Source organism: Salmo trutta, chromosome 14 (assembly GCF_901001165.1).
Source record: "Salmo trutta chromosome 14, fSalTru1.1, whole genome shotgun sequence".
In the NCBI taxonomy this organism is placed as follows: Eukaryota; Metazoa; Chordata; class Actinopteri; order Salmoniformes; family Salmonidae; genus Salmo; species Salmo trutta.
Window position 1 is genome coordinate 83,606,256 of NC_042970.1, and position 60,948 is coordinate 83,667,203.

At 41.7% G+C, this 60,948-nt stretch overlaps 3 protein-coding genes and 1 long non-coding RNA gene across 4 annotated transcripts; 2 read left to right on the forward strand and 2 right to left on the reverse strand.

The window, feature by feature from the left end:
• Positions 1 to 3,114: 3,114 nt before the first annotated feature.
• LOC115147713 (uncharacterized) lies at positions 3,115 to 10,010 on the reverse strand. The gene is made up of 2 exons (XR_003866462.1): positions 9,790 to 10,010; positions 3,115 to 3,218 (listed from the first exon to the last, which is right to left on the reverse strand). It is a non-coding gene; the product is annotated as an uncharacterized LOC115147713 (long non-coding RNA).
• A 6,648-nt stretch (positions 10,011 to 16,658) lies between these two features.
• On the reverse strand, positions 16,659 to 20,595 carry LOC115147700 (zinc finger protein 883). The gene is made up of 2 exons (XM_029690000.1): positions 20,383 to 20,595; positions 16,659 to 19,931 (listed from the first exon to the last, which is right to left on the reverse strand). The coding sequence occupies exon 2, from the start codon at positions 19,819 to 19,821 to the stop codon at positions 17,983 to 17,985; it is 1,839 nt and encodes a 612-aa protein (XP_029545860.1). The 5' UTR covers positions 19,822 to 19,931; positions 20,383 to 20,595; the 3' UTR covers positions 16,659 to 17,982.
• LOC115147705 (zinc finger protein 239) lies at positions 20,539 to 37,154 on the forward strand. The gene is made up of 4 exons (XM_029690010.1): positions 20,539 to 20,597; positions 22,228 to 22,422; positions 23,305 to 23,418; positions 36,179 to 37,154. Exons 2-4 carry the CDS (start codon positions 22,290 to 22,292, stop codon positions 37,045 to 37,047), a joined length of 1,116 nt encoding a protein of 371 aa, XP_029545870.1. The 5' UTR covers positions 20,539 to 20,597; positions 22,228 to 22,289; the 3' UTR covers positions 37,048 to 37,154.
• An 11,374-nt stretch (positions 37,155 to 48,528) lies between these two features.
• Positions 48,529 to 60,640, forward strand: LOC115147699 (zinc finger protein 883-like). The gene is made up of 3 exons (XM_029689999.1): positions 48,529 to 48,831; positions 53,214 to 53,962; positions 58,858 to 60,640. The coding sequence occupies exons 2-3, from the start codon at positions 53,284 to 53,286 to the stop codon at positions 60,243 to 60,245; spliced, it is 2,067 nt and encodes a 688-aa protein (XP_029545859.1). The 5' UTR covers positions 48,529 to 48,831; positions 53,214 to 53,283; the 3' UTR covers positions 60,246 to 60,640.
• The last annotated feature ends 308 nt before the right edge of the window (positions 60,641 to 60,948 follow it).

Below are 60,948 nucleotides of genomic sequence, written 5' to 3' on the forward strand. Positions count from 1 at the left end.
TCCGTTCCAATTTTCTGGAAGCTTGCTTCAGAGCTCGTGTATTTTCTGTATACCAGGGAGCTAGTTTCTTATGACAGATGTTTTTAATTTTTAGGGGTGCAACTGCATCTAGGGTATTGCGCAAGGTTGAATTGAGTTCCTCGGTTAGGTGGTTAACTGATTCTTGTCCTCTGACGTCCTTGGGTAGGCAGAGGGAGTCTGGAAGGGCATCAAGGAATCTTTGGGTTGTCTGAGAATTTATAGCACGACTTTTAATCTTCCTTGGTTGGGGTCTGAGCAGATTATTTGTTGCAATTGTAAACGCAATAAAATGGTGGTCCGATAATCCAGGATTATGAGGAAAAACATTAAGATCCACAACATTTATTCCATGGGACAAAACTAGGTCCAGAGTATGACTGTGGCAGTGAGTAGGTCCAGAGACATGTTGGACAAAACCCACTGAGTCGATGATGGCTCCGAAAGCCTTTTGGAGTGGGTCTGTGGACTTTTCCATGTGAATGTTAAAGTCACCAAAAATTAGAATATTATCTGCTATGACTACAAGATCCGATAGGAATTCAGGGAACTCAGTGAGGAACACTGCATATGGCCCAGGAGGCCTGTAAACAGTAGCTATAAAAAGTGATTGAGTAGGCTGCATAGATTTCATGACTAGAAGCTCAAAAGACGAAAACGTCATTGTTTTTTTTTTTGTAAATTGAAATTTGCTATCGTAAATGTTAGCAACACCTCCGCCTTTGCCGGATGCACGGGGGGTTTGGTCACTAGTGTAACCAGGGGGTGAGGCCTCATTTAACACAGTAAATTCATCAGGCTTAAGCCATGTTTCAGTCAGGCCAATCACATCAAGATTATGATCAGTGATTAGTTCATTGACTATAACTGCCTTGGAAGTGAGGGATCTAACATTAAGTAACCCAATTTTGAGATGTGAAGTATCACAATCTCTTTCAATAATGGCAGGAATGGAGGAGGTCTTTATACTAGTAAGATTACTGAAGCGAACACCGCCATTTTTAATTTTGCCCAACCAAGATCGAGGCACAGACACGGTCTCAATGGGGAAAGCTGAGCTGACTACGCTAACTGTGCTAGTGGCAGACTCCACTAAGCTGGCAGGCTGGCTAACAGCCTGTTGCCTGGCCTGCACCCTATTTCATTGTGGAGCTAGAGGAGTTAGAGCCCTGTCTATGTTCGTAGATAAGATGAGAGCACCCCTCCAGCTAGGATGGAGTCCGTCACTCCTCAGCAGGCCAGGCTTGGTCCTGTTTGTGGGTGAATCCCAGAAAGAGGGCCAGTTATCTACAAATTCTATCTTTTGGGAGGGGCAGAAAACAGTTTTCATCCAGCGATTGAGTTGTGAGACTCTGCTGTAGAGCTCATCACTCCCCCTAACTGGGAGGGGGCCAGAGACAATTACTCGATGCCGACACATCTTTCTAGCTGATTTACACGCTGAAGCTATATTGCGCTTGGTGACCTCTGACTGTTTCATCCTAACATCGTTGGTGCCGACGTGGATAACAATATCTCTATACTCTCTACACTCGCCAGTTTTAGCTTTAGCCAGCACCGTCTTTAGATTAGCCTTAACGTCGGTAGCCCTGCCCCCTGGTAAACAGTGTATGATCGCTGGATGATTAGTTTTAAGTCTAATACTGCGGGTAATGGAGTCGCCAATGACTAGGGTTTTCAATTTGTCAGAGCTAATGGTGGGAGCCGTCGGCGTCTCAGACCCCACAACGGGAGGAGCAGAGACCAGAGAAGTCTCGGCCTCCGACTCCGACTCGCTTAACGGGGAGAACCGGTTGAAAGTTTCTGTCGGCTGAATAAGCGACACCGGTTGAGCATTCCTACAGCGTTTCCCTCCAGAAGCCATGAGAAAGATGTCCGGCTGCGGGGACCGTGCGAGGGGGTTTATACTAACGTTACTATCTGTACTTGCTGGTGGCACAGACGCTGTTTCATCCTTTCCTACACTGAAATTACCCTTGCCTAACGATTGCGTCTGAAGCTGGGCTTGCAGCACAGCTATCCTTGCCGTAAGGCGATCGTTCTCCTGTATATTATGAGTACAACGACTGCAATTAGAAGGCATCATGTTAATGTTACTTAGCTTCGGCTGTTTGAAGTCCTGACGAACCATGTCCAGATAAAACCTCCGGGGTAGGAGAGTTGAATGAAAAAAAAGTTGAGTGAGGGAAAAAGTAAAAATATACGGTAATGAAAAAGTAAAAACCGTCAGGTAGCAAAGTAAAAACGGCAACAAAAACGCACAACAGCGTAAACAAGTCTGCAAGTTGTGACCGGAAACAGGATAAACTGGCACCCCAATGGTGGAACAAGCTCCCTCACGACGCCAGGACAGCGGGAAAGCATATTTATTTTAAAGCATATTTATTTTTGTTACAAGCCGTGTTTCGTTAAAGCCTGTGTAAAGTTCATTTGTTTCAATGTACCGGTAGGCACCTGCGGCTTATAGACATGTGCGGCTTATTTATGTTGAAAATAATATATATTTTTTAAATTCAGTGGGTGCGGCTTATATTCAGGTGCGCTCAATAGTCCGGAAATTATGGTAATTGATCATTAGAAACCCCTTTTGCAATTATGTTAGCACAGCTGAAAACTGTTGTCCTTATTTAGACTAGTTGAGTATCTGGAGCATTAGTATTTGTGGGTTCGATTACATGCTCAAAATGGCCAGAAACAAAGAACTTTCTTCTGAAACTCATCAGTCTATTCTTGTTCTGAGAAACGAAGGCTATTCCATGTGAGAAATTGCCAAGAAACTGAAGATCTCGTACAACGCTGTATACTACTCCCTTCACAGAATAGCTCAAACTGTCTCTAACCAGAATAGAAAGAGGAGTGGGAGGCCCCAGTGCACTACTGAGCAAGAGGACAAGTACATTCATGTCTAGTTTGAGAAACATACGCCTCACAAGTCCTCAACTGGCAGCTTCATTAAATAGTACCCGCAAAAAAACAGTCTCAACGACACCAATGAAGAGGCGACTCCGGGATGCTGGCCTTCTAGGCGTTTTACAGTCGTTTTACAGAATTTGGCAGTACATCCAACCGGCCTCAAAGTGTATAAACTCTGTTCCATTTCCTCCATCAACGTTTCCCTCTCTCCACTCATATTGTCCTGCTCACGTGGCAACAACAGCAATGAAGTCAATGTCAAGACAGATATAGTTCAGTTAGATGACCTGTAATGAAAATAAAATGAAAGATTAGAACACATTAGCGATTGCATCTGTCATTTCACCCTAAAATGTTGTTTCTTTTTACTTTGAGTGTTAAATTGGTTTAGGAATATTCAGGCATGTTTAAATTAAATATTAATGTTGGTATAGTCATAAAATGACATGAAAAGGCTACGCATGTCAAGATGAAATGGTGGTTTACGTCTATTGTGTTTTGCCTTAGTTTGATTAATACCTAGGAACTAAGATGACATCATATAGGGAGATCTGTGGAAGGGAGCCATTTCAATTACGGCGGGCATGGGGTCCCTACTTGCAGATCTTCACAGAGGAGCCCAGGCAGTGGGAGAGCAGGGTTTGGGATACATGTTCCCCGGTTTCAGATGCACCAGGGGAGGCAGATGTCTGATACAGTTTCAGTCTTCTCTGCTGTGTTGTTGGCACTAGTCTGGGCATTGGGGTGGGTGGATGAAGTGGGGCCTAAAAGGGTTACTTTGTGTTCAGACTGCCGCTGCCCTGGTCACACTGAGAGAAGGGAAGTCTAGAGCACAACCAGACGTGTTAATCGAGCTGTTGATGGCGCTTAACAGGGTGGAAAGCTTCTCTGTCAAATGGCACCTCCTGCTCTCTGCTGCAGCAGATATTTGAAAGGTCCATTGGATTTACTCATATTTTCATCATGGACAACATGCAACGTGTAGCTACAGCTTTCAATACCAGTGTTGTCCTGAATACAGCTGCTGGTATCGACACAGCTCTGTCTTTTGTGGCTAAAGCAGTCTGGACTGGTTGAAGCCGAGTGGGAAGGATTATTTTGAAAGTGTTTCAGTCTGCCGTGAATTATCATTATCCATACATTTACATTACATTTAAGTCATTTAGCAGACGCTCTTATCCAGAGCGACTTACAAATTGGTGCATTCACCTTAAGATATCCAGTGGAACAACCACTTTACAATAGTGCATCTAAATCTTTCGGGGGGGGGGGGGGGGGGGGGTAGAAGGATTACTTTATCCTATCCCAGGTATTCCTTAAAGAGGTGGTGTTTCAGGTGTCTCCGGAAGGTGGTGATTGACTCCGCTGTCCTGGCGTCGTGAGGGAGCTTGTTCCACCATTGGGGTGCCAGAGCAGCGAACAGTTTTGACTGGGCTGAGCGGGAGCTGTGCTTCTTCAGAGGTAGGGAGGCGAGCAGGCCAGAGGTGGATGAACGCAGTGCCCTTGTTTGGGTGTAGGGCCTGATCAGAGCCTGAAGGTACGGAGGTGCCGTTCCCCTCACAGCTCCGTAGGTAGACTCTTACACCGGTAAGAGTCTACAGTTAAAATGCTAAGACAGATACATAATTGTACATATGTTATTGTCTCAACTGTATCCAAACTGTTTTTTAAAAATTGTTAGCTATATAGCTAGCTAGACAGACAGTTGCATACAGGTAAAGTTATAGCCAGCTAGCTAGCTGAGCTGACCAGTTGCATTCTGCTGTTAATGTTGATTGCTGATGTGCTAAGCCACGCATGACATTATGAAAATATTTGTAATGTTTGATCAACGAGCTAGCTACCGAAAATAGCCACTGTGGTGTGAATGCTAATCGATTATCAAGTTAATCAAACCCCATTTTAAGTGATTAGGTACACATGCTAAATTGGCTAGTTAGCGAGCCACAATAAAATGATAGCTAAATACCTAGCTATTGGATTATAGATTACGTTTCCCCCCCCCCCCCCATGTTCAACTAGCTGGCCAGCTAGATGAATACCACTTACATCTAGCCAGCTGGTAATTATGAAGCTAAATGTTTGGTAAATCTAGCTAGTAATCTTGTGTCTGCATTGCCATTATTGGACAGAAAGCAGGTTAAGTGTGTAAAGGGTGCTTTATTACAGCTGTAGAGGTCAACAGGAAATAACAATCTATAAGAGATTAATTCATTGATGTTTCAACACCTTTTTCTGTAATTTTTTTTTCAGCATAAACCTGCTCTCCACCATCAGTACAAGGAGATGATCGAGGGTGAACAAGAAACACTTCAGCTATTTTGTCTTTGAGCTTATTTCTTGGACTTGGGGGTCAATAAGTGTTATTTATGGTCTGCAAGGTTTGAATGTCTTGTCTATTTTAGTCTGCTTTTGTCCTTTACAGCTTAAATTGTCTGGAGCCTGGTGTTGTTGTGGCCAAGGAGCTTTCACTCAGATGGAACCAGGTTTCAGCTGCTGTGCAATGTTGACGTCCTTCCTCCCAGAGATGTGAAAACATCCCCAGGACTGGACACAGCCCGACACATTTTTGAGAAGATCAGGACTTTTGCAATGAAAATGCCATGGACATTACATGTCCTGCTCCAAAAGGGCAGGACAGAAATATGCTCACAGGCTAGATTGCTTTGTCCATATCATAACATGAACCAAAGTTACTCAAGAGATTATGATATAGGCCTAGGACTAGATAGTGTTTTTACCTTTTGTGTTTTAAGTTTTTCCTAATTGTAGACTACTCCCTTTAGCACTTGAAGTTAATAAAGTATTTTATTGTTGAAATATTTTCAGTTTTTTAAGCACTACCTCCCTGCTTTAGCACATGGCCACAGTCACATGCTTCCAAATGAATTATTTAAGAGATGGGTGGGTCTAAGGCTTCAGATGCTAAATTGGTGTAAATCAGGGCTTGTCAAACAATCAGAACACGGGCCATATTAAAAAAACTACGAATTCGCAGGCCAGACATATCCTATTAGGTAATTTTTTTTATAAAACCTGCATGCAACCCCAACTGCCGTTGCTGTATTTGAAAAAAAGATGTCCCTTTATAATGTCCATTTATGTACATAGGATGCTGTATATAGGCCTATCGTCAACCAATACTTCTCCAATCTATTCGGGCTAAATTCCAGCTGAACTTGGAGAGGACAGGTAGGCCTCCTAAAAAGCACGCTTCTGAGTAAGAGCTACAAAAAGCCATATTAGACTGAAAGATATAAGTTCATTTTGTCAAACTTGAGAGGCTCTCCATGCTCAATAGTTGTCATTTAACATTTCAGCTACTTCACTCAATTTTAAACGTCTCCCATCCTAACTGTTTTACATTCCCTGAGACCAAGCAGAAATACTTCCTTGGACAAATATTCCCAGATTTTCATATAACAGCTAAACGTGTTGTCTCGTTTCTGCATCCCCAAATTTTGCACAAGGCAAAATAAATGGCTAGACTTCAACTGCTGGTTCAGTGCACTTCTCACAATGGTGCTCATTTAGTAAGGTTAGATAACAGTGTGCGCCAGCAGGCAGAACGTGCTTTGATTGAAACAAAATACAGGAAGGCTGTATAGTTTAACACCATCTGTTCTAATTTGCTCACAAAACAGTAATTCAAGAAGATCTAAATGCATATGCAAATGCTGCCAAATGGTTTTACTCATGTAGTATTCACTACACCCCCAGGAAGAATGACACTTTGTTTTTTTCTTCACATTTGACAAGCGAGCACTTAGATATGATCATTTTCCTGAATTCATAGAATGTTTGGGAACGATGTAGAACAGTGGTCCCCAATCTTTTCAAGCCTAAGATCACATCCCAAGTCCAAATGTAAACCAAGATCTACCACTTGCAAAATAATTACGAAAACACAAGGCCACAATGTCGTTCCACTTTGACATTCTTTATTTTGTTACCTGTCAGTCACAAGCAAAGTATTCATTTAATTATGCAAATAGTATAATCAGAAGTGCAACTGTCATTCAACATTTTATAACAGTCATATTACATTGTTCAATATTTCCATAGGCCTATTGCTCATTCACCATTCATATATAACCTCAATAATCAGTCAATTACAGGCCTACTACCATTCATATATAACCTCAATAATCAGTCAATTACAGGCCTACTACCATTCATATATAACCTCAATAATCAGTCAATTACAGGCCTAATACCATTCATATATAACCTCAATAATCAGTCAATTACAGGCCTAATACCATTCATATATAACCTCAATAATCAGTCAATTACAGGCCTACTACCAATCATATGTAACCTCAATAATCAGTCAATTACAGGCCTACTACCATTCATATATAACCTCAATAATCAGTCAATTACAGGCCTACTACCAATCATATGTAACCTCAATAATCAGTCAATTACAGGCCTAAGCCAATCATGTACAGTACTGTTTCACTTTCCCTTTTTTTTAACAGCATACAACACAGATCATAACCTTTTGTAAACAATATAGCCTACAACAGATTTCAAACTGGCAATACTCACTCACTGATGGCTGTGGAGGAGATCCCCTCCCCACACACACACATTCAATGTGATGGCACACGATCAGCAAGTGCTTTGTAGTCTGGCTCATAGTTTGACACAGCAAGTCTGACACTGCGTGAGACGTCTAATAGTTAGACAAGACCTGCTCTTTGACTTGATCATTTTCATCTGTGAAAAGGCCATCTCACAGAGATATGTTGATCCAAAGTAGGCCTTCACCTTAAGTGTGCAGGATGAAAGGAGGGGAAACTTTTCAGTGTTTACAAAAACCCAAGAGTCACTGTCTCTTGATCTTGCTTTCAACTCTATGTCCTTTTGCAATTAAATTATCTCCATGTCAACTCAGATTGGTAAAGCAAATACTTGCTGGAATTTGGCAGACACCTCCTCAATCTCAATGGGGAGGAAAGGGTTTGAGATGAATGCAACAACCTCTCCTACGTCATTGAACTCCTGAAAACGCCTGTTGAATTCAGATGCCAGTTTCTCCAGGTGGGAACAGAATTCTTGCTGGAGAAAAGCATATCTGTTTCCAATGTGTTGCTACATTTTCTCCAGGTTTGGGAAGTGCACCAGCCTTCCATTCCTCAGCTGAGAGCCCCACACACCCACCTTGGCCTTAAAGACATTGACAGCGCTAATCATGTGTGCCACGTCTTTGTCTTTTCTCATAGTTGAGCTCGTTCAGTTTGGCCGTTATATCCGTGAGGCAACCTCAGTCTAGCAGTCATGCATCATCAGACAATTCCTCATACTCCTCATTTCGTGACTCCAGAAATGATTTGATCTCGGGCAGCAAGTCAACAAATCGCTGCAGTACTTTCCCGTGACTCATCCACCTTACGCAAGCATGGAGAATCAAGTCACCATATGCGGCGTCAAGCTCATCTAATAAAGATTTAAACAAGCAGTGCTGAAGTCCATTTGCACAAATCGAATTAACAATCATAACAACAAGTGTCATGACATGAGACAAGTCTACTACTTTACTAGCTAGTGCTTGCTGATGGATCACACAGTGATAGTTCAAAAACTCGGAGAAATCGGGATCACTACTGCACACTGCAACGAAGCCCGAATGAACCCCATTGGTGCCCCGTCTGTAGTGATCTCGCTACCAGCTTATGAATGGGAATGCTGTTATCATGCACCTAACGTTTAAACTCCTTGTAAATGTTCTCACCTCTTGTCCTCCCTTTTAATAGTAACAAGGTAATAAAAGCCTCCTTAAAAAATAATGAATTAATTAAAACATTTATGATTTTCTTTCTCTGATTTTGAAAACTCCTCCCGATCGACTTGGAATGCTTCCAATATCGACTGGTCGACCACGATCGACGCGTTGACGACTCCTGATGTAGAATAAGGCATTTGTGAAAATTCTAAAGTAATATATTCAGCTGGTGTTGCGTGTTGGTAAATTCACCTATTCTGCATCAGGCGCACACAGACCAGAGTGCTCTGAAATCGGAGTAGATTGCAAGAATGACTTTTACGACCGCAAGAGACATGCTAACTGGATAAGAGCCGTTCAAGTTCAGCATAGCTAACTAGCAAAGCGATTCAAATTTATTTCTAGCTAACCAAATGACACCTGCATCTAGTTGTAGCCACCGAAAAACGATATGAGGGGGGAAAAGTCGGTCACTCACCCACTCCTCCAATGACATGACATCCTCCCAGCAGCTAGCTAATGTTAGGTTCCGTGCTTGTAACTTATTAAATAAATAGATGCGCTAGTCTATTAGCCACGTCATAACTGACTTGACATTCCCAGCCTTAGTTACATTCGTCCGTTTTTGTCTGAAATATTGAGTCATTGAAACTGAAACTGTGCATTCCGAATGGATGCAGCAATGTACCAGTCCAGCTGTGATTTACAACCCGATATCAATATTTTTTGGAATAGCAAGAAATGTATTGGTGAATTATATCGATCATGCATTGAATTGCATTCTTACTGTACGTCATTGAATTGAGTCAAATCGAACCTATTTATAAAACCTCTTATAAAGTTGGTTGTGTAGCATACACTGGGAATTTGATATTTTAGACTGATATGATTGTTTCATATCTGCAAAGTAGTTAAAACGCTGTCGGTTCCACTTTAGGGTTAAGCAAGTTATTATCAAACCAAATCCCTAAACAGTAGCTAATCGTTCACAGGGTTGGTGGTGTACAAAAACATCAAACTGGCTCCAGTAGAAGCGCTAGTAACCTTTGCTACCTGCCAGGTACAGTAGAAAGGCTAGCTAGCTAACAGGCCAGCGCGTCTCTGTCCAACCTGAACAAGAAGTATACCTCGTGACTTTCGCTTGATGTTCCTTCGATAACGTTGTTCTGAGATCAGTTTTAAGCTGTATTTTGGAGATTGAATGTAGAAATTCCCACAATTTTGGAAGACTAATCTAGTTAGGGCTAGCTCCTCATTCTTTGCTTGGTTCCAACGTATGCTATGCCGTCATCACACACAGACCAGACCAATCGAGTATCGATATATCAATGGTAAACTTCTTAATCGATGAGATTTAACGGCGGTTGGCATCCAATATGTTGCATTACCGCAATTTACTAGACTGGAGTACAACTTCTTTATACTTTGCTTGATTTTTTAATTTAAAAAAAATAATATTTTCAAATACCCTACCATCTAACACTAGACTCACGGAAAAAAAAATCTACAAATAAATAAAATATAAATATTTCTCTCGCATGGGACATTTCTGATCCCCAGCCCCATGGGGACACCTACAATTAACACATACCACTACTTTCCCCAATGTTACACATTCCTTTGTCTCATGCCCGTCTGCACACTTCTCATACCTAGGAACCTCCCTCCAACACACTGCTGCCACATGCCCATAAGCTTGACACCTGTGATAACATAATGTATTCGGTACAAAAGCTTGCACAGGTTAACTTATATATCCTAACATCACTTTATCGGGCAAAGACTCAACATCAAAACTCAAAAGAACAGACAATGACTCTTCTGTTTCACCACTCTGCCTCGCAGCAAACAACGAGCATCACAAACACCGGGAATCTTCCTCTTCAGTTGGTAAACGTTTACATTTACTGCTAACCCAGTAATCACTCCTTTCAATGGCACCCTTCTCTTGAGAGCAAAACAATTCCAATTTCTTGCCCCCATTCGTTTAACTCCGAGCGCCTTCTCCCTCTGACCAGCAGAAACACAAACAATTATCACAAGACCACTTCTCGTTACCCTCACCGATTTCAAGGCACCCAACTCTGTTTTCACCCACAATGAAACCACAAATGGATCAGCAAAAAGGCAAGGGTCCACTTTCTCCAAAAACTTCACTCCTACTGTCATAGACTCATCTTCATCCTGACCCTCGGTTCAAGCCTCGGGCGCCTGAGAACTTCACCACACCTACCACCTCCGATACTTCGCCCTCATTCACTTCCAATTCTCCCCCTGTCTTCAGCTCCCTCTGCTTACACTTTCTACCATTCTTCTTTAACAAAGAATCTCCCTTTTTTCCGCCATTTTTAACCGACTCAAACTCACCACTTCCTCCCTCTCTCTTTCTTAGACCTCCTTAGCCTCTCTTTTTCACTCCACTCCTCCTCCTTATTCCAAGTATACGTCTCCTTATGATAATACTGCACTTCTCCTGACATACATCTAGTTCTTGCTTTTTCAAGGGACGCCATTTAACCGGCTGTCACAATCTCCGTACAATCAGCACGAACCCCTCGGGATGTAGCGCTCAACAGCGCATCCCACTTATAATGCAGCTGCTTAGTCTTGATGTTAATTTTTATTTTAAGCTACTGCGACACTTTCCAATTTTGACTTCCTTCCACCAGCTCTGAACGTCATCCACCATTAGCTGGGACCGCTCTCTCTTTCTCCCCACCAATGCTTAACTCTATGGCTAGAGCAGATATGACTGATGATGCTTCGTGTAATCTCACTTCAGGAGACATTTTTGCTGCGTTTAGAATGTTCTCAGGCAAATATAAAGTGTGAAAAAAATGAATTTTGAAGTTCAGAGGAGAGAGCTTTTTCTGTGATTTTATTAACATTACGAGGCTTACTTGTCTAAGGCTTACTACGTACTTCTTAACATGAAAAAAGGCGTGCATAGGTAAAACATGTAATCAAAACACTAACATATATTACTAAATTCAACTTTATAGCATACATCAAATGATAAACCCATATGGAAAAATTATATATTGGAATATATTTCAATAAAATCGAATTAAACATATAAAATATGTCAATATATTATTTTTACGTATGGGAAAGTATATGAAAGAAGATAACCCATCGGGAGCACCAACCCCTTTCAACATGTCCTGTAAACCAGTGCATTGAACCTTTATTTAGGGATCTGGAACCTCTTCACTAGATGTTTTCTATAGAACCTTAATTTAGAGATCTGGAACCTCTTCACTAGATGTTTTCTATAGAACCTTTATTTAGAGATCTGGAACCTCTTCACTAGATGTTTTCTATAGAACCTTTATTTAGAGATCTGGAACTGACCACTAGGTGTTTCTGTCAGGTGGATGGATTATCTTGGCAAAGGAGAAATGCTCACTAACAAGGATGTAAAAAAAGTTGTGAACAACATTTTGGAGAAATAAGTTTTTTGTGTCTGGAAAATGTATGGGATCTTTTATTTCAGCTCATGAAACATGGGACCAACACTTTACATGTTGCGTTTATATTTCCGTATACTTGGACCACAAAGTTCTCGTTGAGAGTACAGATGTTTTCATTGGGTGAAGATTGGTGACCACAGGAAGAATTCAAACCTCTGCTTGATTGGGTGCATTGTTATAATATCTCCTTAAGTGTGCAATCATTCTACTTCCCACAAATCTAAAATCATTGGATTGGTGGAGACATGGGCTAGTGGGAGTTTTTATTTTTTATTTTAAATACCAATCATTACCTTTCCAGCAGTGGTGATTTTAGCATGTACATCTTGGTGGAGCACTACACAATACAACACAACACTAAACAATACATTAATTGCACTATAACGGTGACAAATTGTTCCCACAAACTGTTAGGGCCGACATAAAGCTGTCCCAACAACAGAGTCCCAACAGCAGTCCCAACACCTTACCACTGCTACACCTGGCTATCAGCGGAGCCTTGTCTGGCAGCAAAACATTCAGCCTCATTCACTGCCTTTTAAAAAAACATAGCTGATATGGATGACTTGCGTAAACAAATGTGGGTTAAACAGGCAATTGAGATGTACAAACTATGGCATAAGCGGACGACAAGTGGATAAGAGGCAATCCGTAATTTCGATTTAGACAATACTGAGTGAGCTAGGACAGACGTAGTCAATATAACTATTTGTTCAGCACTTTTGAAATGTACAGTGACAGAATTCAGAACATGGGCCGTTGTTACAGTGTTCTCCCTGTACACTAAGTCAGAATCGTAGGATAAATAAAGGGGGCACATAAGCAGACAATGAAAGCTCTTACAATATTCAATGATTACATTTCTCAAAAACAGGTTATAGGCTACATGTGCACCACCAAGTCAGAACAGTAGGCACAATTAAGAGGTGAAGATAGACCAAATTAGGGTGAGGCACATGGTCTACTAACAGCTTACTACACAACATACACTTAGTATTACTTTCTTAGCTGTGGGGTTATTTTTCGGTTTTATGCTTCTGCAGATATTGAATGTGCAACTATAATTATGGTTTATAATATATCAGAACTTAAACAGGACAGCATAATGGGTAAACAAAGAGAACATTGTGTAACAAGGTGTAGGCAGCTGACTTAGTGATAGGAGGTTGTGAAACCCATCACAAGGGGAGAATGTGAGGAACAGATAGAGTGGAGAAACAACTGTATAAGTAAATCACTGGAAATTGAGTGGTTGCTAACTCTTGAGTATACACTAAGAAGATAAGATCCAACGCCTGGCAACATGTGATACGCCAGGAGGCTTGGACCAGCCTGTGCGCCTGCGATAGGCTGAGTAAGTCTAAACCACGCTCAGCCTCTACTCTGATAGGCCCGCTCTGAGCGGGAACTATCTCTGTCAGAGTATTAAAGAAGAACTTTGTGCTTAAACAGTGAGTTCTCTGTATACCCTGAGAGGTGGTGCAGTGAGCCCGTATATACGAACATCATACTTACCATTTGTACTATCATTCTACTTACTTAAAGATGAATTAAATAATCATTGCAAACTAAGTTGCATGGTTTGTTTATATCCTAATACCAGATTCGATTGACGCAACCCAACATAGCTACAGTATACATATCTCCCTGGCATATTACATCATTTATGCAGCAGCATACAATACATTTTTGGACTCACCTTGTGCTGTGCTCACTTGAACAGGAAGGTGGCGCGGCGGTCCTTCAAGGGCAAATTTTGTCATCAAACTTTGTAATCAAAGTCTGGCATTCTCTGGGTTTATGGTGCTTTCAAGACAACTGGGAACTCGAAGAAAGAAAAAAAGGTTGAATCATAATGACGTCAGTGATCTTCAGGTCGTAGCGCTAGAAAGAGGCCCGAGTTCCCGATTTACAATTCCGAGGTGATGAAAGTTCAAAACGGATTTTCCCAGTCCGTAGCTCGTTTTTCCCCGAGTTCCCAGTTGTCTTGAACTCACTAAAGTCAGATTTTGTAGTTCCGAGTTAACAGTTGTTTTGAGCGTGGCACAAATCATGCTTCATTGACAGCATGGCCAATGTTGAATGTTTATCATTTTAAACTAGGAAAAGAGACCCTCAATCTTAGACTTGGGACCACACAGCCACTCCACTAAATAGCAGGCTAATGATTGCTTTGTAATGCTTGCAGTTAGCCACTTATTCCTTCCAAAGCACTCATTGTTGAATTTGCGATTTCCAACTTGTTGTGTAATGTTTATGTCCAATAGCCGATGAGAATCAATACGTTTTATCTATAATTTCTCTTCATTATTTCTCTTCATATGACAAGGATTAAAAAGGATTTGCCAGTAGATTGTCGACTTGATACATGATGATGACTGCTAGCTAAGATTTCGAAAGTATGATGTTGACATGATCAGTCCAATCAAAGCTACTATAGATATAATGTGATTTAACGTCATTATCTCTGTGGTCAATGACCTTGAGCCTTCTTGGATGGCCACTTCTAATGTAACTCTATGGCAGCCTCCAAGGGGCTTGAATTTTCTAGCTCTACCCTTAGACTTGGTGGTGACATAGTGTCCCAATGAGTGACAGAACACTGAGCGACAGAACACTTGCGCCACCACCACAGAAAGCACTGAGCTAGGCTGAAACTCCTGCATTTTGGAGCTGCCTTACTCAAGAAAACAAAAAAGAGACCATGTTTGTATGAGGTTTTATTAACTCAATTATATATATATATATATATATATATATATATATTTAACATTGTTTGCAAACAGATATGTAACACATATTAATGGAAAAACAACATGCAAAACAGGCAAGCCCCAAAAATATAATTAAATGTTGCTAAAAATGTGGGGCTCCGCCCTGAATGATGGGTTGCCACTGCAAGTCAGTAACCAGGTTTCTATCTAACCTTATGCGAATAAAATGCATGTAATAACAACCCTGATGGAAACAGAACATTTGTCAGTAGACTTTCCAAATGTCAACAAAACAAAATACGCTAGACAAGGCTGGATAGATTATTCCACTAAGCACGGACCGACGCCAATGTCTTCCGGCCATGTGTTTTTGGTCCGGCCTTGATTTGACCCAAACATAGACGTCTATGTTTCACAAGTTTGGACAGCACAGTACTGCACAGTCCAGTAGAGAGCAGCACAGTACAGGAAAGTAAAGTATAGTTCAGTACAGTAGAATAGTCCAGTATAATGTACTGTATTGTACACTACTTTACTCTAATGTACACAAATGAATTAAACTCTACTGTACCGTACTGTACTCTACTGACTAAAACTCTACCGTCCTGAACTGTGCTGTTGAAACTTGTGAAACATAGCCAATACGTCTATAATTCGTTCAGATTTGGTCTGGTCCAGACCGAACAAATGTTTAGCTTTTTGGGGGGCGGAGCTCATTAGAATAATACCCAGCACGCTTTGAACATGTTTGTTTTTACTTTTACAGTTTGGTCATTCAGTAGGAGCTCTTATCCAGAGTGACATAGTCAGTGCATTCAACTAATGTAGATAAACAGCATCACAGTTAACAAGAAAAAAATATTTCTGTAACTGTTACCGAAAATGTTATTGAATACTGAACAAAAAGATAAAACATCATCTCTACCATGGCTTATGGTAGAGAAATTAACATTAAATTATCTGTTAACAGCTCTGGTGGACATTCCTGCAGTCAGCATGCCAATTGCACGTTCCCTCAACATGAGACATCTGTGGCATTGTGTTGCGTGTGAAAACTGCACATTGTAGAGTGGCCTTTTATTGTCCACAGAACAAGGTGCAGGAGGTTTCTTTTCAGTGACTTTGTCTTGAGTCTCAGTTTTTCCTTTTCTCTTCATACCGTTTTTGATGTATCCATTTTGTTTAAATGTGTTAACTTTGATCTCCAGCTGTATTATACTGATGTTTTGTATGTTCATGTCATTTATGTACAAATAATTGCTCACAACAAAATGTACATTTGTATCCATTTTTCCTCTGCTCTACAAATAAACATATTTGAAACAACATTTTATACAGAACAGCATGCCTATGCTGTTGAAAAGCATACAAACTCACCTGATCCATTGTGGAAGATATTGTTTCTTCAGAGTTTATTCACATGACAAAGAAGTAAGTAGGCTACATTTACTTTGTTAGTCACAGCCTTTAGATAAAGATTAGGGGGTTTCTGGGAAATAATTCCTTGATCTCAAGTCTGATGCGCTCAAATAGCAGAGCAATCAAACGTTGATTTAGATATAAAAACTTGACTAAAGTAGTGATAAATAAGCGTCTCATAAAGGCTAATCTTACTTCAGAAAGATCCTGGATAAGATTTTACCGGATCTATAAGTCAAGAACACATTCAACAACAGCCCTTTCACTAAGAATCCTGTTGTCTGCCATCGTCTACTTTTACCTGACACCCACTTGGAACACGAACGTCTCAAGAGTCCTGACGTTTTTATCAGGTGAAGATAAAGCATGAGAAGTGCTTGACCTTGTATGTAATTATGAGATGTATCCTTTATTCCAGTTTTACGAGTCGATTCATAATTTTTTAATAACAATAATTATATTTTGTAGAGCACATTTCCCACACTCAATGCACTTATATTAAAACAGATATATATTTTTTAAGTATACTAAACAATTAAGGTGATAAGCTGACATTGTTGAGAAGATAATGGGTTGAATTTATTGATCAATTGAATACATGAATACATACCTACTATTGTTAAAACATTCTACATTATAACAAATTCATTGATAATGGGAGTACATGAAAGATACAACCCCCTCCCTCCCCACTCACTCACCCAAATAACACCCACTCCACACACACACAGTTCACTATGACATGGTCTATGACATTGAAACAGGTCAGTATGATGTTGATGAGCCCATACAGCCGGTTTCCGAGACAACGCTTAATACTAGTTCAGGGCAGGCCAGCCCCAGAAGAGACCCTTCTTATCAACTGTAAGCCAGAATGTCCTCTGTGTCATCTTCTCTGTGTTATTCTCCAACCCCATTGTCAGACCTCTGACAAGCAGAGGTTCTGTTGTCTTTACAGGTCTGTAGATATGATATCTGATTGGAGGTTAGCTTTACAAAAAGCTAAAAGAAACACTCTTTAATAAAGAGCATTGAGGAAGTGAATAAGTTTCCTTTAATGGTGAACAACTCAGATTTTGAATTCAAACAACTCTGACATTATAAAAGGTCTTACATTCATTGCCTCTCTCTTTTTTGGTTCCTGAACTGCTGTGGTGAGATACTCTCTCAATTTATTTCTCTCTCCCATGAGCTATGGGCCATGGTTTCTTTGTCTCCCTCTTTCTCTCTCTGACCATGCCTAGAATAATGTCTTGTAATACTAACTATAGTCTCTTGCATATTGCCATTTATCTTATGGAGTCAGATAACTAATTTCATGTTTTTTGTTGTTGTTGTGGTCTTATTACGAGTCGCATGTGAGGTATATATAATATATGCATATATGATAAATATTACCCCACTACACTAGCCCTAAACTAAAAAACAAGCTCAATGGACAATCTCTATTAAATTATTTTTTAAATTATAATCTGTGTCCGGGAAACTGCCCCATAGTGTCCACAGTGTTGAGCAGTGTTTTTCAAACCTCTCCTTGGATACCCCCAGACGTTTCACAACTTTGTTGTATTCCTGAACGAGCTCACCTGATTCACCTAGTCAAGGGCTTTAGGATTAGTTGACTAGTTGAATCAGATGTACTAGTTCTGGAATAGATCAAATACACGAAACGTCCCTGAGGAGAGGTTTGACAACCACTGGTGCAGAAAACAGGTCAATAAGGGGGTTTAGTAGTAGAAGGTGCTGTGTGTAGCGGGTAGCCAGTGTTCACATAGAACACTGGTGATGTGGTTTCAGAACTTGGTGTGGCTGAGGAGTCCGGCAGCTGAGTTTTGGACCATTTAGAACTTACAGAAGGTACCGGAACAGACGCCGGAGAGGAGAGGGTTGGAAGAGGACACATTCCTCCTCTGGCGTGGGCTTTCTGGTGACTTTTTAGGTGCCCTGATTGAGCGAAGCTCTTCTCGCATAGATTACATCCGTAGGGCTTCTCTCCCGTGTGTGTTCGTTGATGATTGGCCAGGGTGGCTGATTGAGTGAATCTTTCGCTACACTGATCGCAGCCATACGGTTTGGCTCCTGTGTGTGTGCGCTGGTGGCTCGTCAGCTGCCCAGACTGAACAAAACTCTTCCCGCACAGATCACAGCTGTAGGGTTTCTCTCCGGTGTGTGTTTTGCGGTGGCTCGCCAGGGCTCCGGCCCGCGTGAAGCTCTTGCCACATTCATCACAGAGGTGAGGCTTCTCTCCAGTGTGAGTCCTCTGGTGGCGTCTCAGGTGGCTAGAGGTAATGAACCTCTTCTCACACTGATCGCAGGCGTAGGGCTTCTCTCCTGTGTGTGTCCTCTGGTGGATCGTCAGAGATCCCGACTGAGCGAACCTCTCCCCACACTGATCACAGCTGTAAGGCTTCTCCCCAGTATGGGTTCTCTGATGATTTGACAGGGTGCCAGATTCAGAGAAACACTTGCCACACTGCTCGCAGCAGTAAGGCTTCTCACCGGTGTGGGATCTTTGATGGGAGTTTAAGTGGGCCCAGTTAATGAAGCTCTTTCCACATTCGCAGATGAAAGGTTTCTCTCCGCTGTGGGTTTTCTGGTGGAGTCTCAGGGCGCTCGAGTGGGAGAAATTCTTCCCGCAGTCTGAGCAGTGGTAGGGCTTCTCTCCAGTGTGGACTCTCTGGTGGGATTTCAAGTGTGCCGACGTGACGAAACGTTTCGGACACTCCAAACAAGAGAATGGCAGCTCGCCGGTGTGCCTTCGCATGCGGTGTAGCTTCAGGGCGTTCGATTGGCCAAACCTCTTCCCACAGTCGGAACAGCGGTAGGGCTTTTCACCGGTGTGCGTTCGCATGTGTGATATCAGATAAGATGAGCAGTAGAAACTGTTCTCGCACTGCGTACAGTGGTAAGGCTTCTCTCCGGTGTGCGTGTGCTGGTGGACAGTCAAATGACTTTTGTGACTGAAGCTTTTGCCACAGTCTGAGCAGCAGTGGGGTTTCTTCACTGTGCGTTTCGGCTGGCGTTTTTTAACATTCTTCTCTGCTGCCTCAATCAAATCTTCTTCTTCCTCCTCCTCCTCTTCTCCTCCTTTCACCGTTCCACTCAGCCCCGGTGTTTTTCTGCTTTCGAGTCCAAGTGAAGCACTACCCGGGGACTCTGGGAAGGGGGACAGGCGAGGGTTGTTCTGGTAACTATAAAGATTCCCTCCATCCTCTTTACGTTCTGCATCGCAGCTTCCTTGTGCGCCGTCGTCCACATGCGCTGACGCTGGTTGTCTGGAGGCCACACCCCCGGCATCCTGTATCTTTTTGATGTCCTCTTTCAGTTGGAGTAACCATGACATTCCCCGATCCTCAGATTTCATTAAATCCTCATTTTCCCATGTTTCCTCCATGATTTTACGCCGTAGTGCTCTTTGATTCTTTCCTTTCATTTCGGATCCATCCTTGCCACCTATTCCACTGCGTTCACAAAGGGAGCGTAAATTGTCCTCTGTTAAAGTCCATAAACTCTCTTCGATTTCATCCATCAATGTTTCTCTTTCACGATTCATATTGTCCTGCTCACGCGGTATCAGAAACGATGAAGTTGTTGAACAGCTGAAATTCGTTCGGTGCTCTCTAGTAAGCTACTCCAAGGTCTTTCACTCGTTGTCCTCTGTTCCTGAAGAATAAAATAATTTGATACTCCTTTAATTACCATTAAATAAATACTTTGTCAAGGGCTCAACTGCAGGTGATTGTTAGACAAGATACCCCTTAGACGTGTGTTGATCTGATCTTAAAGCTAAGCAATATAGCCTAGTAGCTCTACTACTGTACTCTATCTCGCCCTTCGAAAGGCCAGGCTGGTGGAATTATTGCTGTATTGCAAACAGACTCCTATCCAATCCTCTCAGTTCTAGCTACATAGCTAAGTGCATAAGGAGCTATGGGTTCATTCGGGATTCAATGTAGGGTTCGAGCTAGATATCCGTTATAAACGTTGGTAGCTATAGCTACCCGGACCCATTGTCGGTAGTTAAAACTAGCTGGCTAACGTTAGCTGGATAGCTAGCCAGCCTAGCTAGCAAATATCTCTACGACTATATTGTGTGGCATTAAAATATTATCACCTTATTTTCGCTTATTGGTTCTTCTGTGCGTCCAAATAAAGTTGTCTTGTTGCTCAAGTTTTTGCGTTTTACATTGTATATTGAGAGAAAAATACAGTTGCAGTCTTGATGAATCGACGATAAGGCAACAACTTCCTGTTTGTCTGCGCTCTCAGGCCAGAACAATCGAATGTCGACGTAGATCTCCAGTCCAAACATCCGCTATAGAAGTCGAGGTGAGTAACAGCTAGCTGGCTAGTTAACTCATTTTGTTTTAACGGGCAATTAAATGTACGCAGCTATATTGAAAAGGTGCTCACCCAAGCTAGCACTATATACCAGAACGCTAGGTGGCTAATGCTACGAAAAGGACGGGTCAGTTTCGGCGAGAGCTAGCTCAGTTAGCTAATATTGTGTAGCATCACCACTATAAATCTTGTTTAGCGTCTTTTCTCTCCTTGTGTCTATGATAATACAATCACATGTAAACTAGAATGTGACGGTCAAAAACCTGTATTTATAACACTGTGAATCTTTGAGACTAGCCGATCTACGCCTCCTGTTTAATGAGGCGAGGTCCTCTGGTAAATAACTAGCACTAAGCAATTGCACAACAGGTTCTCATCAGGGGTGGATCATGAGAAGTCAAAGATATGCTGCAAAAACTATTTATTTTCGTTTTTTGTTCATTCTCAAATGCACAATAATCACCCCCAGCTTACAGTTGGCTCATTCATCTCCTCTGCCCTATAACTATTCCCCGGGTTGTTGCTGTAAATGAGAATGTGTTCTCAGTCAACTTACCAGGTAAAATAAAAATAAATCAATTTTTTGTAGTATGCCTATAAGACAATGACCAAGGTTAGAGACAGTTGCTGACAATTTGCTTTAATCAACAAACAAGACATCCTAATGTGATTTGTCACCGGTCTCTAACAGTGAAATGCTTACTTACGGGGTCCTATAAAAATAATGACAAGGAATAAATACAGTGAATAACATTAACATGGCTATATACAGGAAGTACCAGTACCACGTCGATGTGCAGGGATACCATGTAAATTATGTACATATCGGTAAGGGGGTAAAATGACTAGGCATCAAGATACATAAGACTGAGCTGCTTATGTGGTGTGTGTAACAGTATAGCTTCCGTCCCTCTCCTCACCCCAAACTGGGCTTGATCCAGGGACCCTCTGCACACATCAACAACTGGCACCCCACGAAGCATCGTTACCCATCGCGCCAAAAAAGCCTCGGCCCTTGCAACGCAAGGGGAACAACCACTTCAGGTCTCAGAGCGAGTGACGTCACCGATTGAAACGCTATTAGCGCGCACCACCGCTAACGAGCTAGCCATTTCACATCGGTTACATGTGTATAGTCAGTAAAAGGGCGTTAGTAGTTAAAAAAAAAAACACAGTCAATGCAAGTAGTCCTTATTAGCAGCCTTGACAGTGTCCAGGGCGTGTCCACAGAAGACCGGTTCTAGGTGGAATAAAAGCATTGCTATAAAACAACTGAATGCATGCCATCACCACTCCCATCCTTCCAGGGCACACCAGCAAGGGGATCCCCTGACTGAACTGTAGGCCAAACATTTATACCTGATGCCACACCCTTAATTAACAATAAGGCACACCTGTGCTCATGAGGCTGTGGTTTAAGAGTGTTTTCCCAAACTGGGTCCTGGGGCCCCCCGGGTGCAGGTTTTGGTTTTGCCCTAGCACAAATACTTGAATCAGCTGTGTAGTGCCAGGGGAAAAAAATCTAAACGTGCCCCCATGGGGGGCCCCAGGACCCAGTTGGGAAAGCCTGTGTTAAATAACCTCACATCATTGTGTGTACGTGTCATTGAATCCACAGATAATCATGGATCTACACTAGAATACACAATTACAAGCCCAAAAGCAGAGCAGGATTCAGAAATGGACTTTGTCGAGAATCCCGGGTCTGAGTCAGAATCAGACTACCTTCCTAGTCCCACTGCCTCAGAACCTGAACCCAGTGTGACTGTGAAGGAAGAGGAAGAGGAGGGAGATAGTGACATGGCTGACCCAGGTGAGTCCATGTTGCGTGAAGTTGGCCCTAGACGCTGATCTTGGGTCAGTTTTGCATTTCTCCCACCAATGAGAGAGGCTTGGGGGAGATTAGGCTAATCCTAGATCTGTACCTATGGGAGAGAGAGGTTAGTAGTGTAAAAAATATAAAGCAGTGAACAAAATGATTATGAATGGAATACTATGAAAAAAAGAGTTGGATCCGGGACTGATCAAAGATAACAGTAGAGGCACCTAGAGGTAAACCTAACCACTTGGCCTCCCGAGTGGCGCAGCGATCTAAGGCACTGCATCTCAGTGCTAGAGGCGTCACTACAGACACCCTGGTTTGAATCCAGGCTGTATCACAACCAGCCGTGATTTGGAGTCCCATTGGGCGGCACACAATTGGCCCAGCTTCGTCTGGGTTTGGCCGGTGTAGGCCGTCATTGTAAATAAGAATTTGTTCATAACTGACTTGCCTAGTTAAATAAAGGTTAAATAAATAAATAATCAGCGCATTATGTTGACTTAGGGAGAATCCCAACTAGAGGTAGGCCTAACCAGATTGTTATATTGCCTTAGGGAGAATCCCACCTAGAGGTAGGCCTAACCAGAGCATTATGTTGACTTAGGGAGAATCTCAATTGCATTTCCTTGATTCCTCACATCCTCTCTCCTTCTGAAAAATTATCGGATGTAAAGGTCAGAGGGGAGGGACCTCTGACCTCATCCAATGAGTTTTGAGAAAGAAGCAAGGAGGACACAAGGAATCAAGCAAATTAAACTGAGATTCTCCCTTACTTATTCCCTTCAGTTCCTATTGGAACATAGGGCCCCAACGGTGCATCTCCAGCATTACAGTATTAGCTGGCAATTAATTATATTGGTTTGGTTATTTCAGACCACCTCCCAGGTCTCACCGTGGCAGAAAGACCCAGATTTAATATGATTATCAAAGAAGAGGAGGAGGAAGATGATGAAGCAGAAGCGGAGGAAGATGAAATGGTTTACCCAGGTAAGTCCAGAGGCCTGTTCAGAGGATGTAAGTTCAGATCAGGTAGAAATCTATGGTGTCGAACAGAAATGATTGCCTGTCAGATCGAATAAGCAGGGGTATTCAACTTTTACCCTACGAGGTCCGGAGCCTGCTGGTCTTCTGTTCTACCGGATAATTCAGCAGCCCTGGTTAGAGGGGGAGAATGAAAACAAGCAGTGGAACTGGCTTCGAGATCCAGAGTTGACCTTGAGAGGGAATAGGGAATCACGTCAGCTCCTTTCATTCCATTTCTATCTGCAACGTTCAGATTGTTTTATGTCACTGAATCCACCCGTTGTAGGTGGGCCTGTGGGGTGTCGGGAGAAAGTTAGTGTCATAATAATGTTCATATCACAACAACATCATGATCTGCCTGATACAGTGTGATTTGTGACGAAGGAAGGAAGGGTTGCTAGGATAAGCAATACTAGGTTTCTATAGATAGGTGCTCTTTGGTAGAGCGGTTAGATAGGCGCTCGTTGGTAGAGCAGTTAGATAGGCGCTCTTTGGTAGAGCAGTTAGATAGGCGCTCTTTGGTAGAGCAGTTAGATAGGCGCTTTTTGGTAGAGCGGTTAATTTGTCATCAAAGAAACAAGAAGGACCAAGGCACTCTTTATATCATTAAAATGCATTTATTGTTACGGCATGTTCAATAGAACAAAGATTTAAAACCTTGGCGTGTTTCGGCAGCATGGCCATCGTCAGGGAGTCCAAAGATACGATGACAGCACAGGAGGTTGGTGCCACCTTAATTGGGGAGGATGGGCTCATGGTAATTGCTGGAGCAGAATCAGTGGAATGGTATCAAATACATCAAACACATGGTTTCTATGTGTTTGATGCCATTCCATTGGCTCCGTTCCAGCCATTATTATGAGCCGTCCTCCCCTCAGCAGCCTCCACTGAATGACAGTGTGATTCGTCAGTTGGATTTTCCCATATTTTCCATGCGATGTTCGTTGAAATACAAACAGCAAGGTGCTGTCTGCAATTAAAAAAAACTGGTGGATTTTATTGAAATGGATAACACGATTAAAGACAAACGCACAGCTGTACAAATAGCTGTTAATGATGATGGCATATTCAATGAACTGATGAAAACTAACCAAGCGCTCCAGGACAAGTTGTCTACAGAAATAAAGGAACTTAAAATCAAGAAATTCAACCAAGACAAAAAAGACAAGGCCGAGGATAAAGTCTACTTCTGGAGAAACCCTGACAGAGGAGGTCCTGCTCCTCCTCTCCATGACAGACGCAGGAGGGATGACGCTTACTTCCATCCACCGCCGTCTGACCAACACTCTACAACCAGCGCCTCATCGGCTTCCAGTGGCAGGTTTTATTCAACGAGAGACTGTGCCGACGGAAGGGTGGAAGTGGCCGTGGACACGCGCATCGACGAGATGCCGCACCCGACGGGGTAAGAAGAAACGACGAGACAGAGGAGACCGTTCACACGGTCCCAGAACCCACGGGACTGAGTGTCTTTCATTTATCAAGCAAGATATTGAGCCCTGCCCATGTCTCTTTGCTTAATAAAGGGTTATCTTTTGTGCCTACAACCCAGTGCAACGATTTTGATGTTACGGTAGACATGTTTAAGTTTTTAGAAACATCCTTTTAAGGGAATACTTTAGCTCCCCTAATCCTGGCATTTCTATTGAACCAGTAGGTTACTCACCTGCACATACTCCGACTCCTTTTAGAAGCAAGAGTTATTTTGTACCTCCAGCCAATCACAGTCACTCTATTGAAACGTATTGCAGACTTGTTGAAAAGATGTTGCTCATCTCCTTAACAAACAGGAGTCCACATCTTTCCATCATTTACCTCAGGATGAAAAACAAGTTTGCTTGATTTACAATTCGATACGTCAGTCCTTATTCGTCCTGCTGATAAGGGTGGGTCGGTTGTACAATCCGATACGTCAGTCCTTATTCGTCCTGCTGATAAGGGTGGGTCGGTTGTACAATCCGATACGTCAGTCCTTATTCGTCCTGCTGATAAGGGTGGGTCGGTTGTACAATCCGATACGTCAGTCCTTATTCGTCCTGCTGATAAGGGTGGGTCGGTTGTACAATCCGATACGTCAGTCCTTATTCGTCCTGTTGATAAGGGTGGGTCGGTTGTACTCATGGATAGGACAGCTTATGTAAATGAGTGTCATGGACAACTACTTGACAACAGCTTTTACAAGAAACTCAGAAGTGATCCCACTTCCCAATTTCAGAATACTATCTTTACTGTCCTAGATGGGTATTTAAGTTCTGGTCAGATGGTCACAACTTTTTGGCTATTCAACACCCCAAAATTGTTACTTTCTATACTTTGCCGAAAGCTCCCCTCCTTTGTAAAGGACACCAGCAGTATGGTCTCAGAACAGCTCCCCTCCTTTGTAAAGGACACCAGCAGTATGATCTCAGAACAGCTCCCCTCCTTTGTAAAGGACAACAGCAGTATGATCTCAGAACAGCTCCCCTCCTTTGTAAAGGACACCAGCAGAATGATCTCTATCATTGAATCTCTTGATCCTCTCCCTGAGAATACTTTGTTAGTTACTTTTGATGTTGAGTCATTATACACACATATTCCACACGAGGGCGGCATTGAAGCTATGGAACATTTTCTTCTGCAACATGACCCGAATGAACTAACTTCCAGTGCCTGCATTATAACATTGGCTGAAATAGTACTCACACATAACTATTTCATGTTTCTAAATGACTTCTTTATTCAGACAAAGGGTACTGCTATGGGATCCCCCATGGCTCCTAACTATGCTAATTTGTATGTGGGTTACATGGAGAAACAGTCTATTTTTAATCCTCTCAAAAATGTTTTCTTGCCTAACATCATTATTTGGAAACGGTATATTGATGATATTTTTGTTCTATGGGTGATGCAAAACAGTTCCAGGGGTTTTATGCTTTTCTTAACTCCTATTCTGAACATTTGAGATTTACTATGCAATCTGATACACGTCAAATCAGTTTTCTTGATCTTCTGTGAAGACAATGTTCTATACACTGATCTTTACAGGAAACCTACTGATCCTAACAGTTTGTTGAGGGCTGATAGATGTCACCCACTGATCTTTACAGGAAACCTACTGATCCTAACAGTTTGTTGCGGGCTGACAGTTGTCACCCACTTCCCTTGAAAAATAGTTTGCCCTACAGCCAATTCTGTCGAATCAAAAGAATTTGCATTAAACAATCAGATTGACAGAAATATGGCTGAGACGCAAAGAAAATTCAAGGAGAGGGGGTACAAAAATTATTAGATTAATATTGCCATTGAGAAAATTCAAAACAAAACGAGACATGACCTTTTAAGGTCAGTCTCGCAAAAAGACGCATTCTTGCGTTCTAACTACCCGATATTCAAAGTGCTCTGAACAAATTAAGGGAATCGTTCACAAACATTGGCACATTCTAAAATCCCATGATAGTCTCGGTAATGTGTTTTCGGACCTTCCCCTGGTCGTATTCTCACGGGGCAGAAATCTCAAGAGACCAATTGGTACACTCTGATTTACCACCCCAAGATATTCCAGAACAACGTCTCTTTGCGCCCCTACTGGATGCCATTACAAATGGCACTTATAAATGTAGATCCTTCAAACACTCACAAACAGGGAAATCGATCCCTATCAAAGGTGTTATTACATGCTCCACTAAGGCAGTTATTTATCTTATAACTTGTCCTTGTGGTAAAAATGATGTGGGTAAAACAAAGCGCAAATTAAAAGTACGTATCTCAGAGCATCGTAGCACCATTAGGTGCAAAAACTCGACTTACCCAGTTGCGGCCCACTTTTTGGAAGCAAACCACTCGATTTCGCCTCTGCGTTATATTGGCATCGAACATGTCACCCTCCCTAGGAGAGGGGGTGACCTTGATAATTTATTGTTAAAACGAGAGGCTGTCTGGATCTTTAATTTAAAGTCCCTTGGTCCCTTCGGCCTCAACGTAGACTTTGATCTGAAGCCATTCTTATGATTATTGTCAATTTGCCATTGTAATTGTTTGTAAGCTTGTGTAGTCTAAAATGAATCTAAGATCGTATGCTATCCATTTGTTTTCTGTATGCTGTTGTTTGTATGCCATTTTAATAGTTGAGAATTAACCAATGATATTAGGCCACACTTGGCCATGATTACAGACACCTGTGTGTCTTTTGACACTATAAAAATGAGTCATCCCGCAGTGTTTGTGATTATTTTTATTTATTTTTATTTATTTTATTTATTTAATCTTTATTTAACCAGGTAGGCAAGTTGAGAACAAGTTCTCATTTACAATTGCGACCTGGCCAAGATAAAGCAAAGCAGTTTGACACATACAACAACACAGTTACACATGGAATAAAACAAACATACAGTCAATAATATGGTAGAAAAATAAGTCTATATACAAAGTGAGCAAATGTGGTGAGATAAGGGAGGTAAAGGCAAAAAAGGCCATGGTGGCGAAGTAAATACAATATAGCAAGGAAAACACTGGAATAGTAGATTTGCAGTGGAAGAAAGTGCAAAGTAGAAATAGAAATAATGGGGTGCAAAGGAGCAAAATAAATAAATACAGTAGGGGAAGAGGTAGTTGTTTGGCCTAAATTATAGATGGGCTATGTACAGGTGCAGTAATCTGTGAGCTGCTCTGACAGCTGGTGCTTAAAGCTAGTGAGGGAGATAAGTGTTTCCAGTTTTAGAGATTTTTGTAGTTCGTTCCAGTCATTGGCAGCAGAGAACTGGAAGGAGAGGCGGCCGAAGGAGGAATTGGCTTTGACCAGAGAGATATACCTGCTGGAGCGCGTGCTACAGGTGGGTGCTGCTATGGTGACCAGCGAGCTGAGATAAGGGGGAACTTTACCTAGCAGGGTCTTGTAAATGACCTGGAGCCAGTGGGTTTGGCGACGAGTATGAAGCGAGGGCCAGCCAACAAGAGCGTACAGGTCGCAGTGGTGGGTAGTATATGGGGCTTTGGTGACAAAACGGATAGCACTGTGATAGACTGCTTGTTGAGTAGGGTATTGGAGGCTATTTTGTAAATGACATCGCCGAAGTCGAGGATTGGTAGGATGTTCAGTTTTACGAGGGTATGTTTGGCAGCATGAGTGAAAGATGCTTTGTTGCGAAATAGGAAGCCAATTCTAGATTTAATTTTGGATTGGAGATGTTTGATGTGAGTCTGGTAAGAGTTTACAGTCTAACCAGACACCTAGGTATTTGTAGTTGTCCACATATTCTAAGTCAGAACCGTCCAGAGTAGTGAGGCTGGACGGGCAGGCAGGTGCAGGCAGCGATCGGTTGAAGAGCATGCACTATACCCTGACAGCTTGGCTGTCGAAATGTTGGTAATTCAATTTTTGCATCTGAGCTCCTAGAGTGTGCGGCTGTCCTTTATTTTCATGATATAATATACTAGCCTAAACAATATAATACTGACAAAAGCACATACAATGCCTTCGGAAAGTATTCAGACCCCTTGACTTTTTCCAAATTTTGTTAGGTTACAGCCTTATTCTAAAATGTATTAAACTATTTTTTTCCCCTCATCAATCTACACACAATGCCCCATAATCACAAAGAAAAAACTGTTTAAAAATTTAAAAAATGTAAATAATGATATCATATTTACATAATTATTCAAACCCTTTACTCAGTACTTTGTTGAAGCACCTTTGGCAGCGATTTACAGCCTTAAGTCTTCTTGGGGATGACGCTACAAGCTTAGCACACCTGTATTTGGGGAGTTTCTCCCATTCTTCTCCCATTCTTCTTCCATTCAAGCTCTGTCAGGTTGGATGGGGAGCGTTGCTGCACAGCTATTTTCAGGTCTCTCCAGAGATGTTCGATCGGGTTCAAGTCTGGGCTCTGGTTGGGCCACTCAAGGACATTCAGAGACTTGTCCCGAAGCCACTCCTCCGTTGTCTTGGCTGTATGCTTAGGGTCGTTGTCCTGCTGGAAGGTGAAACTTCGCCCCAGTCTGAGGTCCTGAGCGCTCTGGAGCAGGTTTTCATTAAGGATCTCTCTGTACTTAGCGCTGTTCATCTTTGCCTCGATCCTGACTAGTCTCCCAGTCTCTGCCACTGAAAAACATCCCCATAGCATGATGCTGCCACCACCATGCTTCACCGTAGGGATGGTGCCAGGTTTCCTCCAGACGTGTTGCTTGGCATTCAGGCCAAAGAGTTCAATCTTGGTTTCATCAGACCATAGAATCTTGTTTCTCACGGTCTAAGAGTCTTTAGGTGCCTTTTGGCAAACTCCAAGAGAGCTGTCATGTGCCTTTTACTGAAGAGTGGCTTCCGTCTGGCCACTCTACTATAAAGGCCGGATTGGTGGAGTGCTGCAGAGATGGTTGTCCTTCTGGAAGGTTCTCCCATCTCCACAGAGGAACTATAGACCTCTGTCAGAGTGGCCCTTCTCCCCTGATTGTTCAGTTTGGCCGGGTGGCCAGCTCTAGTTAGAGTCTTGGTGGTTCCAAACTTCTTCAATTTAAGAATGATTGAGGCTACTGTGTTCTTGGGGACCTTTATTTCTGCAGACATTTTTTGGTACCCTTCCCCAGATCTGTGCCTCGACACAGTCTCGGAACTCTACGGACAATTCCTTCGACCTCATGGCTTGGTTTTTGCTCTGACATGCACTGTCAACCGTGGGACATTATATAGACAGGTGTGTTCCTGTCCAAATCATGAAACAGGGCAAAAGCAGTATGAGAGGAGCACCCTTCTCAATCGAACAGTAATCTGTGCCACATGTTGTCATCAAGGCATCATGATGCATCGTTCAGAAACATACATCTCTTTTCCATGAAATGTGTTTGGATTTTCAAACTAGTTTTCATTGGGAAGGCAGACAAAGCCTTTTATCAAAGTAATCACTTTTGCATGTGAAAACTCGGAATCCTACTCAATACTCCACTTTCTTAAAACCTGTTGGGGCTAGGGGGCAGTATTTTCACGGCCGGATAAAAAACATACCCGATTTAAACTGGTTACTACTCTTGCCCAGAAACGAGAATATGCATATAATTAGTAGATTTGGATAGAAAACACTCTAAAGTTTCTAAAACGGTTTGAATGGTGTCTGTGAGTATAACAGAACTCATATGGCAGGCCAAAACCTGAGAAGATTCCATGCAGGAAGTGCCCTGTCTAACAATTTGTTGTCCTTCTGTTGCATCTCTATCGATATTACAGCATCTGTGCTGTAACGTGACACTTTCTAAGGCTCCAATTGGCTCTCTAAAGCCACCAGAAAGTGGAATGTGGTGTCTGCTGTCTCTGGGCAAAGTACAACAGCTCTGTTTGTGAGTGGTCAGCCTGGGGACAGTAAGACTGAGATGCGCGTTCACGAGACTTCTCCATTATTTTCTTTCAGTCTTTGAATGAATACAACGTTGTCCGGTTGGAATATTATCGCTATTTTACGAGAAAAATAGCATAAAAAGTTATTTTAAACAGCGTTTGACATGCTTCTAAGTACGGTAATGGAATATTTTGACATTTTTTGTCACGAAATGCGCTCGCGCGTTACCCTTCGGATAGTGACTTGAACGCACGAACAAAACGGAGGTATTTGGATATAACTATGGATTATTTGGAACCAAAACAACATTTGTTGTTGAAGTAGAAGTCCTGGGAGTGCATTCTGACAAAGAACAGCAAAGGTAATCCAATTTTTCTAATAGTAATTCTGAGTTTAGGTTGCCCCAAACTTGGTGGATGTCAAATTAGCTAGCCTGTGATGGCCGAGCTATGTACTCAGAATATTGCAAAATGTGCTTTCACCGAAAAGCTATTTTAAAATCTGGCATAGCGTTTGCATAAAGGAGTTCTGTATCTATAATTCTTAAAATAATTGTTATGTATTTTGTCAACGTTTATCATGAGTAATTTAGTAAATTCACCAGAAGTTTGCGGTGGGTATGCTAGTTCTGAACATCACATGCTAATGTAAAAAGCTGGTTTTTGATATAAATATGAACTTGATAGAACAAAAAATGCATGTATTGTCTAACATAATGTCCTAGGAGTGTCATCTGATGAAGATCATCAAAGGTTATTGCTGCATTTAGCTGTGGTTTTGGTTTTTGTGACATATATGCTTGCTTTGAAAATGGCTGTGTGATTATTTTTGGCAGTGTACTCACCTGACATAATCTAATGTTTTGCTTTCGCTGTAAAGCCTTTTTGAAATCGGACAATGTGGTTAGATTAACAAGAGTCTTGTCTTTAAAATGGTGTAAAATAGTCATATGTTTGAGAAATTGAAGTTATAGCATTTTTGAGGTATTTGTATTTCGCGCCACACGATTCCACTGGCTGTTGAATAGAGTGGGACGCTAACGTCCCACTGGCCCAGAGAGATTAATTATGTGAGAAATGGCAGTGGAAACGCCTTTATGCGCAAATATTTATATAATAACCATATCGTAGTAAACTTGGAGTCACGTGATGATATGGTGTGTGGTCCTCTCACTATGACTCAGGAAACCATGCAATTTATTAGGCTAGGTAAGTTATGAACAGGGTGGTGAAAGTGCACGGTGATGAGCTACAAATATTCTCTTATCCATAATAATTTTATCTTGTAGACTACCCTACTCACACAGTTTACCCGCAATGTATCTAGCTGTTGGCTAGAGCGCACATACCAATTCCAGACACATTTGCTATTTAACCCAACAGTTTTTGTTATTATCTACATTTTTCTCTCTTTAACAAGTGGATTATTTACAGTGTCCTCCACTAATATTGGCACTCTGGGTAAATATGAGCAAAAAGGGCTTTGAGAAACATTTATATATGTTAACAAATCGGATAAAAAACGTACCCGATTTAAACTGGTTACTACTCTTACCCAGAAACGAGAATATGCATATAATTAGTAGATTTGGATAGAAAATACTCTAACGTTTCTAAAACTGTTTGAATGGTGTCTGTGAGTATGACAGAACTCATATGGCAGTCAAAACCCTGAGACATATCCTAACAGGAAATGGAAATCTGATTTGTGGAATCACTTTCAAGCCTTTGTCTATGAAACACACTGTGAGTTAGGATTGAGCACTTCCTACGGCTTCCACTAGATGTCAACAGTCTTTACAAAGTGGTTTGAGTCTTCTCCTGTAAAAGCTGACCGAACGAGAGGCCTGTAAAGTTTGTCATAGGGGGAGGGCCATTACTACTATGACGCACATGCCCGTGGGTACTCTTTCGTTCCGAAACGTTTTGTAAGACAATGCAATCGTCCGCCTTGAATATTATTGAAGTTCTGATTGAAAAAGGCCCTAAAGATTTATGTTATACAACGTTTGACATGTTTGAACGAACGTAAACACATTTTTTTTGCACATTCGTGACGACAAGTCCCGCGCGCTTCGTACATTTTGAGTAGCCTTCGGAACGCGCCAACAAGAAGGAGCTATTTGGACATAAATTATGAACTTCTTCGAACAGAACAACATTTGTTGTGGACCTGGGATTCCTGGAAGTGCCTTCTGATGAAGATAATCAAAGGTAAGGGAATATTTACAATAGTATATTTGATTTTAGATGGTTCCAAGATGGCGCTAGTCTGTATCGCCTAGCCTATTTTTCTGAGCATAGTACCTCGTTTATTGCAAAGTGTGATTTTCCCAGTAAAGTTATTTTGAAATCTGGCAATGCGGTTGCATTCACGAGATGTTAATCTATAATTCTTTGAATGACAATATTATATTTTACCAATGTTTTCAAATAGTAAATTGTAGCGCAGATTCACCGGCAGTTTGAGGCTAAATATTTTCTGAACATCACCGCCATTGTAAAATGCTGTTTTTGGATATAAATATGAACTTGATAGAACAAAAAATGCATGTATTGTCTAACATAATGTCCTAGGAGTGTCATCTGATGAAGATTGTCAAAGGTTAGTGCATAATTTTAGCTGGTTTTCTGCTTTTGGTGACGCCTGTCTTTGCATTGAAAATAGCTGTGTGCAATGTTTTGTCAATGTACTGTCCTAACAAAATCTAACTTTATGCTTTTGCCGTAAAGCCTCTTTGAAATCGGACTACGTGGTTGGATTAAGGAGATGTTTATCTTTCAAATGGTGTAAAACAGTTGATTGTTTGAGAAATTGAAATGATTAGATTTTTGCTATCTTGTCAAGCAATCCCGTTACCGGGATGAGAACAGGAAGGGGTCCCATAGAGGTTAATGACTTGGAGAAGATCTGCAAAGAGGAGTGGGACAAAATCCCTCCTGAGATGTGTGCAAACCTGGTGGCCAACTACAAGAAACGTCTGACCTCTGTGATTGCCAACAAGGGTTTTGCCACCAAGTACTAAGTCATGTTTTGCGGAGGGGGTCAAATACTTATTTCCCTCATTAAAATGCAAATCATTTTATAACATTTTTGACATGCGTTTCTCTGGATTTTTTGTTGTTGTTATTCTGTCTCTCACTGTTCAAATAAACCTACCATTAAAATTATAGACTGATCATTTCTTTGTCAGTGTGCAAACGTAGAAAATCAGCAGGGGATCAAATACTTTTTTCCCTCACTGTACATAACCACAAGTTGTTTGGGAGAGTTGCCATAAAAAAGCCTTTGCTGTCATCAAACAAACTCAAGTGCCTACAATTTGCCAAAAGTTACTGGAACTTTCAGTGGGACTGAGTTCTATGGTCAGATGAGACCAAAATAGAGCTTTCTGGAAACAAACACCAGAGGTGGGTTTGGCGTAGACAGAAAGATATCCATGCAGAAAAGTACTTCATCCCATTGTGAAGTATGGTGGTGGATCTTTGATGTTGTGGGGCTGGTTTTCTTCCAAAGGCATTGGACCACTTGTTAGGATACATATTATCATGGACTCCATCAAGTACCAGCAGATATTAAATCAAAACCTGACTGCCTCTGCTAGGAAACTTAAACTGGGCCGTGGTTGGATCTTCCAACAGGACAATGATCCAAAGCACAACTCAAAATCAACACAAATTGTTCACTGACCACAGAATCAAGGTTTTACCATGGCCATACCAGTCTCCTGACCTAAACCCCATAGAAAACCTGTAGGATGAGCTGAAGAGGAGTCCACCAGCGTGGACCTCAAATCTGAAGGATCTGGAGAGATTCTATATGGAGGAATGGTCTCAGATCACTTGCCATGTGTTCTCCAACCTCATTACACATTATAGGAGAAGACTCAGAGCCGTTATCTTGGCACAGGGAGGTTGCACAAATTATTGAATGAAATGGTGGCAATAATTGTGGCACACATATTTGAGAATATTTGTTTTATGATAAGAATTGTATTTTTTCTTTCAATTATTTTACTTTAAAGGTTAGATTTGTGAATATTTTGAATGAAAGACCAAGAGGATAAACAATTCCTTTTTTTTCACAGCCCGTTTTTCTCATATTTACCAAGGGTGCCAATATTAGTGGAGGGCACTGTATCTCTAGGCTTTCCTACTTGTATTTTTTTTAAACAATTATAGATCTAACATTGGAATATATCTACAACTTCAAAAAAAATAGATCAACTTACCACAAAATCATTTTTGTTTAAGTATCTCAAAGTTGTGATGACAGAGGACATTTTTTGTTGAGCAAGAGCAGTGGGAAAATAATTTGGTGATATCTTATGGTCTTAATGTGAATTACAGGGGGCGGGGCCAGTTACCCCAGGTGGCCAGTTGTCCCCTGGTACCCAAGGGTCTCAGCTCCATCTGGCTCTCATTTGGATCATAGGTGGGACCCAGCCCAATTCAACCCCTGGTCATTTTGGAAGTAAACCTCCCTTGCACTGCGCTGTTTTGTAACACTTTTTGCTTAGATGTTTCGTTGGGCTGGCCCTCATCTGCTCTGTAAACAAAGGATTCCCATAGTTTGAGTCCAGAGTCAGTTTTGTCAACAAGTTGTGGGCATGGAGATACCGGTTTGATGTTTTTGTTAAAAGAAGCCATGCTGTTGGCATTCTCTCTCTCTCTCTCCGCTTCTCAAAAGTGGCTTGCGCGGTGTTAGGTGACTCCCCATCACATGCGCAAGTAGCCTAGCTAGCTACTGAGGCCGTGAGAAGATTCTGACACATTACTACTCAACCCTCTCAATCAGTACACACATGAAACACATGGCAAAAATACCGAAAGGTCCAAAAATTCTAGTAACGAACCGTTTTTCATATAGTACAGACGTTTCTGTACACCGTACAACATTAACCCCCTCTAGGAACAATAAAGTTATAATCTGTGCATAGCCGTGATTGAGTGGCAAAACTCCCGGGACCTCGCATGTATGACTCCCCACTCGAGACCAGGGTTTAATCCCCTTTCACTGTTCTCCCCACTGGAGACCAGGGTTTAATCCCCTTTCACTGGTCTCCCCTCTGGATAGCAGGGTTTAATCCTCCTTCAGTGTTCTCCCCACTGGATAGCAGGGTTTAATCCCCTTTCACTGTTCTCCCCCCTGGAGACCAGGGTTTAATCCCCTTTCTAAATTCTCCCCACTGGAGACCAGGGTTTAATCCCCTTTCTAAATTCTCCCCAATGGAGACCAGGGTTTAATCCCCTCTCCCTGTTCTCCCCAATGGAGACCAGGGTTTAATCCCCACCCGCGACAATCCTTTCTCAGTGTTCTCCCCAGGTGCTTGTCTGTCTCCTCTTGCTGAACGGTCTTCAATAAAAGGTCTTCAATAAAAATGAAGTATTTATCTATTTCTCTGTCTTATTCAATCTGTATAGGAGAGAGGATAAAGTCGGACCCAGACTATCTTCCAAAAGTGACCGTGGCAACAGGGAAACCACAACACCAGAAGAAGAAGGCCGCAAAGAAGCTTCATCCATGTCCTGACTGTGGGAAGACATTTGACAGACCATCACACCTAGAGAGACATGAGAATACCCACACCAGAATCAAGAAGCTGGCGCCCGACTACACTTGTTCTTACTGTGGCAAGATCTTTGCTAAACCGTCAAAGCTGGCTCGGCACGAGCGAGGACACACCGGAGAGAAACCCTACTCTTGCTGCAAGTGCGGGAAGTGCTTCGCCGAGCCGGGACACCGGAAGAGCCACGAGCTGACGCACAATGAAGAGAGACCGTACACCTGCGACGACTGCGGGATAGGCTTCTTCAACCAGTCCAAGCTGCAACGGCACCAACGCACACACACAGGTGAGAAACCGTACTGCTGCACCGAATGTGGGAAGACCTTTGCTCGATCAGGAGGCCTAAAGACTCACTGGCTAAGCCACACGGGAGAGAGACCATACCTCTGCTCCGATTGTGGGAAAAGCTTCTTCAGCTCTGGGGACCTGAAAGTCCACCACTTGACCCATACCGGAGAGAAACCACACTGCTGCTCCGTGTGCGGGAAGGGTTTCGCGCAGAGGGGGAACATGAGGGCTCATGAACGGTCTCACTCGGGGGAAAGGCCTTACAGCTGTGCTGACTGCGGGGCAAACTTCGCCCATTCTAACTATTTAAAGATACACCGGCGGATTCACACGGGAGAGAGACCCTTCCCTTGCCCCGTCTGCGGCAAGAGGTTTATTCTATCCGGGCACCTCGGAAGACACCAGAAAACACACATACCAAAAAACAACTCTTAGGATAACACACATATCCAAACACACACGGACACACTCATGAGCTTACTGAAGTATATTTTATTTGCATATAGTCATGAACTACAATGAAACGGCTGAAGAACAAAAAATAAAAGACATGGTAAAAGTCCTGAGAGAGTGAGGGTAAGGGAAGCTCTCCCGTGAAGCTCCGCCCTCAACACTCCTCTTTCCATACTTTGTCCCAAATGACACCCTGTTCCCTATATGGTGCACTACCGGGTCAAAGGTCAAACCTACATAGAGCAGAGGGTGCCCATTGGCCTGTTCCACTGTTTTAATCAAAACATTGTATAGAATTTATTTGGCAGGTTGTTGTGTGTGCGTGCGTGCGTGCGTGTGTGTGTGTGTGTAATATATATATATATATTTTATATATATATATATATATATATATATATATATATGTATGTGTTGTGTGTCTTTGTCCTGAACTTTTTGGGTGGTTTTCATAATGTGAGAGCTCTGGTGAGTAAGGTATCTAATGTAGTTAGTTACCTGTAAACCACAGTTTCGGCCTCTCCTGGTAGGCAAAGTCTCTTCAGATCATTTAAGCACGACTTTTTCCGCATTTTGTTATGTTACAGCCTTATTCTAAAATGGATTAAATTGTTCCCCCTCAATCTATACACAATACCCCATAATGACAAAGCAAAAAGTCATCCCCACAGCTTAATGCTGCCACCACCATGCTTCACCGTAGGGATGGTGCCAGGTTTCCTCCAGACGTGACGCTTGGTTTCATCAGACCAGATAATCTTGTTTTTCATGGTCTGAGAGTCCTTTAGGTGCCTTTTGGCAAACTCCAAGTGGGCTGTCATGTGCCTTTAACTGAGGAGTGACTTCTGTATGGCCACTCTACCATAAAGGCCTGATTGGTCTAGTGCTGCAGAGATAGTTGTCCTTCTGGAAGGTTCTCCACAGAGGAACTCTGTCAGAGTGACCATCGGGTTCTTGGTCACCTCCCTGACCAAGGCCCTTCTCCCCTGATTGCTCAGTTTGGCCGGGGTGGCCAGCTCTAGGAAGAGTCTTGGGGGTTCCAAACTTCTTCCATTTAAGAATGATGGAGGCCACTGTGTTCTTGGGGACCGTCAATGCTGCAGGCATGTTTTTGGTACCCTTCCCCAGATCTGTGCCTTGACACAATCCTGTCTCGGAGCTCTACGTACAATTCCTTCAACCTCACGGTTTGGTTTTTGCTCTGACATGCACTATCAACTGTGGGACCTTTATATAGACAGGTGTGTGCCTTTCCAAATCATGTCCAATCATTTGAGTTTACCACAGGTGGACTCCAATCAAGTTGTAGAAACATCTCAAGGATGATAAATGGAAACAGGATTTACCTGTGCTCAATTTCAAGTCTCATAGCAAAGGGTCTGAATAAGGTATTTCAGTTTATTTTTTTCAGATTTTGCAAAAATCTATAAACACTGTTTTTGCTTTGTCATTATGGGGTATTGTGTGTAGATTGGTGAGGAAAAACATGACATTTAATCCATTTTAGAATAAGGCTGTAACGTAACAGAATCTGCATAAAGGGAAAGGGTCTGAATACTTTCTGAATGCATTGTATATTCTGAAAGTAACGCATTGCTAACTATAGTTATTGTTACTCAAATACAAAGTGTAATTAGTTATGATACCTTGTTACTGATTCAAGTAATAATATTATTGTACCACATTATGTTACTGACAAGTTAACCCACAACCCTGGTGAAATGGAAAGCAATATGCATAAATAAAACGTTTCCAAGAGGAGCGTGTCTGGCTGGTTAAATTTTGACAATTGAAGTTTGGTTTAGAAAGTATTGATTTATGCAGATAGAAAGTGAATGGATTTCTGGAGGAATAAGGCCATTTAATTCAAAATGTGACCCTCGTCGTAATTCATACTCTTTAGTACATTTTCATATTAGAGAAGAAAAAGGTACTTCAGGTTTCATGAAGAGGAAAAAATGAGTCTGTCAACATTAGTTAGATACGCACATAATTGACCAGCTTGGCAACAAACACCATTATGAGATCAGGGTCTGTATCCACAAGACATCTCAGAAAATGTCCTAGGAATCCTTTTAAAACCTGTTAGGACTATTAAAAACTCCCAGCTCAGAGGAAGTTTTAGGATGATGTTAGGACACTGCCCAGTCAAACTGAGCCCAGAGTAAAATCAACTCATACACATTGTGGATACAAAATCAACTCATATTGCATCTTTAACATAAACCCTAGATGCCTTCAATTGCCCAATTTATAGGCATATATGTTTAAATAATGTGATATTGTGCTCCAAAGGGATTACTTGGAATAAATAACATGATGTAGGTAATTCAATAATCGAAAGAAAACCATGTTTAATTAGCCTAGTGGTTATAAATATTTAGGCATATCATGTGAAATTTACAAAAACAAAGAAATAGGCCTTGTGAAATCATTGTATAAAGAGCAAGAAATACTGTTGCATGTAGGTCTAGATTATTTCTGGATTGATCATATAGAAATATCAAAACATTCTTTGAACAACTCCAAACCAATTGCATGTGGTGCAGGAACCACTGACCCACTGCCTTTTTCTATTACCAAGACACCTGCTGGTAACTCTTAACTGGTCAGGACAGTTCATGAGGTCTCCTAAATACCTGTCCACTAGGTGGAACTCATGACTAAAGAGGCTTCATGCATAGATATGATTTTTACCCATAAGAGTAGGAGTAAAATGTCTCTAATTTCAGCACTTACGACACATTTTCTACTCTGATACACATTGTGGATACGGTCCCAGTATTTGGCACTGCACTGTGTATTGCCTTTTGATGTTCTTTCAGTAATTTAAAACTCTTCCCACACTAAGAGCAGTTGTAAAGCTTCTCTGCTGAATTAGCTGATGTTTCTTTAGGTCTTCAGTATGACTGAAGCGCTCCCCACACTGGAATCAGTGAAAAGGCTTCTCTCCTATGTGAGTTCTCTGGTGAGCCGTTAAAGACATGCTCCGGAACTTTGGCGACAACATAAGTATTTATTAAACCTCCCACTATGGGCTGGATGTGTAGTTCATACATGCTTAATCTATGAGAATAATTACTGTCCTAGTTGGAAAGGAACTGTTTTCTCTACATTTCCCCCCATGTGGACCAGCCCCCTAGCAATTCGAGTTCCAGTCAATACACTTCAGTCCCTCGCCAATTTGAATGACAGCTAGCAAGATGCACACACAGCAAAGCGAGAGAGCGAAATTACTTGGTGCACATATGTGACGTAGTATGCAATTTTTGGGGACCACTTTTGGCTCAAGAGCTACTTTCATAACTATTGGCTAAAAAAAGTTACAGAACATATCTTAAGTTTCAAACATCACTGAAACTAACCACATGCAGAGAGCAATGGTAAGGCTTGTTGCCTGTGCGAGTTAGCTGGTGAGTCTTTAGTTTATGTAACAGGCTGAAGCTCTTCCAACACTGACAGCAGTGGTAAGGCTTCTTTGTGAGTAAACTGGTGTCTATTTAAGGTTTGTAAAAGAGAAAAACTCATCCCACAAACAGCAGTGGAAAGGCTTCTCTCCTGTAAGAGTAACCTTGTGTCTATTTCATTTTCTTGGTGTCTAAAAAATCTTCCCACATTGACCTCACGGGTAAGTCTTCTTTATTTCGAGACTGTTTTTGTGTGAATCACTGAAAATTGATAATGGAAGTCATGCCTTTGGTCACTCTAACAAGTAGTTAACGAGACCATAAACTCACCTTTAAGTTTAAAATAAAAGTCCTTCTCGTCAGTTGTTTGACTGCGTAAAGGATGTTCCAGGAAAAAACATCTGTAATATAAACTTCAGCCCGCGTTCTAAAACCGGAAGTGACATTTTTGTGCTGCCATCAGTGAGCTAGCTATGTAGCTAGCAACGCAACGTTTTACCAAGAAAGAAAATATATAAAGCAATTGAAAGTGATATATACTTGATACATTGTTCAGCCAAGCATTACTGCCACTACCAGAACACTAGATAACAAAATAGCTTTACTCTATGAAAATGACAGTTTTAGCATAGGTGTGGGGCTTTTGTTTTGCTTGCTGCGGTGCTAAACTAGTCTCGGAAAATGCTAGACATAGGGCAAGAGCACTAACAATGAGGGGATTTGATTAATGCACCTGGATGAACCAGGTTAGCGTTGATTGCATTCGTTTTGGAACCGGGTTGCCTCCCGGGAGTAAGCCGGGTGCCCGGTTTTGGCCGAGGGTGAAGTCTGCTCAAAACAAAAGTGAGGTAGGTTAACCTCTCTGGGCCAGTGGGACGCTTGCGTCCCACCTACTCAACAGCCAGTGTAATCCCGTGGCGCGATATTCAAATACCTTAGAAATGCTATTACTTCAATTTCTCAAACATATGACTATTTTACACCATTTTAAAGACAAGACTCTCGTTAATCTAACCACACTGTCCGATTTCAAAAAGGCTTTACAACGAAAGCAAAACATTAGATTATGTCAGCAGAGTACCCAGCCAGAAATAATCAGACACCCATTTTTCAAGCTAGCATATAATGTCACATAAACCCAAACCACAGCTAAATGCAGCACTAACCTTTGATGATCTTCATCAGATGACACACCTAGGACATTATGTTATACAATACATGCATGTTTTGTTCAATCAAGTTCATATTTATATCAAAAACCAGCTTTTTACATTAGCATGTGACTAGCATGTGACTAGCATGTGACTAGCATTCCCACCGAACACTTCCGGTGAATTTACTAAATTACTCACGATAAACGTTCACAAAAAACATAACAATTATTTTAAGAATTATAGATACAGAACTCCTATATGCACTCGCTATGTCCGATTTTAAAATAGCTTTTCGGTGAAAGCACATTTTGCAATATTCTGAGTAGATAGCCCAGCCATCACAGGCTAGCTATTTTGACACCCACAAAGTGTGGTACTCACCAAAATCCGATTTACTATTAGAAAAGTTTGATTACCTTTGGTGTTCTTCGTCAGAATGCACTCCCAGGACTTCTACTTCAATAACAAATGTTGGTTTGGTCCCAAATAATCCATAGTTATATCCAAATAGCAGCGTTTTGTTCGTGCGTTCAAGACACTATCCGAAGGGTAAATAAGGGTGACGCGCCCGACGCGTTTCGTGACAAAAAAATTCTAAATATTCCATTACCGTACTTCGAAGCATGTCAACCGCTGTTTAAAATCAATTTTTATGCAATTTTTCTCATAAAAAAGCGATAATATTCCGACCGGGAGTGGTTGTTTTCGTTCAAAGAGAGAGAAAGTAAACATGGTGTCAGCTCGGGCACGCGCGCCCCAGTCTCATTGTTCTCAGATCGACCACTTACAAAATGCGCTAATGTTTTTCAGCCAGGGCCTGCAAAGCCACCATTCAGCTTTCTGGCGCCTTCTGAGAGCCTATGGGAGCGTTAGAAAATGTCACGTCATGCCAGAGATCCCCTGTTTTGGTTAGAGATGATCAAGAAGGCCATGAAATGGTCAGCGAGAGCGCTTCCTGTTTGGAATCTTCTCAGGTTTTGGCCTGCCAAATGAGTTCTGTTATACTCACAGACACCATTCAAACAGTTTTAGAAACTTTAGGGTGTTTTCTATCCAAATCAAACAATTATATGCATATTCTAGTTTCTGGGCAAGAGTAGTAACCAGTTTAAATCGGGTACGTTTTTTATCCGGCCGTGAAAATACTGCCCCCTAGCCCCAACAGGTTTTAAGAAAGTGGAGTATTGAGTAGGATTCCGAGTTTTCACATGCAAAAGTGATTACTTTGATAAAAGGCTTTGTCTGCCTTCCCAATGAAAACTAGTTTGAAAATCCAAACACATTTCATGGAAAAGAGATGTATGTTTCTGAACGATGCATCATGATGCCTTGATGACAACATGTGGCACAGATTACTGTTCGATTGAGAAGGGTGCTCCTCTCATACTGCTTTTGCCCCACGGGCCATGCGATAGCTGTGCCAACTTTATTTAAATAAATAACATTCAAACACAACTCCAGAGCATGACTTTGACTCTTCTTTCACCACCATCATTTTTATTTTATAATAGCTACAGTGTTTATAACATGATAGCAATTTTAGAAGGTTGTCACCCTATAAAATATACATGATTTTAACGAAAATTCTTCTTTCACTACCACTATTTATTACCAGACATCCAGGGTTTATTACAGGATACTGAATGATTATAACGTCTTACTTCAAAGTGTTTGGGGAACATTGTTGTGAGTTCCCTAGCGTTTCTTCAGAGCTGATGACTGCCTGAAACTCTCCCCACATTGGGAGCAGTGGAAATGCTTCTCTCCTGTGTGAGATAGCTGATGTATCTTCCGAGTTAATAACTGACTAAAAGCATAACCATACTGGGAGCATTGGTTGGCCGGCATTGTAAATAAGAATTTGTTCTTAACTGACTTGCCTAGTTAAATAAAGGTTGGTATTCTTCTTTCTTTTGTGTGTCTGTTGGTGTGATTTGAGATTTGAGGTTGGTGTGAATGTTCTATTGCCATACTGGCTGGAAAGGTTCTTATCTCTTGCTTGCTAGCTAGCCAACTTCGGCTAACTTACTGTCAAGTCAAACAGTGCAGCCAGAATAAGAGCAAAGTAGCTGCATTTGCATTTGTTTAAGCTGTTTTCTAGTGAAATTTATTTGGATACGTCCATAACAATGAGCTAATGATACGCGATTTCACCTGGCATTGAAAATGAGCTCTCTCGGCAGGACACTGTTGTTCAGAGGAGCTAGCCAACAACACAACTAACACAACACAATAACTTCAAACTGAAGCTGGAAAGGCTGCAAGCTAGCTGGACTTCGGTTCATTTTACCGTTTTCTATTGATATTTCTTTGTATATATCAATATAAATTACACTGATTCAGGATTTTTACTGGCTGAGAAAAGCTGCCTGCCTGTCTCATCCCGACTCCTGCCTGACACGTTCAAGATTACTATGCAACAGCTGGAGAACGAATTTGAATATAAAAACAATGTTGCAAATGTCAGAGAGACAGACAGCAATGTTTATACAAATCTCAGCTATTGAAAACGAAATGTTAGTCTAAAAGAAATGTGAGGTAACGTCTAGATGCTATTTATAGTGGAGATCAAGTTTATAAATTGCCTGGCTGGGCTGATGAGACAGTGGATTGCGCAGTCAGATGGAACAGAGAAAATTTTAATGTCATAGATTTAGCCAGTGGTAACTTGTGGAATAGCACCGGCTGGTATGCGGTTTCAACCAATGAGCATTCAGGATTACACCCACCCGTTGTATAATATGTTAAATGCTTGAGTTTACCTTAACACTTGATTTTGAAAGTTGACAGCTCTTGTTGTTGTAGCTAGCTAGTGTAACTTAGAACGCCCAACCTATGCGTAGCTAGCCACAATAAGGATTGGCCTTTCATGGCTACCATTGCTACCGATGTGAGTGCTACGGGGCGGGAATCATTTAGGCAGGTTACCTTCGCTTCCTTGGGCACAGGGACTATGGTGGTCTGCTTGAAACATGTAGGTATTACATACTCGGTCAGGGAGAGGTTTATAAATGTCAGTGAAGACACTCACCAGTTGGTCTGCGCATGCTTTGAGAACACGTCCTGGTAATCCGTCTGGCCCCGTGGCTTTGTGAATGTTGACCTGTTTAAAGGTCATGCTCACATCGGCTACCGAGAGCATGATCACACAGTCATCCGGAACAGCTGGTGCTCTCATACATGCTTCAGTGTTGCTTGCCTCGAAGGGTGCATAAAAGGCATTTAGCTCGTTTGGTAGACTCGCTTCACTGGGCAGCTCGCGGCTGTGTTTCCCTTTGTAGTCCGTAATAGTTTTCAAGCCCTGCCACATCTGACGAGCGTCAGAGCCGGTGTAGTAGGATTCAATCTTAGTCCTGTATTGACGCTTTGCCTTAGTCCTGTATTGACGGTTTGTCTGAGGGCATAGTGAGATTTCTTATAAGCGTCCGGATTAGTGTCCCACTCCTTGAAAGCGGCAGCTCTAGCCTTTAGCTCGATGCGGATGTTCCCTGTAATCCATGGCTTCTGGTTGGGATATGTACGTACGGTCACTGTGGGGATGAAGTCGTTGATGCATTTATTGATTAAGCCGGTGACTGAAGTGGTATACTCCTCAATGCCATTGGATGAATCCCGGAACATATTCCAGTCTGTGCTAGCAAAACAGTCCTGTAGCGTAGCATCCGCGTCATCTGACCACTTCCGTATTGAGTGAGTCACTGGTACTTCCTGCTTTAGTTTTTGCTTGTAAGCAGGAATCAGGACGCTAGAATTATAGTCATGTTTGCCAAATGTAGGGAGAGCTTTGTATACGTTTCTGTGCGTGGAGTAAAGGTGGTCTAGAGTTTTTTTCCCCCTCTGGTTGCACATGTGACAAGCTGATAGAAATTTGGTGAAATGGATTTAAGTTTGCCTGCATTAAAGCCCTCAGGCCACAAGGAGCGCAGCTTCTGGATGAGCATTTTCTTGTTTGCTTATGGCCTTGTACAGCTCGTTGAGTGTGGTCTTAGTGCCAGCATCGACTTGTGGTGGTAAATAGACGGCTGCGAATAATATAGATGAGAACTCTCTTGATAGATAGATTGGCCTCCCTAGTGGTGCAGTGGTCTAAGGCACTGAATCTCAGTGCAAGAGGCGTCACTACAGTACCTGGTTCGAATTCTGTCTGTATCACGTCCAGCCGTGATTGGGAGTCCCATAGGGCGGCGCACAATTGGCCCAGGGTCGTCCAGGTTTGGTTGGGGTAGGCCATCATTGTAAATAAGATTTTGTTTTTAACTGACTTGCCTAGTTAAATAAAACAATTGTGTGGTCTACAGCTTATCATGAGGTACTCTACCTCAGGTGAGCAATACCTCGAGACTTCTTTAATATTAGAAATTGCGCACCAACTGTTATTTACAAATAGACACACACCCCTTACCAGACGTAGCTTCTCTGTCCTGCCGATGCACTGAATACCCAGCCAGCTCTATAGTATCTGTGTCGTCGTTCAGCCACGACTCTGTGAAACATAAGATATTACTGTTTTTAATGTCCCGTTGGTAGGATAGTCTTAATCGTAGATCATCCATTTTATTTTCCAATGATTGCATGTTGGCCAATAGTTTGCGTGGTGGTGGAGGTTCACTCACTCGCCTACGAATTCTTAGAAGGCAGCCGACCTCCGCCCCCTTTTTCTCTGTCTTTTCTTGGGCCTGGTCTCTAGAAAGCAGTACATCCTTCGCGTCGGATTCGTCAAAGAAAAAATGTCCAGAAGCTCTTTTCAGTCATAGGAGACGGTAGCAGCAACATTATCTACAAAATGAGTTTAAAAAAAAGTTACAAACAACGTGCAAAAAAAAAGCACATTTGGTTAGGAGCCCGTAAAACATCAGCGCCATTATAATCGAGTCAACTGAAGTATCGTGCTTTGTGCTCCGGAGTAGGGCACCTGTTAAGGGAGTCATCTCCGCGGTGTCAATGGAAGTTAAGGAGGAAAACCTTTCGACAGGAATCCCAGGTGTGGTTAGTGCCCATCGTTTGACCTGCATGGTAGAAGGAAGAAAGGAAAACAAAATGTGGTTCTATTGTGTTTTTTTTTTAATGATGAGCACTTCCCTACACATGTCAAGCTGAGGTACATGAGGTACGCAGAAACCAAACCATTACAGTGTACAACTTTTAAAGGATTTGGCCGTGTTTCAAGTGTGTGTAGACGGGTGGAGTATACAGAAGATCGGATTGAAGAACGGCCATGTTGCAATTGTGGTGGGGATCATGACCCAGAATTCCTGGAGTGCCCTGTAAGGGTGAAGGAGGTTGAGTGGGCAAAAGTGAGGGCGGTCCATTGGATATATCCTATGCTGAAGCAATCAAAAGAAGAACAGGTGAAATTGAAGAAATGGTAGTGAATAGCCCTATTTGTCAACCACCAAGATAGATATCATGCTGTATGTAAAGAAAGTGGATTTAGTGGTGTTCATTGCAACTGTGATAAACTGCACGGCCAAGTAGAAAGGAAATCAAAGAAATTGGACTTCATTGTGGCTGCAGCAGGAAAGTATCTGGGGCTTCAGGAATTCACAACGGAACATTTACAAGGATTATAGGTGATGGAAGATGTGCCTCCCTCGCAGGCTCCTGAGCCTGTTTAGGGATCAGACATGGATAGGGTCATTCCTACAATGCAGTGCCTTTTCTGTCCTCAGGAAATATCACTTCTTATGTAGTGTAAAATTAGGATTCCAAAAGGCTTTAAATATAAGGTCAGGTGTCCTTTACCTTAAAAACACAAAAATATGGACCTTAAAAGTGAATTTTCTGCATTTTGAAAACGTTTTTTCAGTGGACGTAGGTGTTTTTGCCACCGGTGTTATTAATCAACTTCCACGAGAAATATAAGCCTTAAAATAATAACATACTTAAAATCTTTCTTCATTATTTTATAGTCCTAGTTAAATTCTCGCTCATCAATAGTTATTTTATCATAATTATTGTATTTATTATCATTTTATTTAAGATGTTCTATGTGTCCCTGATATCACTTTCCACGCTGTTAGTTTTTTTGTAATTCTCTATTTAAGAAAACAACCCCTTGCTACAATGACACCACATTCAGGAAGTGTTGTAATTCTTCATTAAAGAAAACAACCCTTTTCTAAAATGACACCACATTCAGGAAGTGTTGTAATTCTCCTTTAAGAAAACAACCCTTTTCTAAAATGACACCACATTCAGGAAGTGTTGTAATTCTCCTTTAAGAAAACAACCCTTTTCTAAAATGACACCACATTCAGGAAGTGTTGTAATTCTCCTTTAAGAAAACAACCCCTTCCTACAATGACACCACATTCAGGAAGTGTTGAAATTCTCCTTTAAGAAAGCAAACCCTTCCTAAAATGACACCACATTCAGAAAGTGTTATTATTTCTTTGGTGGGAAAACAATGGTGCAAAACTAAATAAATATGAACACTCAGTTGTATCTATTTGTCCATGTTTCATGATGTTAGTCTGTACATCCAACTCATATGTTTTCACCCTGTTACTCTCAATTATAGAGAAAATTAACCAAATGTTTGATAGAGAAGTTAAAATCATGTTCAAGTGTTCACCATTATGCTAGCTCAATCTTGCTAACTCAGTGCTATGGCTAATTTGGGCTCCAAATTTCCAGCCTGTTAGGATTATGCACATAATAAGTAAATAAAAATAATAAAAAGTGCCTGAGCTTGACCAATATGTTTTTCTGAAAGTCAAACGTCTTTTTTCAGATAACACATACATATATATATTCTATGAGGTCCAAAAGCAACCATATGGTAGGAATGATTTAACAGATAAAGCAAGGAGTATGTTGATGAGTGATTTTTGGGTAGTCAGTATGATTTTATCCATATCAATTTTGTGAGAAAAAAAAAATCATCCAGTTTGTGGCAAAAACACAGCTTTTTGCATGTAGTTCGTCATAAAACCCAATGAAGAAGCTTTTAATCATGGTTATAGCTATCGATACTCGACTACTCTGGTCTGTGTGTGATTACGTTGGAAGTAACGTTAGACAAGGAAAAGTTAGCTATCTAGATTAGTCTTCAAGCATAGCTGGATATTCTACTTTACTTTCAAACTACAACGTAAAACTGACATTAGAACAACGTTGTCAAAAGAACATCAAACGAAAGTCCGGAGATATACTTCTTTCCCACGTGGACAGAGACGTGCTAGCCCGCTAGCTAGCTACTGTATCAGGTAGGTAGCAAAGGTTACGGTCAGTTATACTGCAGCCGAGTTTATGTTTTTGTACACCACGAATCATATTATTAACCCATTTTACGATTAGCTAATGTTCAGGGCTTTCATTTGATAACTTGTTTAATTCCCGGTTTGTGAGGTGCCGACAATCACCCGAAAAGTATTGTTGAAAGTTGCTAGCTAACGTAGATAACTATCCAAATAACTCTAGAAGATTGGAAAATTCTCTATTTAAACTTTTACGCTGAAACGAATAACTTTTATTTTCATGTCGACATTACATTGTTGAACGCTATGTTATGAAATCTGCCAAAAGCATAAAGGCTGGTTTACAGTCCGTCTATCGACATGTCTGTGTAGACAATTGTCGTAGCAACATCATGAACATTCTATTGTCGTCCGACATCAAACTTTTCGTTCTGAAAAAGTGTAAACACAAAACGACAGCCTCTACATGACATCAGCAGCCCTGTGCTCCAAATAACATACTTTATTTTAACACCAATAAAACCATCCGTTTAAAAACACATTCAGTAAATGTCAGCCAGGTTCGTTACTTGCTAACTAGCTGGCTAGCCAGTTCAAATAATGACCAGAGTATTCAGTTGAAGTCAGAAGTTTACATACACTTAGGTTGGAGTCATTAAAACTCATTTTTCAACCACTCCACAAATTTCTTGTTAACAAATTATAGTTTTGGCAAGTCGGTTAGGAGATTTACTTTGTGCATGACACAACACATTTTTACAGCAGTTTACAGACAGATTATTTCACATATAATTCACTGTATCACAATTCCAGAGGGTCAGATGTTTACATACACTAAGTCGACTGTGCCTTTAAACAGCTTGGAAAATTCCAGAAAATTATGTCATGGCTTTAGAAGCATCTGATAGGCTAATTGACATCATTTGAGTCAATTGGAGGTGTACCTGTGGATCTATTTCAAGGCTTATTCAAGGCTTACCTTCAAACTCAGTGCCTCTTCGCTTGACATGATGGGAAAATCAAAATATATCAGCCAAGTCTGGTTCATCCTTGGGAGCAATTTCCAAACGTCTGAAGGTACCACGTTCATCTGTACAAACAATAGTACGCAAGTATAAACACCATGGGACCACGCTGCCGTCATACCACTCAGGAAGGGTACGCGTTCTGTCTCCAATAGATGAATGTACTTTGGTGAGAAAAGTGCAAATCAATCCCAGAACAACAGCAAAGTACCTTGTGAAGATGCTGGAGGAAACAGGGACAAAAGTATCTATATCCACAGTAAAACGAGTCCTATATCGACATAACCTGAATGGACACTCAGCAAGGAAGAAGCCACTGCTCCAAAAGCGCCATAAAAAGCCATACTACGGTTTGCAACTGCACATGGGGAGAATGATCGTACTTTTTGGAGAAATGTCCTCTGGTCTGATGAAACAAAAATAGAACTGTTTGGCCATAATGACCATCGTTATGTTTGGAGGAAAAAGGGGGATGCTTGCAAGCCGAATAACAACAAAAATTATCTCAAATTTGAAGTCATCAGACCAAAGGACAGATTTCCACCGGTCTAATATCCGTTGCTATTGTTTCTTGGCCCAAGCAAGTCTCTTCTTATTATTGGTGTCCTTTAGTAGGGGTTTCTTTGCAGCAATTCAACCATGAAGGCCTGATTCACGCAGTCTCCTCTGAACAGTTGATGTTGAGATGTCTGTTACTTGAACTCTGTGAAGCATTTATTTGGGCTGCTATCTGAAGTGCAGTTAACTCTAATGAACTTATCCTCTGCAGCAGAGGTAACTCTGGGTCTTCCTTTCCTGTGGCGGTCCTCATGAGAGCCAGTTTCATCATTGCGCTTGATGGTTTTTGCGACTGCACTTGAAGAAACTTTCAAAGGTTTTGACATTTTCCGGAATTGACTGACCTTCATGTCTTAAAGTAATGATGGACTGTCGTTTCTCTTTGCTTATCTGAGTTGTTCTTGCCATAATATGGACTTGATATTTTACCAAATCTTCTGTATACCTCCCTTACCTTGTCACAACACAACTGATTGGCTCAACGCATTAAGATGGAAATAAATTCCACAAATTAACTTTTAACAAGGCACACATGTTAATTGAAATGCATTCCAGGTGACAGCCTTGATGACAGCTTTGCACACTATTGGCATTCTCTCAACCAGCTTCATGAGGTAAAGGGTGGCTACTTTGAAGAATCTCAAATATAACATCTATTTTGATTTGTTTAACACTTTTTTTGGTTACTACATGATTCCATATGTGTTATTACATAGTTTTGATATCTTTACTATTGTTGTACAGTGTAGGAAATAATAAAAATAAAGAAAAACCCTTGAATGAGTAGGTGTGTCCAAACTTTTTGACTGGTACAGTATATGTATGATGTATAAAGCCAGGCACATTTAACATTTAGGCTGTTGATTATAGACCTAATTAAGTTGGGGTTTCCTCACTGTTCTTAGACCATTAAAACCTGTTGAGGATCTTATCCCGATCTTATCCCGGTATTGGGATTCATTGTCATGTGACCATGGCGGGGAATTCAAAACTGCAAGAGTAATCATTTCAAAAAATCAAATAATCAACTATTTTCCTCCATTTGAAAGATATATCTCCTAAATCTAACCACGCTGTCCGATTTTCAGAGGCATTACGGAGAATGCATAAAGTTAGGTTATGTGAGGAGAGTACATTGACAATAGCTGCGTGTAATGTTTAGCCAATTCAAAGAAGGGCATCAACAGACAGAAAACTAGCTAGAATTATGCACTTACCTTTGACAATCTGCATCAGATGACACTCATAGGACATTATGTTATACAATACATGCATTTTTAGTTCCATCAAGTTCATATTTATATCCAAAAACAGCATTTACAGTCGCGGTGAAATTCAGAATTTTTTTCGGCTCGAATGCACCCAGTGAATCCAGCATTACAAATCACGGAATTACTATTCGAAAACATTGGTAAATTATAATACATACATTCAAAGAATAATATATTATCATCTCGTAATTGCTACCGAATGGCCAGATCTCAAAATAACTTTACTGGGAAATCACATTTTGCATAAACTGGGTACTATGCTAACAACAATAAGCTATATGCTAAGCTAAGCTATACCGTTAGCATTAGCATCATCTAATATCGATAATAACATTCTAAATATCCCCTTACCTTTGATTATCTCCATCAGAAGGCGCTGCCAGAGATCCCAGGTCCAGAACAAATGTGGTTTCTTTTGACAAAGTTCATAATTTATGTCCAAATAGTTAGCGTTCAGTAGGCTCCCACAAAATGAGGTGGGCAGTGTAAAGTCACGTCGAAAAGCTAAAGAAAACCTAGTAAATAATCTATTTACGTTTGTTTAAACATGTCAAACGTTGTTTAGCATTCATCTTTTGGTCCATTTTTAACGTGAAACATCAGTAAACATCAGTAATATTTTCACACAACCTATCAAGTGTCTAGAATAAACGATAATGACAAAGGCACTCTTCTCAGATTCATGCGCAGGCGCAAAAAATGAAGTGATGACGTGTCAACTTGTAAGCTTTCTAATTCGGTCTGTATTCATGACAGATGCTTCCAACAACTTTCTAAAGATCGTTGACATCTAGTGGAAGCAGTAGGAGTTGCGAACTGAATCCTTTCTCACTGTGGTATCTTTAAAACAATGACACTAAATAGTACAGTCACAAAATTCTCATTTTTTTTAATCTATTTTTCACAGGTTTTTGCCTGCAATATGAGTTTTGTTATACTTACAGACACCATTCAAACTGTTTTAGAAAATTCAGAGTGTTTTCTATCCAAACCTAAACAATAATATGCATATTCTAGCTTCTGAGTTGGTGTAGGAGGCAGTTAAAAATGCGCACATATTTTTTTCCAAAATTCTCAATACTGCCCCCTGGCCTCAACAGGTTTTAAGGAAAGGGCTGTTTTCTCATCTCCTAACTCCACCGCATTGTTCTCAACACCAAAATGCTGATTAAAAAATGCTGGTTAAAAGAAAAGGAGCCAATTCAACAGCGCACTGATTTGATTCAGAACCGCGGAGAGTGACCGCATTTGTTATAAAATAACGTTTTTTATTAGTGTTCTGTTGTTCTGACAATATAACCATATACAATTACAGTCTTAGACTGATGGACTGTACCATCCTCACAGCCCCCACAATCAATAGATCAGTCCACTCAGACAGGAGCCAATCAGAAAGGTGTCTTGTACACCATGATTATTATAATTTTTTTGCTACTGCTCAACTAAAGAAATCACTGTTGACCAACAGCCAAACAATGGACCAGTCGACTAAATGGAGTCAGCACTAATGTGTTCTAATCTTTCATTTTCATTACAGGTCATCTAACTGAACTATATCTGTCTTGACATTGACTTCATTGCTGTTGTTGCCACGTGAGCAGGACAATATGAGTGGAGAGAGGGAAACGTTGATGGAGGAAATGGAACAGAGTTTATACACTTTAACCAACGACAGTTTACGCTGCCTGTGTGAACGCAGTGGAATAGGTGGCAAAGATGGCTCTGATGTTCAAGGAAAGAATCACCATCACTCATTGTGCCGTAAAATCCTGGAGGAACTTGGGAAAAATGCAGATTCAATGGAATCGGAGGAGCAGGGAATGTCTTGGTTACTCCGACTGAAAGAGGACATCAGAAAGATACAGGAGGATTGTATCGGTGCACCTTTGAGTCCCAGCCAATCCATTAATGATGATGCTGTAGACTGTGATGAAGAAGGGAACCAGAAGGACATGGATTGGTTACCTAGCAAAATGCTGGAGGGGGAACCCATGAGTCCCAGCCAATCATTTGATGACGATGCTGTAGACTGCGATGAAGAATGTGTGAAGGACAGGGATTTGTTGCCTAGCAAAGGGCTGGAGGTGGAGCCAGCTCCAGAGAGACACACACCAGAGCAGAGGGAGGAGAGCGTGAGTGGGTCCCCCTCTCTGTCCTCTCCTGGTAATGCCTTACTGCTGGGTCTGAAGAGGGTGTCTGTGCAGCTGGTCGACTGCAGGAAAACACCAGGGTTGAGAGGAACTGCTGGAGGAGATGAGGAGGAGGAAGGAGATGTGATTCATCAAAGTAAGTGCAGCAGGATACCTTTTGTTTTGGTTCTATGTACCATTGTGAAGTTCAGTTATTGTTATCTAACATTACAGTGCAGTCCAGGAGCCTCTGATATCAACGTTTGTAAGTTGCATCAATACCTTTGTGTGTAACGTAGAATCTTTAAGAGGACAGTGACATATCAAATGTATTTTTCACACACGCCGAATACAACAGGTATTACTGTGAAATGCTTACTTAAAATGCAATGGTTTTCATTTAATGCCTTCATTGTAGAATCGTAAAACATAGAAGACAGCGACATGTAATGCACTCCCCCTGCAAGCTAACATCACTCCATTACCTCTCTAACATCACTCCATTACCACTCTCTCTCTCTCTCACATCACTCCATTACCTCTCTCTCTCTGACATCACTCCATTACCTCTCTCTCTCTCTGACATCAATCCATTACCTCTCTCTCTCTGACATCACTCCATTACTTCTCTCTCTCTCTGACATCACTCCATTACTTCTCTCTCTCTGACATCACTCCATTACCTCTCTCTCTCTCTGACATCACTCCATTACCTCTCTCTCTCTCTGACATCACTCCATTACCTCTCTCTCTCTCTGACATCACTCCATTACCTCTCTCTCTCTCTGACATCACTCCATTACTTCTCTCTCTCTCTCTGACATCACTCCATTACTTCTCTCTCTCTCTCTGACATCAGTCCATTACCTCTCTCTCTCTCTCTCTCTGACATCACTCCATTACCTCTCTCTCTCTCTCTCTCTGACATCTCTCCATTACCTCTCTCGCTCTCTCTGACATCACTCCATTACCCCTCTCTCTCTCTGACATCACTCCATTACCTCTCTCTCTCTCTCTCTCTCTCTCTCTCTCTCTGACATCAATCCATTACCTCTCTCTGACATCACTCTATTACCCCTCTCTCTCTCTGACATCAATCCATTACCTCTCTCTGACATCACTCTATTACCCCTCTATCTCTCTCTCTCTCTCTCTCTCTCTCTGACATCACTCCATTACCTCTCTCTCTCACTCTCTCTGACATCACTCCATTACCTCTCTCTCTCTCTGACATCACTCCATTACCTCTCTCTCTCTCTCTCTCTCTCTCTCTCTGACATCACTCCATTACCTCTCTCTCTCTCTCTCTGACATCACTCCATTGCCTCTCTCTCTCTCTCTCTCTGACATCACTCCATTACCTCTCTCGCTCTCTCTGACATCACTCCATTACCCCTCTCTCTCTCTGACATCAATCCATTACCTCTCTCAGACATCACTCTATTACCCCTCTCTCTCTGACATCAATCCATTACCTCTCTCTGACATCACTCTATTACCCCTCTCTCTCTCTGACATCACGCCATTACCTCTCTCTCTCACTCTCTGACATCACTCCATTACCTCTCTCTCTCTGACATCACTCCATTACCTCTCTCTCTCTCTGACATCACTCCATTACCTCTCTCTCTCTCTGACATCACTCCATTACCTCTCTCTCTCTCTCTGACATCAATCCATTACCTCTCTCTCTGACATCACTCTATTACCCCTCTCTCTCTGACATCACTCCATTACCTCCCCCTCTCTCTCTCCCTCTGACATCACTCCATTACCCCTCTCTGACATCACTCCATTACCCTCTCTCACATCACTCCATTACCTCTCTCACATCACTCTCTCTAACATCACTCCATTACCTCTCTCTCTGCCTCTGCCCCTTCTCTCTGTCTATCCTCCCTTTCTCAATAACTCCATTACCTCTCTCTTTGCCTCTGCCCATCTCTGTCTATCCTCCCTCTCTCAAATCACTCCATTACCTCTCTCTCTTTGCCTCTGCCCCATCTCTCTGTCTATCCTCCCTCACGTTTGCTCCATTGTCTCCCACTTTCTATATCTCTACCGTGACTCGGTCTGCCCTCCCTTTCTGCCACTGCCCCCCCCCCCTCCCCTCCTGGTAAGGCACCTAGACTACCGTTCAGAGAGATTGACCTCATTACTACTTGTTTTTGTAAGAATTGGTGATGTGCTGAATGCACTGAGGTGTCTATTTTTAAACTAGTAGCACACAGCTCGGACATCGCATGCATACCCCTCGACATGGCACCAGAGGTCTCTTCACAGTCCCTAAGTCCAGAACAGACTATGGGAGGCGCACAGTACTACATAAAGCTTCAACATGTTTCATCGAAATGTACAGCTGTGTGTCGTCCGCATAGCAGTGAAAGTTGACATTGTGTTTGTGAATGACATCACCAAGAAATAGAATATATAGTGAAAAAAATAGTGGTCCTAAAACGGAACCTTGAGGAACAACGAAAATTACAATTCTTTCCGACAACCAAGCAAGAACTTGTCCATGTAGACAAATTAGGGTTTCCAATCTCTCCAAAATAATCTGGTGATCGATGGTGTCAAAAGCGGCAATAAGGTCTAGGAGCACGAGGACTTGTGCAGGCTTCATTCTTTTCACTCTGTCATTTAGGTTAGTATTATGGAGTAACTACAATGTTGTTGATCCATCCTCAGTTTTCTCCTATCACAGCCATTGTTTTAAAATCACCATTGGCCTCATGGTGAAATCCCTGAGCGGTTTCCTTCCTCTCCGACAACCGCGTTAGGAAGGACACCTGTATATTTGTCAGTGGTGTAAAGTACTTAAGTAAAAATACTTTGAGGTACTATTTAAGTCGTATTTTGGGGTATCTGTACTTTACTTTACTATTTTATATTTTTGACAACTTTTACCTCACTACATTCCTAAAGAAAATAATGTACTTTTTACTCATTACAATTTCCCTGACGCCCAAAAGTACTTGTTACATTTTGAATGCTTAGTAGGACAGGAAATGGTCCAATTCACACATCCCTGGTCATACCTACTGCCTCTGATCTGGCGGACTCTCTTAACACAAATGCATCGTTTGTAAATTATGTCTGACTGTTGGAGTGTACCCCTGGCTATCCGTAAATTAAAAAATCAACAACATTGTGCCGTCTGGTTTGCTTAAAATAAGGAATTTTAAATTACTCATACTTTTACTCTTGATACTTAAGTATATATAAAACAAAATACTTTTTGACTTTTACTGAAGTAGTAATTTACTGGGTGACTTTTACTTGAGTCATTTTCTATTAAGGTATCTTTTACTTTTACTCAAGTATGACAATTGGGTACTTTTTCCACCACTGATAGTTGTAGTGACTGGGTGTATTGATACACCATCCAAAGTGTAATTAATAACTTCACCAGGCTCAAAGGGATATTCAATTACTGGTATTATTTATTTATTTTTATTCTTAAGATTATTTAGGCTTGCCATAACAAATTGGTTGAATACTTATTGACTGAAGACATTTTAAGCTTTTCATTTTAAATTAATTTGTAAAAAACTCTAAAACGATAATTCCACTTTGACATTATGGGGTATTGTGATGTCATTATGGGGTATTGTGATGTCATTATGGGGTATTGTGTGTGAATTCATGCTGTAACACAAAAAATGTGGAAAAGATAAAGGGTGTGAATACTTTCTGAAGGTATTCAGACCCCTCAACTTTTTCCACATTTTGTTTGGTTACAGCCTTATTCTGAAATTGATTAAATCATTTTTTCCCTCATCAATCTACACGCAATACCCCATAATGACATCACAATACCCCATAATGACAAAGCAAAACAGCTTATTAGAAATGTTGGCTAATTTATTTTTTTAAGTCCGGGCTCTGGCTGGGCCACTCAAGGACATTCAGAGAATTGTCCCTAAGCCGCTCCTGCACTGTCTTGGCTGTGTGCTTAGGGTCATTGTCCTGTTGTAAGGTGAACCTTCACCCCAGTCTGAGATCCTGAGAACTCTGGAGCAGGTTGTCATCAAGGATCTCTCTGTACTTTGCCTCGATCCTGACTAGTCTCCCAGTACCTGCCGCTGAAAAACATCCCCCCCACAGCATGATGCTGCCACCACCATGCTTTACCGTGGGATGTGGCTAGGTTTCCTCCAGACGTGGCACTTGGCATTCAGGCCAAAGAGTTTCATCAGACCAGATAATCTTGTTTCTCATGGTCTGAGAGTCTTTAGGTGCCTTTTGGCAAACTCCAAGCAAGCTGTCATGTGCCTTTTACTGAGGAGTGCTGCAGAGCTGGTTGTCCTTCTGGAATGTTCTCCCATCTCCACAGAGGAACTCTAGAGCTCTGTCAGTGACCATTGGGTTCTTGGTCACCTCCCTGACCAAGGCGCTTCTGCCCCGATTACTCAGTTTGGTCGGGCGTCCAGCTTTAGGAAGAGTCTTGGTGGTTCCAAACTTCTTCTATTTAAGAATGGAGGCCACTGTATTCTTGGGAACCTTCAATGCTGCAGACATTTTTTGGTACCCTTCCCCAGATCTGTGCCTCGACACAGTCTCGGAGCTCTACGGACAATTCCTTCGACTTCATGGCTTGGTTTTTGCACTGTCAACTGTGGGACCTTATATAGACCGATGTGTGCCTTTCCAAATCATGTCCAATCAATTGAATTTGCCACAAGTGGACTCCAATTTGTAGAAACAGCTCAAGGATGATCAATGGAAACAGAATGCACCTGAGCTCAATTTGAAGTCTCATAGCAAAGGGTCTGAATACTTATGTAAGTAAGATATTTCTGTTTTATTTTTAATAAATGTGCAAAAATGCCAACCTGTTTTTGCTTGGTCATTATGGGGTATTGTGTATGTAGATTGCTGAGGATTGTTTATTTATTCAATCTATTTTAGAATATTGCGGTACCGTAACAAAATGTGGAAAAAGTCAAGGGGTCTGAATATTTTCCGAAGGCACTGTAATACCTCAATATGATGTCACTTCTGTTTGGACAAACTGTATTCACTGTTTGTTTGATTGTCTCTTTCACACAGGAGAGAGACGTGGAAACCGTGGATCTTCTGGGGAGCCTCAACAACAACCTCATCATGCTGACGACCCAGACTGGAGTCTCGCCACATCAAAACACCTCAACAAACAACCACAGAGACATACAGGGAAGAAACCTCACCACTGCTATGACTGTGGAAAGAGTTTCAGTGTTTTATCAGGCTTGAAAATCCATCAAAGCACCCACACTGAAAATAAACCATTCCAATGCTCCAAGTGTGGGAAAGGTTTTGCAAACAACCACTATCGAAAAATACATGAGAAAACAGTACATGAGCCTCCCACAGAAAGGTCTTACCACTGCTCTAAATGCGGGAAGAGCTACAGTTTTTTATCAACATTCAAAAATCATCAAAGGATACACACAGGAGAGAAACCATTCCAATGCTCCAAGTGCAAGAAAAGTTTTGCTCAGAAATCCACTCTAAAAGCACACGTGCAAACACACATGCCTGCCGCAGAAAGGCCTTACCAATGTTCCTACTGCGAGAAGAAGTTTTGTATATCGGCGTCCTTTAATTTCCATATGAGAATGCATACTGAAGAGAAACCATTCCAATGTTCCGTCTGTGGAATGCGGTTCATTCAAGCCTACTTACTGAAATCACACAAGTTTAAACACAAGCCCACCGAAGAAAAGCCCTTCAGCTGCTCAGAATGTGGGACGGGTTTTGCCACGAAAGGTAGTCTCAAATTTCACCAGCTGATGCACAACCCGGGAGAGAGACCATACCGCTGTTCTGAGTGTGGTCATTGTTTCTCTCATCCGATATATCTGAAGAAACACCAGAAGAGGCACAGTAAAGACAAGTCCATTGTCTGTGAGCTGTGCGGGAAGACCTTCAACCATCCAAGCAACTTCAGAACTCACATGAAGATACACCGAGGAGTGAAACCATACCACTGCTCCGAATGCGGCAGGAGCTTCATATTCCGCCAAGGTTTAACAACACACCAGCGTGTGCACACAGGAGAGATGCCTTACGTCTGCGATCAATGTGGGAGGAGGTTTTCTCAGTCCAATTCTTTGGTGACTCACCAGCGAACACACACTGGGGAGAAACCTTACCCATGCTTTGTCTGTGGAAAGAGCTTCAGTCGGTCACAAAACCTGGCTGCCCACAAGAGAACTCATACTGGAGAGAAGCCTCACGCCTGTGATCAGTGCGGGAAGAGGTTTTCCCGAACCGACGCACTGGCTGTACACAAGCGCACTCACACTGGAGAGAAGCCTTACAGCTGTGATATATGCAGGGAGACATTCACCTATTTAGTAGCCATGTTGAAACATAAGAAAGGACATGGACATCCTGCAGGTGATGTTATCTGTGCTGAATGGCCTCAGGACGATTCCAGCTCTGTCTATGAATAGAGAGAACTTTAACTTGCAGAAGACATCAATTTGTTGTTTTACTTACAATCTAACCCCCAGAGAGAGAGGGACACAAACACTCACACACATGCGGAAGAACCCAGAGGGCGGCAGGTAGCCTAGCGGTTAAGAGCGTTCGACCAGTAACTGAAAGATCGCTCATTCGAATCCCTGAGTCGGCAAAGGTTAAAAGAAAATCTGCTGTTCTGCCCTTGAGCAAGCCAGTTAGCCCCAAACACTTGCCCCTTCCCTGGGGGCTGTTCCAAATAGCAGATTCATTGAGGTACTGTCCTAAATATTCTCAACTATCATACTTTTTTTGACAAATATAGACTTGAAATTTGAGTAGTAGTGGTAGTACATATACAGGAAGGAGTGGCTTCCATCTGGCCACTCTAACATAAAGGAGTGCTGCAGAGATGGTTGTCCTTCTGGAAGGTTCTCCCATCACCACAGAGGAACTCTGGAGCTCTGTCAGCGTGACCATCAGGTTCTTGGTCACTTCCGAAACCAACGCTAGTCTGCCCCGACCTCAGTTTGTTCATGTGGCCAGCTCTAGGAAGTGTCTTGGTGGTTCCAAACTTCTTCCATTTAAGAATGATGGAGGCCAATGTGTTCTTGGGGATCTTCAATGCTGCAGACATTTTGTGGTACCCTTCCCCAGATTTGTGCCTCCACACAATCCTGTCTGAGCTCTACGGAC

Excerpts from the sequence above, each read along its gene's own strand:
- LOC115147700 (XM_029690000.1), bottom strand. The coding sequence starts at position 19,821 with ATGAATCGTGAAAGAGAAACATTGATGGATGAAATCGAAGAGAGTTTA.
- LOC115147705 (XM_029690010.1), top strand. The coding sequence starts at position 22,290 with ATGGACTTTGTCGAGAATCCCGGGTCTGAGTCAGAATCAGACTACCTT. Across the intron at positions 22,423-23,304 it reads TAGTGACATGGCTGACCCAG|ACCACCTCCCAGGTCTCACC; the intron begins GTGAGTCCATGT and ends TGGTTATTTCAG. Across the intron at positions 23,419-36,178 it reads AGATGAAATGGTTTACCCAG|GAGAGAGGATAAAGTCGGAC; the intron begins GTAAGTCCAGAG and ends CAATCTGTATAG.
- LOC115147699 (XM_029689999.1), top strand. The coding sequence starts at position 53,284 with ATGAGTGGAGAGAGGGAAACGTTGATGGAGGAAATGGAACAGAGTTTA. Across the intron at positions 53,963-58,857 it reads AGGAGATGTGATTCATCAAA|GAGAGAGACGTGGAAACCGT; the intron begins GTAAGTGCAGCA and ends TCTTTCACACAG.